Source organism: Lissotriton vulgaris, chromosome 7, assembly GCF_964263255.1.
Source record: "Lissotriton vulgaris chromosome 7, aLisVul1.2, whole genome shotgun sequence".
NCBI classification, from domain to species: Eukaryota; Metazoa; Chordata; class Amphibia; order Caudata; family Salamandridae; genus Lissotriton; species Lissotriton vulgaris.
The window spans coordinates 1,492,665,222-1,492,737,310 of record NC_141695.1 but is presented as its reverse complement, the minus strand read 5'-3'; the positions used below and the strand labels follow the sequence as shown (position 1 = coordinate 1,492,737,310).

The window sequence follows — 72,089 nt, the reverse complement described above, 5'->3', positions numbered from 1 at the left end:
GGTGGCGTTTCTGATATCCTACTTGGCTGGGAACGCTGCACAGTGGGCCGTACTACTGGTGAGCCGTGACGACCCCATCCTCTGCGACTGGGGAGCTTTTCGCGAGGAATTCCTCAAAGTGTTCGACAGAAGGGCAGACTCATACACCGCAGACCGCGAGATGCTGGAACTAAGACATGGGTCTAACGATCTAGTGCAATACCTCAATGCGTTTCGCAGACTGGTGGCTGAAACCAAGTGGCCAGTAGCGAAACAAACTGCACTGTTTCATCAAGGGTTGTGTGACGAGCTAAAGGATGTGGTTGCTCAAATCGATCCCCAACCCAAGACGTGTGAGGGGCTTATTAACCTGGTATTGAGGTTGGATCATCGGATGAGTGACAGAAAAGGCGACACTAGAAGAAAAGGAAAAGCTCTTCCATCTTATACCACGGTGGGAAGCCCGGAACCCACGACCCCACCCAAGGGGGAACCCATGGACATCAGTGCCATCAGAGCGAGTCTCACAGCGTCAGAGAAGGAATCCCGCCGTAAACAGGGGCTGTGCCTGTACTGCGGCAAGAAGGGACACTATGTCCGGGAGTGTCCTGCCAAGCCAAAAACTTCAAGATATAAAAACAACCGGTCGGTAACAGCGGTGTTGGACGTCCCGGTGGAAAACTAGAGGACTCCCAGACCAACGAAGGGGCATCTAGGAGTCACGATTACATCCCTTCACTGTCTAAATCTGTGTCCAAGGGACAAAGGCACTTGTTCATCTCAGTGCACGTGGGAGTGCACGACCAGTGGGTACCGGTGGTGGCCATGGTGGATTCGGGGGCGACAGGCATGTTCATGGACATTAACGAGGCGAACAGACTGGGGCTGGTGCTTCTCCCCAAGGCTGTTCCAGAGGACGTATACGCCGTGGATGGAAGACGATTGGTGACCGGTCCCATAGGGCAACACACAGGGGGTATACCGATGAAGTATGGACGGAGCCATCTGGAAGAGATAGACTTCAACATAATCAGAGCACAGCAATACGGGGTCATTTTGGGTCTTCCATGGTTACAGAAGCATAACCCCTCTGTGGATTGGCCTACACATACCATCGAGATGAAATCCCCGTTCTGCCGAATACACTGCGAGAAGAAACAGGAACAAATCCTCATGGAGCCGAAAGTAAGTCAGACGGTAGCCACAGCAGCTGAAAAGGATGTTACGCTCCCCCGAAATTATCGCAGTTACGAAGATGTGTTCGGTGAGATGAAGGCGGAGGTGCTCCCTCCACATCGAATATACGATTGTCAGATCGATCTGGTCCCTGGAGCCAACGTGCCCAGTGGCAGATTGTATGCATTGACAGAACCGGAAAATGTACATCTCAGAGGTTATCTGGATAAACTCTTGGGGCTGGGATTCATAAGACCGTCCAAATCCCCCGCCGCCTCGCCGCTCTTCTTCATACCGAAGACTAATGGGGAACTAAGGGCCTGTGTGGACTTCAGGGAGTTGAATGCCATCACCATAAAAAACCGCTACCCCTTACCACTCATAAGTGTTCTCCTGGAGCAAGTCAAGAAGGCGAGGATTTACACCAAGTTGGATTTGAAAGGGGCATACCATCTGGTGCGCATGAGGGACGGCGACGAGTGGAAAACCGCATTTAAGACACGGTTTGGACTATTCGAGTACCTCGTCAGGCCGTTCGGGTTGTGCAACGCACCGGCCGCCTTTCAGTACTTCCTGAATGAGGTGTTTCGGGAAGAGATGGATAGATATGTCGTGGTCTACATCGACGATATCCTCATTTATTCTGACAATAAGGAGGATCATGTAAGACACGTCTCGGCGGTACTCCAGAAGCTGAGGGAGAATATGCTGTTCTGCAAGCTCAGCAAATGTGATTTCCATGTCACATCGGTGGAGTTCCTGGGAGTGATGCTGAGTCCGAACGGACAAGAGATGGCGGAACGCAAGATCAAGGCAGTGAGAGAGTGGCCAACCCCCCAGGGAGTCAAGGATGTCCAAAGCTTTATTGGCTTCGCCAACTTCTACAGGCGATTTATCGATGGCTTCTCGGGGCTGGTGGCACCGATCACACAACTGCTAAGGAAGTCGGCTGAGTTCGTGTGGTCTCAAGAAGCACAGAAGGCCTTCGAAGCCTTAAAGGACGCCTTCGGCAAAGCACCGGTGTTGGCACACCCGGATCCTTCCCTTCCCTATGTAGTAGAAGCCGACGCATCTGACGTGGCCATTGGAGCTATATTGTCACAGCGCAATCCGGACACGGGATTGCTACATCCCGTGGCATTCATGTCTCGCAAACTGAAAGACGCTGAGCGCAATTACCATATTGCTGAAAAAGAGCTCCTCGCCATCAAGGACGCTTTCGTTGAGTGGAGACATTGGCTGATGGGGGCCAGGCACGTAGTGACGGTGTACACCGACCACCGGAACCTGCAGTTCATGACAGCTACAAGACATCTCTCTCCTCGGCAGTTACGATGGATGATATTCTTCGCTAGTTTCAACTTTCACATTACCTATCGTCCTGGGTCAGAAAACCGAAAGGCCGATGCGCTGTCACGACAGTCAGCTGTCAAAGATCCTCCACAAGCGATGGTGCATTCGATCATTCCCCCGCAGATGGTACTGGGGGTGATACAACCAGATATCTTCCTTACGGGAATCCGGAGAGGGATCTGTTCGTTCGCTTGGAGGAGGTGGTTACATAGCCACAAGGAATGGCAAATGAAAGACGGTATACCGGTGAAAGGCAGATGCCTATTGATACCCACGCCTAGACTGAGAAAACAGGCGTTTGAGTGGTGTCATGATTCCCCCAGTGCGGGTCATTTGGGGTACGAGAAGACGGTGGCCAGCCTGGGACGTCATTTTTGGGGGCCATCCATGAGAGCAGATGTCAAAACATGGGGGCAGGCCTGCACCACATGTGCTACCATGAAGACGGATCACAGCAAAACCCAAGGGCTCCTTCGTCCCCTTCCTACCCCGAATAGACCATGGGAGAACATTTCATTGGACTTTGTGGTAGGTTTGCCAAAGGATCAAGGAATGACGGCGATATTAGTGGTCGTGGACTACTTGACTAAGATGGGGCACTTCATCGCATGCAAACAGGTACCTACTGCAGGAGAACTTGCAATGGTATTGCTAACTAACGTGGTACGTTTGCATGGGCTGCCCGAGGTGATTGTGTCAGATAGGGGGTCACAGTTCACGGCACAACTCTGGAAGACGTGGTGCTCTGCGCTGCACGTCCAGACAGCGATGTCCACCAGCTACCACCCCCAGACGGACGGCCAGACGGAACGCCTAAACCAAACTCTAAAACAGTATCTGCTCTGTTTTGTGGAGCAGGGGAAGGAGGAATGGGTTGATCTGCTCTGGATCGCGGAAATAGCGTACAACAATGCCACTCACAGTTCGACTAAATCGTCCCCGTTCTACAGCAACTATGGTCATCATCCGAGGTTCTTGCCCTTTGTCCATCCACTGCGAGAGAGCAAGATACCTGCCACTGCGGAAAGAGTGGCACACATCAAGGACATCTTGTTACGCTCCAGGGCCTTCTTGATTGAAGCGAAACATAGATATAAGGCTACAGCGGACAGAAGAAGGAGACCTGGTCCGATATATCAGCCTGGAGACCAAGTTTGGATATCTACAAGGAACATGAGGTTCCGCAAGAACAGCATCTTCCATCCTAAATACATGGGGCCGTACAGGATCACCAAGTGTATGGGTCCAGTGAATGTGAGGGTATGCTTATCCCAAACATTAAGAATACATCCTGTGTTCCATGTGTCACTGCTCAAACCGGCCTTGAACAAAAAGTACGCGAAACCCAGACCGATAGTGGTGGAATCAGAGGTGGAGTATGAGGTTGCAGGCATCCTGGCTTCCAAGTGGCTAAGGGGAAAGTTGTGGTACCTAATAGCCTGGAAAGGATATGGACCAGAGGAGCAATCGTGGGAACCGGCTGCAGGGGTGCACGCACCGCGCCTGGTTTCACAGTTTCACCGTCGCTTCCCTTCCAGCGCCGGCCCCGTGGGGAGAAGCTGAGGGAGGGAGGATGTACTGTCAGGAAATCCCTGCACCGACAGGGAAAAGACATCCGCGACTTCAACGGACTACGACTCCCAGAAGGCCAAGCGGGAGGAGCATTACGTAACTCAAGGTACTAGTTACATAACGCAATCACCACACGCCTATAAAGGCGGTACCTAAACCAAGAAGGGTGTCGGATATTCTAGTATCTACACGGCCTTCCACCAAGCTGTTCCTGTGCACCAGCAGTGAGAAGAATTCCAGCAGGATCCTAGGACAAAGACGGAGGTGGGTCGAGAGAGTCTCCCCGGACCGATCTTTGTTAGTCCGCCCTGTGTCTTCTCGGTGAGCCGCCAGGAAAGCTTCCTTGCCGCTTCTAACTCGGACGAGTCGAGAAGCCTGTCTGTTGTTAGTGGAAGCGGAACACTTTGCCGCCGACGACTCGGAGGAGTCGGAAGTCCCACACGGGAACAGTCGCTGGTGTGAGCCGCAGCTCCCAGCCTGTTCCAAACCTACGGGAGGCACCAGCCGTTACGCACACCAGGAGGTGTTTGCTGCGTATCGGCTGTAGAGTTTCCGAAAGGACGATCGAGCGGCTGCTCTCGTCAAACAGCATTTGGCATTATTGGGACAACGGTGACGCATCACCCGGAGGTGAAGCAGCGTCCCGTTGTAGAAGAGGAAGAGGTCGAGCGGCTGCTCCCTTCAGGTCGAGACCCCAGCTGGGTGTTTCCCTGACTCCTCTGTGGAACAAGGTCGAGCGGCTGCTCCCTTCAGGTCGAGATCCCGGCTGGGTGTCTCCCTGACTCCACTGTGAGAAACGGCTGTTTCCACGATTCCCTCAAAACACCTCGAGTGGCATTGTCGGCTACTGTGTTTCTGCCCTCTGTTGGCATACGCCGGGACCGGCGTATATGCAGAGGACGGGGTAACGTATACCGGCTGAAGGTGACCAGTGACTAGTTACCTTATTGATTTTTTGTATATTGTGTTAATTTACAATAAATCACCAAACCCTAGAACTGTGTTGTGTCCTGTTTTGTGGTGTCTGTGGAGACCCCGAGACCTTCAGGTGTTACAGTTCCATAACATCAGATGAGTACACATTGCCCTTACCATGGTTCCGAGGCTGGGATGCCCTGTGGCGATCCTTCTCGCTGACATTGACAAGGCCTTTGATTCGCTAGACTGGGTGTATCTATTCCTCCTTTTACCGGCCTTAAAATTTGGCCCCAGTATTATCTCCTACATCCGCCTCTACATGGATTTATCAGCTTCTGTTCAAATTGCCTGTGTGATGTCAGACCCATTTCCCATTCACAGGGGTATGCGAGAGGGGTGCCTTCTGTCACCACTGTTATTTGCGCTTGCTATCGAGCGGTTAGCGAATTGGATGCGACGGGACCCGTTGGTTCAGGGTATTTCAGTGGTCCGAGGGAGTTTCGGATAAGATTGCGTTATATGCGGATGGTGTCCTTTTCTTTCTCACTGACTCTGGATCTTCGGGTCCCCGGATACTGCAGATCCTAAGGGTGTTTGGGGACATTTCATCACTTTTGCACAAACCCATCCAAATCCACCCTATATCCGATTTGCGGAAACCCGGGGACGAGGCACATGGGCCACTCAACTGATGCAGGCATCTGAAGGCTTCACATACCTGGGAGTGTTTATATCAGTTGATCAGGTAAAGTCCTGGGCCAGCAACAGACAACCCTTTTTGACCATGGTCAGAGGTGATGTGCATGCCTGGCCTCCCTTTCCTTTGTCCCTCTATGGTCGGTCAGCAATCTTTAAAAAAGTCTCACTGCCACTCATTTTATACCGGCTCCAGAACTACCCATGCTACATCCCCCAATCATGGTTTACACAAGTCAACTCACTCCTCAATATGTTCTTATGAAATGGAGGGGCTGTAAGTATCGCACTGCGGATGTGTAACCAGTCCACCTACTGTGGCGGGATCGCAGCAGCCTATGTCTTCGCCTACTATGCCCCCTTCTATCTCCACAATATAAATGACTGGTGGTACTGCTCCCAAACAAATCCAGCCTATGCTGTTGAAAGAATAATGCTGGTGGACCGCGTGTCGTTTGACATGCTATATAGTCGTTGTCGACCACTTGCCCCCGGCCACAAAAGTCGTGATTCAGCTATGGAGGCAAATTATCAGCCAGATGGGGTGGACTGGTAGACTAACACAAACAACTCAGTTATGGCGGGGTGTAGATCTTCACCAAGAAGCGTTGCTACCATGCTTTTGGTCATGGGACCTGATAGGCATATCCACACTTGGGAGGTCATGAAGGGGGTGGTTTTAAAATCCTTTCAACAACTACAGGAAGACTTTCATCTTCATCAAAACCAATTCTATAAATACCTCCAATTAAGACACGCCCTTGCCCAGTACGTAGCAACACTGACTGAACTCCCGGAATTCCACCCACTAGAAGGGCAATTGTTAAAGGGGATATCGGCGCCCACAAAATCAGGCAGATATATCAAACTATTATCACACATAACAGCACAACATTAGACATACTCCTATAAAACTGGGTCAGCGACATTCCAGATCTAACAGATGACGATTGGACAGAGGCGCTGGTAAGCCCCTGTAATGCGGCGATTGTGTCTCGTTATCACCTGATTCCGTTCAAATTTCTAGACAGGGCCTACTACACTCTTCACCGCCTTTGGCGCATGGGAGTAATACCGTCGTTGGAGTGTTTGCGGTGTACATGGGAGACTGGTACCTTCCTACATACAATGCAGACTTGCCCAGTTCTCCAGCTCCACAGGGGTAAAATACTGGACTGCCTGGGCGAAGTGCTTTCATGGAAGATTACGTTCGATCCCAAAATAATATTATTACATAGTATAGACGGCATAGGAGGCAACAGGCACAAACAACATTTGCTTTTTACTGGAATCACACTTGCTAAACGGGATATCGCTCAATTCTGGAAGAGCAGCACCCCGCCATCTCCCGGGAAGTGGAAAAAAGCTCTGGATTGGTGTATGGGAATAGAGCTATCTGTGTTAAAGGCTAAAGGATGCCCACTGAAACATCGAAAGATCTGGCAGTGATGGTCTGCCTACACGGGAATTGAATTACCTGAGGTGGAATCTATAGATATTTTCATACAACAAGAATAATTATGTAATAATGATACCCTTTGATTTTAAATACAGCTACACAACACACATATAACACTAGGAATTGGGTGGTGTGGGGGTGTGCGATTCCGAAGCCTTGTCCAGCCATGTTCTTCTAAATGTGTTTTTATTATTTATTCTGTATTCATATGCTGATCCACTCTGTTGAGCAGTAATATATACATTGATATTTTAGCCTGTGGCCTATACTGTACTACTCTAAAACTGAATAAAGTTTGTTATGAGAAAAAAAAAGAAGGTGCAAGGTTGGGACCAGCAAGGTCCAGGAGACTCACCACAAGCAGGGGTCAGTGCAGGCCCCGAGCACTCAAGGGGGCCCAAGGAAAATAAAGATGACCCTCAATTAGACCCACAGGGTGGAGGCACAGGAATCGCGAGAGGATCTTGTGCAGCTCACAAAAGGAGCAGGCTACGGTGCCCACAAGGTGGGGTGGCTGAAGATCTTGGTGGAAGAAGTTGCCGGAGGTTGGGGCTACTTGAAGCCCAATGCACTAGTCGCAGAATTGCCAGCAAGCATATGCACTTACAAAAGTATGCAGTGCACAGGAGTTCAGTTAATGCAACCCCCACAAGAGATTCTGATCTCAGACTTGGTGAGAGGGCAGCTTGGGCCTCGGGAGACGTAAATACCCACCACCTGTGATGTTGAACCCTTCGGAGTCCGCAGGAGCTCAGGATCAGAAGACCAATCAGCTGTGTTGAGGTGCCTGCGACTGCAGGCAAGTGACTCCTTCACTTAAAGGGAGATTATCTTCAAGTGTCTTGGATGCTCCATAGGTCCTGAACGGATGATGTAAGGTGCACAGGCACAGACGAGGCAGCAGACTTAAAGGGAGACAAAGTCAGGCCCAAACAAAGTCCAGAGTGCCCAGACGGTAGAAGTGCAGTGGTTTCGGTTCTGAATTTTGTCCATGACAAATATATGGACCTACACCCAGGTAACCCCTAAGTACCCTAAGGAAAGGGTTGGGAAGATTCAGGGGACCCTCCCAGGGGAGGTTCTGAACAGGGGGGGAGGTTAATATCATGTTCTTTGTCCAGTTTCACGCCAGAGCAGGAGCCAACGGCTCCCAGTACTGGTTTGAACTGGACAATTCACAGGGAGACCAAATGTGCCCCTCATACAGACTTTCAGGCACTGGCAAGTGCACCCACCCAGCCCTAATACACTAAATCCTGCCTGGGAGATGGTCGCACCTCCCTGTGACAGGATGCCTATTGTTCTGACTTCCCCTGATCGAGCTTGGCTCAGCAGAAGGAGGGCAGAAATCGGTCTCTGTTTGGCAGCAACCATTTTGTGCTGTGCCTAACGGAGGCTTCTCCCAGTGCTTGGAATCGTACCTCCCACACGTTTACAGTGTAGGGGTATGATTTCAACATGTTTGATCCCAAACATAATAGAATTTGTTGCAGCCGTTTTTGAGATGGTCATCGTGCTGTCACGCAATGCCCCTCTATATAGTATATGGCTGCGCCACTGACAACTCAGGAGAATGGACTCCGTATGCTGCAGGGGTGTCTTGCTCACGCAGGGGGATCCTCTCACTTAGAACCAAGCACCCTGTCCTCAGGATTGTAAAGGCCTACTAGAGTGGTGACTTATATGTGGTAAGTGCAGTGACTCTTAGATATAGTAAATCTATATCTTTCGTTAGTGGTGCATGCACCAACTTACGAAGGCTGCAATGGCAGCCTGTAGTTCCATTTTGAATGGTCTCTCATGGGTGGCATAATACATGCTGCAACCCATGGGAGACCTCTGGGGTAACTATGCCCTGGGTACATGGGTACCATATACTAGGAACTGACAAGGGTACCCCAGCATCCAATCTGGGATGTACCTAGTTACTGAATACAACAATTTAGGGAGAAAGCAGATAGACTGGGTCCTGATTAGCAGGATCCCAGTCAAAATAGTCAAAAACAGTATCACATAACAAGCAGATCTTACTTTCCTACATTTGGTCATCCCCAATTGGCAAGTACTGACTTATTTTTAAGTCCTTAGTATATGGTACCCAAGCTAAGGCAGAATGTCCACCCAGGGCTGCAGCACTGATTGTGCCACTCTGTGTGGGACAAAGTAAAAAATGACTCCCAGCCTGCCACTGCAGACTTGAAGGGCAGTTGTCACACTGCCAGTTCGGCTTTACCAGGATCAGACATCTTGAGAGTGGCCAGAATAGTGCACTCTGGGATTTCCGGATGCCACTCATTGCTGGAAAGTCATCACCAACAAGGAGGAGACCTGATAACCCATTGGCTAGTGACCACATGTCCTCCTGGGGCTTCTTCCCAAGAAAAGTATGGCACCCCTGAAACTCTGAACCTCAGAGCAGGTCGGAATTGGAACAAGCACCGAAGAAGGACTACCCTGCTGCCCCTGGACTGCACAAATACTGGCTGCACGGTCTGCTGGACTGCACCTGCTGCACTTCTGGGCTAGCAAAGTTAGGACTGTGCCTGTAGCTCCTGGCTTTTGGAAAAGTCCCTACCCAGCCTCAGACCGAAGCCATGACTCCAAAGGTCAGTTGAGTGTCCCCCCTCGAACAGCACCAGGGACATTAGAGTTGAAGAAGCTTAAACCAGTAAGTTGGTAGTCACTTTGGATGAATCGCAGCTGACTGCCGGTGGGCGCCCCAAGAAACTGATCCTCAATAGCCAAAAGTTGCACCTGAGTCTGCTGGACCCAGTAATGCCATCAGAGTCCTGATTCGGCACCCATGAGGGACACTAACACTAACTACAGGATTTTGTGGTGTACAGAGATCAGTAGCCCAGCTGCAGCTGGCCTTCGAAGGTACCGAGGAGGACTTCGAGGGATCCCCAACTGCTGTGGCCAATGTTGTTCCACATGACTTGTGGATCGAGGAATCATCACAAAAGCACCCCCCCCCCTCAAATGTACAGTGAGCGGAGTATCCTTGAGCATTTTTTTCATCCTGGATTCTCAGCATCAGGACCCCTCCATCCAAGTCTAAGGCGGTTGTTCCATAAAGTTTGGAACTGGGCTAGAAAACGCTCTGGTGGCCAGGTAACTGACAAAATCTACTTCACTGACGCCCAGGCCTACTCCCTGTCGATTTGGTCACCCAAGCCAGGCCAGACTAGCAGAAATAAACTTTCACAAACTTTTCAAAAGTTTTTAAACTTTTGATTGATCAATGCTGGTTTGTGGTTGAATTAAAAAGTGATGAAACCTTTAAAAATCTCCATCTCCGGAACCCTCCGGTGGATTTTGCTCATAAAGGACACTAAAAATTCCTAAAAATCAAATCTATTTCTTTTAAATTGGTGTTGTGTTTCTTTCCCTTTGTGTGGCTTCCTTTTTTCCTTGTTTGGTACTGTTAAAAGCTTTATACTAAGTTCCTTTGTTGAAGCCTTGCTGCTCGAAGCCATATCTACCCAGGGTTGAACTTGTTGTTAAAATGAGCTTGACTGGACCCAAGACAGTTTTTGCGAGAGTATTGCACAGTGAGGCTGCACAATCATACCATATAATAAGCACATATCCTCATATTGGTGGATCCAGAACTTGTGTTTAGCTGCTCTAGCCAATAAAGATGTTGTCAACCCCCGAAAGTACCTGCTAGGTCTACATTGAGCAAGTTCTGTAGATCCAGAGACGGCATTTCTGAGGATAAAGAAGTCAAAAACTAATCTTCATAAAAGAAGCAAAAAGTTTAGCAAAGTCTTTATAGATGGAGAACATGGAGATTGACTTGGCCATCCAACCAACACTAAAGATCAACCAGTGAGAGTACTGTACAGGAGCAGGAAAATCAGCCCGGGTATCACTGCCAGGAAGGAGGATCTTGACAAAGCCCTCAGAGATTGGGATGCGGCAAGGAGAACCCAGGCCCAACTGGCAGATTAAATTCTGCTGACAGTGGTGATGAAGAAGAGGGCTGAGATCTTTCTGAAACTGAGGGGGACAATGAGAGTTTGATCCCCACAATTTGACAAATGCATGGCTCCACATCTGGGAGTGAAAGGAGCTTCAATTCTGGAAGGAGAACAATGGATCTAGATGCCCTGTTCAATCTCCTAGCGATTGAGGAGAAGCTGTTGGCTCTGGAAGAAAAGAGACTGGTCCTAGATGAGAGAAGAGTCAAGCAGGGAACGACATGGTGGCAGCAACAGGAACCAGATGTGCATACAGGTGGTGCCTATGATCCCAGGGTGCCCAAGGGTATAGTTCCTGAGTTTGTAGAAGGGGATGACATAGACAAATGGCTGGCATCCTTTAAGAGAGTTCTTAGGATGAGACAGGAGGGTATCCAACAATAGGGGTCCTTATTGTGGGAGGTAGTACCAACAGTAGGGAGAGATGGGCTCTGGACAGTGGAGGATGAGGTGGCATAGTCTTACACCCACGGGAGAGAGGCACTCATCGAGCTATTTGGTCTCACCCCAAATAAGTAGAGACTTAAGTTATGGAACACTCACAAGGGGTCAACACAGACATGGGCGGACTTTGTAGATGACTCCGTAAAGTCACTGGAAGTATGTAACAAGGTAGATACCTATGAGGGGCTCTACAATTTGGTGGAAAATGTGCACATACTGTCAAATTGTACCTCTGCCAAAACTCATACAAAACTCTCTGGCCTGAGAGAGTTGGAAAAGAGATGAATGAGTTAGGACAAGAGTACCCAATTACATCCAGGGGTGGCCGGCCCACAGAAGGAAAAGGGAGAAGGTAGTAAACATGTGAAAGAGATTCTCTTAGTACCCCAAAACCCTCATGAGGGGGTCAAAACTCAACCCACCTCAAGTAAGCAGAGCAGCAGGACCCAGGTCTAAAGAAACTCTCAGACAGAAGGCTGTGCTTTGACTATCAGCAGTCAGGGCACCACAGAGGGGATGTAGTCTGCTCAATGAGAAAGGTTACCACTGGTTGGCCAATATTGCTTTAGAAGAGGACACCTCAGATGAGGGGGTCCTAATAGCTTTTAACGGGGAAAAGGGTGTGGGTGGTAAGCTGATGATCCCTGGGGGTGCCATTAAACACTTCCATCCTTCAAGGGGAATGGGATTCCAACCACTGCCCTGAGGGACATATGTGTTAGTCATCACATAGTGGTTGGCAGGTTACTGTCCCTAGACCAATATTTGTCAGGAGAGGAAAGGAGAATAAGGGCAACCCCAGGGGAGGTCACAAACAGACCTGTGGCATTAGCCACCCTAGAAGCAGGAGGTACCCTTAGCTTGCATAGGGTGGTATCAGTCCTGACCTCTCCTTAGTTTACATCCTAGACAATGAATTCCCAGAGGTTGGTCTAAACCCAGCAGGAGCAGCCACCCAGGGCGCTGCCCAAACCAACTGACTTATTTTTAAGTCCTTAGTATATGGTACCCAAGCTAAGGCAGAATGTCCACCCAGGGCTGCAGCACTGATTGTGCCACTCTGTGTGGGACAAAGTAAAAAATGACTCCCAGCCTGCCACTGCAGACTTGAAGGGCAGTTGTCACACTGCCAGTTCAGCTTTACCAGGATCAGACATCTTGAGAGTGGCCAGAATAGTGCACTCTGGGATTTCCGGGTGCCACTCATTGCTGGAAAGTCATCACCAACAAGGAGGAGACCTGATAACCCATTGGCTAGTGACCACATGTTCTCCTGGGGCTTCTTCCCAAGAAAAGTATGGCACCCCTGAAACTCTGAACCTCAGAGCAGGTCGGAATTGGAACAAGCACCGAAGAAGGACTACCCTGCTGCCCCTGGACTGCACAAATACTGGCTGCACTGTCTGCTGGACTGCACCTGCTGCACTTCTGGGCTAGCAAAGTTAGGACTGTGCCTGTAGCTCCTGGCTTTTGGAAAAGTCACTACCCAGCCTCAGACCGAAGCCATGACTCCAAAGGTCAGTTGAGTGGCCCCCCTCGAACAGCACCAGGGAAATTAGAGTTGAAGAAGCCCAAACCAGTAAGTTGGTAGTCACTTTGGATGAATCGCAGCTGACTGCCGGTGGGCGCCCCAAGAGACTGATCCTCAATAGCCAAAAGTTGCACCTGAGTCTGCTGGACCCAGTAATGTCATCAGAGTCCTGATTCGGCACCAATGAGGGACACTAACACTAACTACAGGATTTTGCGGTGTACAGAGATCAGTAGCCCAGCTGCAGCTGGCCTTCCAAGGTACCGAAGAGGACTTCGAGGGATCCCCAACTGCTGTGTCCAATGTTGTTCCACATGACTTGTGGATCGAGGAATCATCACAAAAGCACCCCCCCCCCCTCAAATGTACAGTGAGCGGAGTATCCTTGAGCATTTTTTTCATCCTGGATTCTCAGCATCAGGACCCCTCCATCCAAGTCTAAGGCGGTTGTTCCATAAAGTTTGGAACTGGGCTAGAAAACGCTCTGGTGGCCAGGTAACTGACAAAATCTACTTCACTGGCGCCCAGGCCTACTCCCTGTCGATTTGGTCACCCAAGCCAGGCCAGACTAGCAGAAATAACTTTCACAAACTTTTCAAAAGTTTTTAAACTTTTGATTGATCAATGCTGGTTTGTGGTTGAATTAAAAAGTGATGAAACCTTTAAAAATCTCCATCTCCGGAACCCTCCGGTGGATTTTGCTCATAAAGGACACTAAAAATTCCTAAAAATCAAATCTATTTCTTTTAAATTGGTGTTCTGTTTCTTTCCCTTTGTGTGGCTTCCTTTTTTAAAGTGAAGAAAGGACATGCATAATCCTCGCCTCCGCTTCCTGACATAGAATACTAGAAACCAGTTCCAAATAAATAACAGATATTTTACAGTCACATAGGCCTGAATCAGTGCAAAAAGTGCAATATGTGCAAAGTGCAAAATATGTCCTTTCTTGAATGACAACTGTTACTAGAGGGGCTAAGTCATTTGCCATGATTATACCCAAAAAACCATACCAAAATTGCTGTGTAATACAATATGGAATTGAGGGTGGTTGTCCTCGACTATAAGGGGTTGTCATGGCATATGGTTCTGTTAATAAAAAGAGAAGTGATGCTGAGTGTTATATCTTATTCCTGTGGTAGACGAATGAATTGTGGTAAAATACCTAGCATGCAGTTCTGTTATCAGGTGGTCAGGGTGAACTGCATGCCTAATAAAACTGCTGTAGAAAGAGATATGGTTAACCTACATATCCCATTGGATAAAATAAGGGTCAACTTCCGGTTAGCTATAAAGTGCATAAATAAACCTGTAATTGTAGGCAGATCCTGTGTTGGTGCAAGATGATCTATCTAACAAGAGGATATATATATACACATAATAAATAGCAGAATGGTAAACAAAGAATATATAAATATGTGTGTAATGTGCAAAATATGCTGGCATCATGGATCAACATCTTTTACTGTGCAAATGTGCTATATAGGCAGAAAATGAAGTTTAATAATTGCTGCCTGTACCCATAGAGTAAGTTAGTATCAAAATAAATAAATTTATACATATTTAAATAAATAGGTGTATAAATACATATAAATAAAAATATCTCTATATAAATTAATAAAAAGGTCCCACGTATTCAATAAGCACACAGAACACACAATTTCCAATTTGTCATATATATATATATATATATATATATATATATATATATATATATATATATATATATATACACATATATTACCTACTGGCGGTCGCCAGTAGGTAGTTATAGTTAAGACCTATTTTCCATAGGAAATCCACAACATTCTATTTGCAATAAATTTGGCGCCGGTTGACAAAAGTTTCACGGTGATTCGTGAAGCAGGGGCCGAGAAAAAAGGGGGGTCCCAAAATGTGTTTTCCCCATGCAATTTTCCATAGGAACCTTTAATCTCAGCTACAGCCCGCACTGCTGAACGGAATTACACCAAATTTGGCAAAAATGTATCCTTTGGTTCAGAGTCGTGCCTGTTTGTTCAATGGTGTAAATCTGTTCTGTAGTTTTTTTAGATATTAAAGGAAAAAAATACATTTATATCTGGGCAGAGACTAACCACACATATCATTGTGAGATCTGATTGGCTGTCAGCACTTCATTCAAGAAGTGTTGGCAGCCATCTTGGGACCAATATACATGATAGCACCTCATTAAAAAGCATTGCAGTTAATAGAAGGTTTTAAGACTTTAGTTACATTATAAATCATTTGTTGATGGTACCATACTCATTTTAGGAATTGTGGTGGGTTCTAAGATGATTTTACCATGTGAAAAAGCCTTCTGCTGGGATATCATAAATCATGTTTGAATCATGCTTTTCCCACAGAGGTTTGGAATGTGATCTATAAGCTAAACTGAGAGCATATTTTCTGTAAATTCACGTTATCTTTCTCAGTCATGTGAGAATGAAATATCACATTCTCAGTAAAACATGTACATCCAACAAGGGCAGAGACTGTCAGTTGATTCCTTTGTGTTCTACTGCAGCTACCCAGAGTGTTCTTAAGAACAACTAGAGCGCTAACAGTTCTAGGTGGGCGTAGTTCGCGAAGTAGCGCTATGCGTAGCTACGCAAAGTGCACTTCGCGCTACGCGAGCTACGCGTAGCACTACACGAACTGCGTAGTAGCATGTTCGCACTGTGTAAGATGCCGTTTTCAATGATTGCACAGTGCGGACAATCATCCGGCACTGTGCAATCATTGAAAACGGCATCTTGCACAGTGCGAGCTGTACTTTTCTGCCGCTAGAGTAGATTTTTACTCGAGCTGCAGATTTCTCGCGGACTTGTAGTTTCTCATCGCGAGTGGTCGCGAGCATGCGCAACCACTCGCGATGAGAAACCTTACTTCCCTGCGTTGAGAATCTCGCCGGGAGCGGCAACTCGATGTTGCTGATCGCGAATGAGGAAAAAGGCTCACGAGGATGTCATTTTGCTTGCTCGCGGTCGCCAACTTGACGCTGAGGATCGCGAGCAAGCAAAAAATTACCGCTACGCTACGCATGTTCGCACTGTGCTACGTGCAGTTCGCATAGTGCGAAGTTGCGCAAACTTTGCAAACTAAGCGAGCGTAGCGTAGTGCCTTGCCCAGGGTTACTTATGACAAACGTATGGCACACCTGAAGCCATCTTGATTGGAATAAAGTGGTAACTCTTAAAACATTCAATTTAAAAAGGAACACAATGAGGGGGTTCATTTTGCCATAGAAATTATTATTTTTTTAGTGGTTGAAGCTTTTATTCGATATGCAAGATATCTTGAAAGCATACACAGAATACAGCATTTACAAAACTAGAAAAAAAAAAATTTTAAGAAGCAATATTGAATGTACATTTAAGAAAGATAAAAAGCCATATGATGCCAGAATAAATTAGCTAAAAAACGAATTAAACCGCTATTGACAATCTCTTGCAACGAATCAGCCAGAAATGCTTTAAAAATTTGGCTACACCACAAACAATGGGGGGGGGGAGTGTCCGTCATTAGGATGCGAAGGGCTACCAGATAACTACGCGTACCCATATTGCAACAAAGGGGTTTGAGCCAAAAACTCCTGGGTTTAGCATAGTCCGGACATTCGAACATAGAAATTATGATTAGTGCTGCAGAAAGACAAATTAGGGCACATCTTGAGTGACTTCTCAAAGCCTCTTCTATTTCTGAAAAAATTCTGACATGCAGACTGAAACATGCACTTTGAATACCAGCAGCAGACTTCCCTGGTGAGCAGTAGCTTTACTACAGTGATCTAATGAGCAACTAGAGTGCTAACATTCAGAATGTATGGCAAATGTGTGACACATCTGAATGCCTACTTGACCGAACCAAAGTAAACAAGCAATGAAAATGCAACAGGTCTTGCCCACGTTTAAGTTAAAGCAATTCAGTATGTAATTAGGTGGCTTTTTAGCTTTGCTTGTATTAGTGTTTTTCAAACTTTCATGTACCTAACATGCATGTGTGCATATATGTATATGTATATGAATGCATGCATTTATATTTGTAGTTATATAGATATGCAGATTAGAGGTAGAGAGGTCGAGGTAGAGAGTGAGTAATAGAGAGTAGGGCGTGAGTAGTAGATAGAGAGAGTAGCAGAGAGTAGTAGAGTGAGTAGTAGAGAGTGAGTAGTAGAGTAGTTAAAAGAACAATAGTACATGGTCTACACTCTATAAGCCTGTATGTTTATCCCTACGACATGTCATGTCATGTACATAACCAGCCAGTTTTCAAACCAACTCCGAGAATGTGTTACTTCCCATACCCTGTTGGGATACCGTTGATTGACCTCACCACTTTTAAGTGCCTTGCATGGTAATCTAGAGAAAAACTCTGTATCTTTAACTCCGTTCTCGCCCAGTCCACCATGATGTGTACTACCCCGTGCATACGCTTGCTTGACACGCCTCCCTCGTGTCAGACCTGTCAGTTCTGTCCCGCTAACTTTCCTCCACCCAACTACTTCCTGCTTGCTAGTGTAACCCCGGCAACGCCGCGACACGCCCCCCACCCTGCCTCTCGCGATCCCAGGTCTCCGCCCCCAGCCCTCCACTTCCTGATTTATATGCTGGCGTCTTACGGACACAGGTAGCTCGAGCATTCATTGCTTATAGCCCTACCGCCAGATGAGCGCCGATTGCCTTCTGACCGCCCTGTTTCAGTCAGGTAAGACTTTCCCACGCACGCATGGAGCGATCGTACTTTGAGATCTATCTATGCCCCACCATGCCTCCGGCCCGTGCTCATTCCCATTCCTTTTCCTCCCATTAGGCACATCAAGTCCCGCCCGCTGATCGGATATAACTCAACGATCAGGTAATTCTACCTATTGAGGCATCCAGTTTCTCCACCTTTTAACTTGGTCAATGTTTTGACATTTCCTTATCCTTTGCTCCTCCGCAGTCCGCGACCCATGAGCGACCACCCGGACTTCCTATACCCTCGCTCAGTTACCTGGGTATAATTGTAAGTTTCTCGCTGTTTGGTTTCACGTCCGGCACTCCCCGTCCACTCACGTGTTTTTTCGCCATGACCCCACTGACACTATATATCACTGGTCACATGTAAATATGCCCTCTGCCCGATCCTTCTACTGTTCCAATCATACCTTAGTCACCCCCTACTTACACTATGACAATTCCTGGTCCGGCCACCACCCCCATCACTCCTCATTCACATCTTGACATTCACCTCCCTGATAATAACTTGATCACTACTCCACTTGCCTCACTTTCCCCCCCCCCCAGTTCCAACTTGTGGTCCTCCCCTCAAACTGCCCTTTCTGCCCACAGCACTGTTTCCATCGACAACCCTGTCCTGATGACGATCCCGAATTAGGGGGATCGAAACGCCGTCGACTGTACAGCTTGAATTACACGACGCATATCACGTTTTGTGCTTCTATATAAATAATTGCATTTTAAGTGATTACAACTTGCTTTGTGAAGCCATCATTTGATGTAAATATTTTGATTTGTGCGTCGACTACGCAGCTGTTTTTAGCACTTGCACTTTCACCATCACCAATTGTATATAGCACCTTGCACCAAGTGTCACTGGGTTGTCACATGATCCGCTTTGTACAGTGCTGTTTTAACTGTATTGTCATGTGAAATATCCCCCTTGCTTCTTGGTAAATAACACTACCTTTGTAAAAATCAATTGACTCCTTGTTTACTCCTTTCTTGTAATGCATATTGCATACATTTCTAAAACTGTCTCCACATAATACCTGTTGGGAATTGTTTTTGCTTACACGATATCTCCCATCCCAACGAGGTCTATGGGTTTTCTCCTGTTGTTCTTACACATATTAGGAGCAACTATATAGCTGCGAGAGTGGTACCTCTGCGTACTTTATCTAATATACCTCAATAAATTAGGTATTCATCTGTGTATTACCTTTCGGCCTACACACGATGTCCAAGGAGTCCCTCACCTATTCAGAGGAATATATCCAGTCACGACTGACCGGTCCCTCATTATTGTCGGGCACACCTCAGTCTGCGACTACATCCACTGCCCCGAACACTTCCCGTGTTCTACTGGACAAGCTCGAAAAGTTGAAAAAGAAACAGATCAGGACGGATCTGCATGCTCGTATGCTCACGGATTACCTACGCTCTGGCGTCATTCCCTTAGGGCTCCAAATTCGTAACACCCCAGCAATTTTTACACAGGATCCCAAATTCAGAACCAGCTTTAGTCATCTAGCTACCACCTGTTCTCGCCATTGGATGGTTTTGGGAATTGATACAGCCGTAGAACACAGCCGACTGGAACTACAAGAAATAGAAGAATTGGAAAAACTTATCCAAGCTGACACCACCCTGACAGATGCCAAAAGCCTCCTAGAAAAAATCAACAGTACTATCGCCACCTTTAACAACTTTGAAGTCAACAAGAAGGTCAATAAAATAGAAAAAGACATTAAAAATTACAAAGTTGAGAACACATATCCTTACTTAAACGAGGAGTTCTATAACACCCAACAGAACCCCCCAAGAACACAGAGCTGGGGTCGTTATAGAAACAATCAACGCGTCACTTTCTCTGTCTCTTCGAATAGTTCTGCAGACGAGACAGACGCAACATCATCTGGACCACAGCCACTTCTACCACCTGGTTTTGTAGGACGAGGCCGAGGACGCAGCCAACAACCGCCACCACAGAACCGCCAAACCAGGGCCAAACAATATCAACATCCAGTTCCAGGCTACCGCCAAACCCGCAATCGATACTATCAATGGGGACAACCACAGTAATTAACTACCAGGAGGCAACCAATAACAACATGCCTATCCCCATTTTCAATTTATCAGATCACACTCTGACCCCTGAAGAAACTAGACTTCTCTCACGTGGTCTTTCATTTGTGCCAACAGTCAGAACCAACTTCCTGGAACTGCAATCTAATCTTCTAAAATTCTTCAGAAGGATCCGGCTTAAATATTTCTTTGCCGATAAACCAGATACCGGAATGAACCAAATCTCTCCGTTTCGACCTCCTTCTACCTTCAACCCTCCATCCAACCAAATGACACCTGAAATTCTGGCCTTTGAACGGCTAGTCTTAAGGGAAGTAATGGATCTCAAAACAATACCACGCTTCATCCCCTATAATCTACCCTTGACGGAGAAAGAAGCCCTCAATACTCTCCAAAATAACTCAGAGATTGTCATCAAACCCGCGGACAAGGGCGGAGGAATCGTCGTTCTAAACAATACACAATACGACAGAGAGGTTGAACGACAACTCACTAATAATGAAGATTATCGTGTTCTCTCTAAAGACCCTTTGGTAGACATTAGAGAAAAGATTCTCTCTATCACTACTACAGCCAGAGACAATAATATCATAACTAGGAAAGAATTCGAGTACCTGAATAACCCACATCCTAGAACACCGGTCCTATACGTCCTCCCCAAAATACACAAAGATGCCAGGAACCCACCGGCCACGCCCCATCGTATCAGGATGCGGCTCCATCTTGGAACCACTGGGTAAATACCTGGACTCAGTCATTAAGGAATTCGTGTCCATCACAGATACCTACATACGTGACACCATGGACTTGATCAATACCATAGAAGACCAACCATTCAACCTGGACACTCAATTGATGGTAAGCCTGGACATCGAGTCCCTTTACACAAATATTCCTCATTATGAAGGGCTCGAAGTAATCAAAAACTTACTGATCTCCAGACCTCAACCTACCAGGATCCCCACTGACTTTGTCATGGACTTTCTACGAGTGGCCCTACAAAACAACTACTTCATGTACAAAAATACATACTACCTCCAAATCAAGGGAGTTTCAATGGGCGCTTGCTTCGCCCCCAACTTTGCCATCCTATATGTACACGACCTGGAAAAATCACTGATCCTAAACTCCATCAATCCGTATCGACCCCAAATCCATCTGTGGCGTCGATACATAGATGACATTCTGTTAATTTGGACTGGAACGGCCGATTCCTTACAACCCTTCATGGACTGGCTAAATTCCTCACAGGAACATCTCAAATTCACAAGTGAGATTAAATCAAATGACTTACCATTCCTTGATGTCATTATACATGCAGAAGACGGGATACTGGGAACATCGCTCTTCCGCAAGCCTACAGAACGAAACACCTTACTACATTATTCTAGCAATCACCCAAGAGGACTACGTGATGGGCTTCCATTTGGCCAGTTCCTACGAATTCGGCGTACTTGCAAATGGCGCAAAGATTACTTCCGGGAGGCAGACATCTTGGTCACGAAACTCATCAACAGAGGCTATCCACGATGTCTGGTCAAACAAGCGAAGAAACGAGCATGGTACAACCATCGTGAGGATCTACTGATGCCAAATAAAAACAAAAAATCTATGGACAGAATCCCTTTTGTCTCTGTATTTAGCCCAGACAGCAACAAGGTAGCCAAAATAATCAAAAAGAACCGGCCAGTGTTACGCTTTGATGAACAATTTCACGCACCACCACTTTTCTCATAACGGAGGGGCAACAACATTGCCAATCATCTTGTCCGGGCGATCACTTGGCCTACCCCTTCAACCGAAAAACACACCACCACGGCTGCGTGGGGATTGAGTCCCGTTATTGGACACTTCAAATGTCAATCTTGCAGCGTCTGTGAGCTAACACATAACACCAAGGAGTTCGTTTATAACGGCCATATTCATCAACTATCCCACCACTCAAACTGCAAGACCCAGAATGTCATTTACGCTATCCGTTGTCCATGCGACCTTATTTACATTGGCCAGACCACCCAAATGGTCAAACAACGGATAATACAACATAAGAGCAGAATTAACTGCAAAGTACTCACTGCTCCACTTGTCACACATTTTTTGGAAAAATCACATACGGACACAGACCTGAGATGGATGGTCATTGAGAAACCCACATTACCCATCAGAGGGGGGGAACATGTCCACTCTACTCAATAGAGCAGAATGTAAATGGATTGCGCGGGTTGACTCGGTCAACCATGGGTTAAACACTCTTGACGAGTGGACAAACACCATCTCTATTTAATTCCATTACCGCACTAAATAGACAACTGCCTTCTATTTAACCATCCGGTTCCAAACCTTGGTACCAGTTGAGCCCCATCTACTGTAATTGGTTTCCATATCATGATGTTATAACATATATTGAAAGCTCTTGCATCTCTCTACAAATGAACAGTTGATGTATTATGTATATTGTGCCCTTGACTCTACCATCATGGCCTTTTTCTCTCCCCCCATTGGGGTACTAATTCATGTTTCCCCGATAGACTTGCGTCATGTACCTAACCATCCGGTTTCAAACCAACTCCTACGATATGTAACGTCCCATATAATGTTGTTATACTTTTGGGGTACTAATTCATGTTTCCCCTATAGACTTTTGTCATGTACATAACCAGCCGGTTTTCAAACCAACTCCGAGAATGTGTTACTTCCCATACCATGTTGGGATACCGTTGATTGACCTCACCACTTTTAAGTGCCTTGCATGGTAATCTAGAGAAAAACTCTGTATCTTTAACTCCGTTCTCGCCCAGTCCACCATGACGTGTACTACCCTGCGCATACGCTTGCTTGACACGCCTCCCTCGTGTCAGACCTGTCAGTTCTGTCCCGCTAACTTTCCTCCACCCAACTACTTCCTGCTTGCTAGTGTAACCCCGGCAACGCCGCAACACGCCCCCCACCCTGCCTCTCGCGATCCCAGGTCTCCGCCCCCAGCCCTCCACTTCCTGATTTATATGCTGGCGTCTTACGGACACAGGTAGCTCGAGCATTCATTGCTTATAGCCCTACCGCCAGATGAGCGCCGATTGCCTTCTGTCCGCCCTGTTTCAGTCAGGTAAGACTTTCCCACGCACGCATGGAGCGATCGTACTTTGAGATCTATCTATGCCCCACCATGCCTCCGGCCCGTGCTCATTCCCATTCCTTTTCCTCCCATTAGGCACATCAAGTCCCGCCCGCTGATCGGATATAACTCAACGATCAGGTAATTCTACCTATTGAGGCATCCAGTTTCTCCACCTTTTAACTTGGTCAATGTTTTGACATTTCCTTATCCTTTGCTCCTCCGCAGTCCGCGACCCATTAGCGACCACCCGGACTTCCTATACCCTCGCTCAATTACCTGGGTATAATTGTAAGTTTCTCGCTGTTTGGTTTCACGTCCGGCACTCCCCGTCCACTCACGTGTTTTTTCGCCATGACCCCACTGACACTATATATCACTGGTCACATGTAAATATGCCCTCTGCCCGATCCTTCTACTGTTCCAATCATACCTTAGTCACCCCCTACTTACACTATGACAATTCCTGGTCCGGCCACCACCCCCATCACTCCTCATTCACATCTTGACATTCACCTCCCTGATAATAACTTGATCACTACTCCACTTGCCTCACTTTTCCCCCCCCAGTTCCAACTTGTGGTCCTCCCCTCAAACTGCCCTTTCTGCCCACAGCACTGTTTCCATCGACAACCCTGTCCTGATGACGATCCCGAATTAGGGGGATCGAAACGCCGTCGACTGTACAGCTTGAATTACACGACGCATATCACGTTTTGTGCTTCTATATAAATAATTGCATTTTAAGTGATTACAACTTGCTTTGTGAAGCCATCATTTGATGTAAATATTTTGATTTGTGCGTCGACTACGCAGCTGTTTTTAGCACTTGCACTTTCACCATCACCAATTGTATATAGCACCTTGCACCAAGTGTCACTGGGTTGTCACATGATCCGCTCTGTACAGTGCTGTTTTAACTGTATTGTCATGTGAAATATCCCCCTTGCTTCTTGGTAAATAACACTACCTTTGTAAAAATCAATTGACTCCTTGTTTACTCCTTTCTTGTAATGCATATTGCATACATTTCTAAAACTGTCTCCACATAATACCTGTTGGGAATTGTTTTTGCTTACACGATATCTCCCATCCCAACGAGGTCTATGGGTTTTCTCCTGTTGTTCTTACACATAATAGAGAGTAGGGCGTGAGTAGTAGATAGAGAGAGTAGTAGAGTGAGTAGTAGAGAGTGAGTAGTAGAGTAGTTAAAAGATTAATAGTACATGGTCTACACTCTATAAGCCTGTATGTTTATCCCTACGACAGAAATGCACCAAAAGGTCTTTTGTTGGTTACATATTTATGTGTTTATTTTTTAAGCTTACATAGCTCGCAACTACCCCAACAGTGGCGTCCCGGCGCTTGGACAGGAAAAAGGAGGTAAGAGAGCTCACAGGAAATTAGGCACAGGAGAAAAGCAAAGTCTTAAGATCTCGGCAGGAAATCGATTCTGAATTAGACAGTCGCAATGGCAGAGGCAGGCTATTCCAAGTTTTTGCGGCGATCACTGCGAATGCTCTACCGCCCATTCTGGCGCGATGAATGCGGGGGAAGCGAGGTGAAGGTGGTTGGATCTAAGATTGCGGCTAGACTGGACAAGTTTGAGCCTGGTTCTCAGGTAGGTTGGGCCCGTATTCCGTAGTGATAAGAATCCAATTGCTGGTCATCAAAAACTACCCTAAACTTTGGATTAAGTTCAACTGTACTTTTGGTGCCCTGACTTAGAAAAAAGATATACAACAAATGATCAAGGTATGTGCACGTTCAAAATCAGATAATTTAAAACCTGCTGGGTTGTTGCAACCACTTCCCACACCTATCACACCCTCGGAACATATCTCCATGGATTTTATCCCTGTTCTCCCTGAAGATCAGAAATGTACAGTGATTCCAGCGATTGTGGATACTTCGATGAAATACGCTCATTTTGTGGCTTTGAAAAGACTTCTAACATCCGTCACTTGGCCCCATTGCTCTTGTAACACATGGTTCGCTTCCATGGCCTCCCAAAGGTCATCCTTTCGAATAGAAGGTCGCAATTCTCTGCTCAATTCTGGCAAACGTGGTGTAAGGCCCTTCATATTTCTTCCGCTTTTTCCACCAATCACTATTTCAAAATGGATAGGCAGGCAAAGCGTCTGAACCAGACTCTTAAGCAGTATTTATGTCAAGTGACAGATGGAACATACTCTTGGGTAAATCAACTCTGGCTCGTTGAATTTGTCGATAACAGCTCATACCACTACTTGACAGGTTCCTCTCCCTTCTTTAGAAATTAAGGCTTCCACCCACTAATACTACCCGTCTTATTGCCAAGCATTGTAGCTATGAACCCTGATGTGCAGGACACTAACTCACATCCATCAAGTACAATCTCACACACGCTAACACTTGGAGAAGGCCAAATAAAAGTACAAAATACCTTACAATAAACACCCCAGTAAGGGACCAATATATCATCCAGGGGACAAAGTGTGATTGTCCACCAAACACATAGTGTTCCAGAAGAAATCACAATTCCATCCAAAATATATTGGCCCTCATCAAGTAGCAAAGCAGATTAACCCAATAAATTGGTCTTACCCTGCACCCTGTGGATCCACCCAGTGTTCCACACTATGCTGTTTAATCCTGCCTCACAAGGGCGCCGTGGTCATCCACCATCGCTGGTGGTGCAAGGAGAATGGGAATATGAGGTTTGGCCAATTTTGGACTACAGGCTGCGGGGCTCCGCTTACTGGTATCTTTTTTCCAGGAAAGATTATAGCCCAGAAAATGATTCATCGAAGCCTGCTACTAGCATTCATGTTCTGAAGCTTTTACAGTGCTCCCACCTCTATTATCATCATAAGCTGGACCCTAGAACTCATTTGGAGAGGAGTGGGGAGTACTGGTAATATGATAGCGTGCGGTTTAGGGCCCACACCAACCTCTTGTGCTCAGGCGAAACCCATACCATTGGTTACGACCTTACAGGGCTGCCATTAGCGTAATGCACAGGGTTTTTCTTGTAGTAAAATTCACGTAAACCAGGGCTGGCGCACCAGTGGTTAGGCTGCACAAAATCCCAGTGTTACGAGGTACATGCTGATTCAACCTAGTTGTACTTGTGGTGTAATACAGTTGTGCATTCTTAATTACCCTTTGTTTTCTTTGTAGCTTTGAGTTTGGCCTTGTTTCCCTATGGGAACATCAAATCCCAGAAACCCTAGGCAGCGGCCATCTTGGGCGGGGCGCAAGCCTACAAGGAGAAGGCCCAGCCTGAACACATGTGCTCACTAGTCTGGAACCTCCTCAGAATCTGGTCCAGATCTACGTCGGCTGTCTCCGTGACAACGTGACGTCTCTGCAGATGTTAGGAGATTCCTCCGGCACTGTTTGCTGCAAAACACGTTTGAGCCTTTTAAAATCGGCCCGTCCTAGCCCTACGCCGATTCTGCCTGAAGAAAAATATCAATGCCATTCAGATTTACGGGTGCTCTCGTTCATCACAGTTGATTAGGCTGCATGCCATATCTTGATTCGGTGGTGCTGCAACACGCATTACACACAAAGGGGAGTATGATTATGTCCTTTAAGCTCAAGGGTGCTTTCGCTTGTCGCAGTTGAATTAAACTGCCTATCAAGCCTCTGAGTTAGTAGTATTATGACATTCCTCTTACATGAAGGTGAATACGATTGTAATGTACATAACACGCAAAGAAAAGTAATTGTATGCTTATTAATACAATCTCTGTAGTATCATATTCGCTAGTGCAGTAAAGTAGGAGAGCGAGTTCCTTGTAGAGTTGCTTAATCTTGAGGTTAACAACTGTTAGGTATATCCCGAGGTATACACATGTGACAGCAAGCAAGAGATGCTGACGCAGAGTTAGTTGTATGACTGAGCTGAAAGATCAGACAATTCTATCCTGTTATTGCAATCACTGTTTAAAAATCATCCATCAAAAACTTCAGCATATATTTTGAAGGTTGTTTGTCTGTTCATTTAACTTTTCCTTTACATATCTCCCTCCTAGCAGTCACCCTCCTGTTCTTCCCTCACCTGGCCACCCCAAAACTCAGTGCTTTACCAGCCTCTGAGTTGGAGCTGCCTGGAGGTGGAACAAGTAATCTTCAAACAGATCCTGAGGAAGGAGCTACTGCGACATTTCAATGACAGAAATACTCAGTCACATTATGTTTGGAAATGGATAAAAAGGTGAAAATGACACTCCCAAATTGGCAAACTATAGCTGTAAATCAGCGTGGAGAAGCTCAGCACGAGTTCCGCCTGTTGAAACTAGAACTGGAGACTTAGGGTCTCCCATGCTGGGTGAGGGACATCACCCAGGATAATCAAGAACACTCACATGAAGGCTGGAGCCCCAGCTTTTGCCTGACCTGAGACCGGCGGACCCTGCGCGAGAAGGAGATTTACTGGAGGAAGTGAGGTTCAGCTGGGATCCTGCTGAGTGAATCCCAGGAATGAAGTGTGAGCTTGAGCTGTCTGGCCATGTGTGTTGTCACAACCCCAATACGCTCCGTGAGAAATAAAGTGCCATGGCTTCGTGCAGCTCTGTGAACTGAGAAGGTCCATTGTTTTAATGGTACTGCTCACGAACCCCATATACAAGGTGAGGCTGCGAGGATGCTTGTATTATTTTGTTGGTCAAAGAACTACAGCTTTGGTATACCACATTAGTAATGGATGGGATGAGGGATACAGGGGTAATGATTGTGAGGAGGACAAGATGGTCTGAGTTAATGAAGATTAACAGCCAGCCAGCTCCACAATACCCTGCCTCCATCATGGACTCTGTCCACTTAAGGGCCCCAGCCGACCTATGCCCTCAACACATCTTCAATCGACGCTAAGCCAGATTCAGCCACGTACTTACTACCTTGTTCAACACCTCAATTGCCCTGGCCATCTTTCCTGAAGACTGAAAACCTGCAGAAACCAACAACCTACTAAAGAAACCATTGGCCAACACCCGCAAACTCAAAAACGAATGACCAAACTCCCTGCTTGCGTTCCCAAACAAAGTATTAAATAAAAAAGGCCATCAATCAATCCTAACATCTTGTGCGGAACCTCTTACTCAACTCCTCCCAATCCAGCTTCTGCAGCAACCACAGTACCGAGACAGCCCGCATTGGGGCTAACGACAACATCCAAGCCCCACTTGACCATGAATAAACTGCGGCTCTAAACCTTCTAGACCTCTCTGCAGCCTTCAATTCAGTCTCCCACCACACACTCATCACAAGACTATACAGAACAGGCATCCAAGGAGCCTCTCTCAAATGGATCGTCTCTTTCCTCACCAGGGGCCCGATGTAGGTCACCAAATACCGGTCGGTAACGGCCGAATTCGGCTGTTACCGACCGGTATTTGGTGATTGAGATGTAGGGGCCATTATTTTACTGAATCGGTAAATTTACCGAATCTGTAAAAATTCTGTAAAATACCGAATTGGTAATTTTACTGATTTGGTAAATCCCAGATGTAGGTAGCTCTGTTTACAGTGCTACAGGCCTTCAGAATTCGGTATTTTATCACCCAATACAATTGGGTGGTAAAATATCGAATTCAGGTGTACATGCACATCTGTGCCATGTGACACACAGACATGCCCTTAGGGCATGTATGTGTGCCACATAGCACACTAGCCTGGAATTGGGGTGCTACAGGGTGTCAAAGTGACACCCAGCTCACCCTTGCAGGATTCGGTATTTACCGATTCGTTAAATACCGAATCGGTATTTACCATTGATTCCTATGGGCTTCAAGGCCCATAGGAATCAATAGGAAATACCGATTCGGTATTTACCGAATCGGTAAATACCGAATCTTACAGATTCGGTAATTCTAAAATAAGAATTACCAGCATCTGCCCCCTTCCTATTTACCTACTCTTAACACCTTGACTGCTAAGGCAATTCCCGCTGTGTGCTAAGGAATGCAGGATCCCATTGTTCATGACAAGCTCAGCTCGTCATAAGCACACGACCAGTGTACTGCATGACGAGCTGAGCTCGTCATGAGCAGCGAAGGGGTTAAATACCGAATCGGTATGATTCAGTATTTAAGAGTAGGTAAATAGGAATTACCTACATCGGGCCCCAGAAGAATACAAAACGTCTGCTTTCCCCAGTCTGCTTTCCCTGTTCACTTGCGAACCCAAGGAAATAGTCTGTGGAGCACCCAAGGATCCTCGCTCAGCCTCACCCTCTTTAACACTTAAATTTTTTGTGGACGGGAGAAGCTTGCTCGAGTAGCTTCCTTCCCTTACCTAGGGATTACATTTGATGAAAAGGGTAACTGGGGACCCCAGCTAAAGAACAGAGTAATCTCGTTAGCAAGAACATCTTCAGCTCTCCAGGGGTTCTCTAAGAAACTGGGGGCCAGGCCGATTGCAGCCATAATGAAAATTTACAAGGCTAAATGTATTTCAGTTGCATCTTATGGCAGCTCAATTTGGGGTTACAGGGGTCTAGACTCCCTACAGATCATGGAAAATAAATTCTTTAGATCTATTCTTGGTGTCCCACAGTCGACTCCGTCCTACACTGTACACTTGGAACTTGGGGAAGGCTACATCTCAGACTTGATAAAAACAGCACCTCTTGTAGCTTGGCTGAGGATGTGGCTTAACAAAGAAATTCCCCTAAATCACATTATCATGAAAGATTGTCTGTGTTTGGATAAAGTTAATAACATTAAGTGGTTGACTTACATTAAGGAAAATTTCACCAAGTTGGGGAGGCCAGAGTTATACTCAGCAACAGAGTCTATAACACCCAAAGATATTGTATTAACAAAGTGTGCAATGAGAGAGCTATTATCCCTGGAAAGAGAAGAGAGTGAGCTGAAAAAACCAAGCGTTAGGGTCAGTCTAATATTATCTATACCCGACGGCCCAGAAAGCTACTTGAACATGGTGACCCACCCTTACCACAGGTTTATTTTAACTCGTTTTCGTTTTAACTTGATACATTTTAATCTTGGTTTTTATCCTGTATGGAGTACTCCGGAAAAAGCGTTACCATGTTCCTGTGACCATTTCTCCGAACAAAATACTATGCACTTAGTGATGTTCTGTGGGCATTACGTAGAGGCAAGGAGGAAGTTTCTTGTGCCCATTCTAAAGGAGGCTGGATTTATTCAAGTTAAACCTGCTCTTATTTATTTACAGCTTCTGCAGACTCTTAGGATTATGTTCTATGTGGCTAGCTTCCTAGTGAGTGCTATTAGGAGCAGGAACATTAGGTTAAAAAAATATAATAATCCCCCTTCAATAGCATAAACTGAGTATTATAAAAGGCACTTTGTGACTATAATAGGACTTGTAACAGGGATATATCTGGTTTTAGATATGTCTTATTCTGGGGTTCTTAGTACCTCGCATATTGCACTATATGTATGACCTTTGTATGATTTTTATCTCTTTTGTATGTATCTCAACCGTTTTTAAACTATGTATTTATTGTATATGTATTTTAAATAACCTGTACTTTGCCATTGTCTTTATATGATATTAAGTTATCGCAATAAAGTATTTTGACTGACTGACTGACACTTAAATGACACCCAGGGACGACTGCTGACAATCAGAGGTGGTTTGAGGGGATAAATAAATAATAAAAATATAAATGTACCTTTCATGCCAGCCGCCTCGATCTTCTGATCTTACACAGAACTGCTCTTCTGCTCCAGACCAAGCACTACAATTACCATGGGTACAGGTTCCCGGACCCCAACCAATCCCAGCGCTTCTCCCAGCATGACAGAAGCACTGGGTGGAGGGGGGCGGTTTTGCGCTCCAGCAGGGTCTGGGAGCCTGTGCCCCTGAGCACTAGGATATCTTCAAGATATCCAAGTGTGCAAGTCTGTTTGGCCGGCCAAACTGACATGCACACTTTTAGTGCCTACCACTCCTCCACCCCCTGCTGTGTGCCACTGTGGCCTGACCCTGCACTTGACTATGCGCAATGTAGTAAAAATTACAACACACAACTTATCCACTCTGAAGACATCACCAATACAGACTTACACAACTGCATGACAGACGTCGCCAACTGGATGAAGGACAAGTGACTGAAGCGCAACAGAAACAAGACCGAGATACTGATTTTCAGAAACAAAAGCTCCCCATTGGACGCACCTTGTTGGCCCATAGACTTGTACCTACTCCCACCCCCACTGACCAAGCTAGGAACCTAGACATCATTCTGGACAACAAGCTAACCATGACAATTCAGGCCAACTCCCTCTCCTCCTATTGCTTCTTCATGCTTCATAAGATATTCAAATGGATACCCCAAAGTTTAAGACGCACCTTCATCCAAAGCTTCATCTCCAGCCAACTGGACTACTGCAACACTCTTTACGCAGGGATCACAGTTCACCTCCAACGACGAGTACAGACCATACAGATAGCTGCAGCCAGACTCGTCCTGGATTGCTCTAGATGAAACCACATCACCCCCTACCTCAGGGAAATCCACTAGTTCCCTGTATAGAAAAGATGCCAGTTCAAGCTCCTGTCCAATGCATACAAGGCTCTACACAACTTTGGAATACAACAAAAAGAGGGTTCTTGGAAAAACCTTATAGGTGATAGAAAGATCAAGGAAATACAATAAAAAGACCAAACGACAGGGCTTCCTACTGATACATATTTTTGGTGGGCGGAATCTCTCACCATCTCATAGATGCTCGCTAGGAGTCCCAAAGGAGCCAAGAAGACTAAACAACTGTATATTTAGCCATAATGTCTAAACATTTATTGGACAAACATTAAAAAGTCTTGCTTTTTGTGGTTTTTATTTGTAATATTTATGTAAAAATAGATTTTTTATATGATTTATTTTCAAATATATATTCTTATATGCAGCAAAATAACAAAGCTGGATCAAACACCAAAAATAAAATATATACACCTCTGGTCATACAAACCTCGCATACTCTCATTCATTACCCACTAAAATAAGAAACAATAAATATAAGGAACATCAGAAAAACAATAAGACAGTGAGCTCTTTTCTCTTAGTGTTGCGAGTTAACACTTTCTCCGATAATGGCGATAGGCCTATTTATACATTCCAAACAATAACTAGGTATATTGGTCCTCTCGTTTGGTCTTCTGATACCCTCAAGTGTGACAAGAAGCGCTCTACAAACCTACTGATTGATTATGTGACTGGGGCACTTTAAATAAAAGCATAAACATGTGACTAAAAGTACAAGTGACTGAAATGAGGAATGAAAACAACCACAAACACCACAGAATAATCCCTGGGATAAAACGTGTGAATTTGCTGTACAACTGAGAGTCCCTCACTTTCGAATGGTCACTCGTGTTAAACAAAATCAGTCATTGGGTTAGAAGAAATGAAAGTCGAGATTATTATATCATGCTTGCTTCTCTGAAAAGCTATCAGCAGCCAATGCGTGGGAACTGAAAACTTCCTCTGATCTACGTTCGCTTTTCTGACGTAGTGGAGGACAGACCAAACTTCCTCTGTAAAATACCCGAAAGTAGTCAGAAAGAGGGTGCTGAGGAATCTCCCTGCTTAGAGCGGCCTATGAGGTGGTTTTTTCAACACTTCCCGTCCCTCTGAGCTGGGAAATTCCTGTCGGGGAGGCGGTGCAGTATAAAGACCCAGCAGGGCTGGGAGGAGGGACTCACTCTCTATCCCAGTTAGCCTGCAGCAAGGGGAGGAGGCACTGTATAAAGTAGCCACATACCGCGACGAGCCGATTCAGCTTGTTGAAGAAGAGGAAACTAGTAGTGTGGAAACCCAGCGACCTCACGCCAAAGCGCCGCGAATCCACGCGTGTTATCTCTCACGGAGACAAGGTTCCAAAGACCGACACCTATTGAACGTCGCTGATTTTGCAGTAGACCCCTGCTGTCCGGAGACAGTTGGCGCCTGGGGATATATTTATTTTTGTGCCTGCGTTGGATTGTGCCTATTGAGTGGGATGTGGCGACTTCTTGCACTCTGCGCCATTCTGGCGGCTGCGGGCGCCGAATCGGTAGGTGGAAGTGAAATTGGGATTGGTTTATATATACCGTGATTATGTCTCATGGAAAATGTGCTTGGCGGGCTATGTAGTCTGTATTCTGTCACCAGATATGTTAAACTTTACGAAATGTTTTTAACCTAGTGATTGTGTTGTTGTGTATCGGAGCTTTAGCCCAGATGACATTAACGTATAATCTTACTTTTGGGTTCTTTATTTAGTTTTAAAACTTGTTACAGGTCTGTTTTTCAGTTCACTTTGATTGCGCTTTTCTGTACTCTGTTGCTGTTTCAAACTAGCCCCCTGTGAGTTGTGATTGAGCTTTTCTGTACTCTGCTGCTGTTTTTAACTTGCTCCCTGTGGGAATTTGATTTTAACAGGTTCGGGGTTGCGGTTGTAGTTTGTTTAGGGCTGTGGGAACGGAGAATCGCAGCTTTCCTTATGGTCGAGTGTTGTGTGAGTAGGCTTCAAACGCAGTAGTGCTACGTGCAGTTCCTCGACGAACTAAGTGACTATTTTCAATTGCAGGGTCTGATTCCTTAAGGTCGTAGAGTTCTTATGCTTGTTACATTTGTCTATTTGTTGCTCTTTACAGCTTTAATAAGTGGGCGCGTTCTCAATGAATGGTGGTTGGTTTAGTATTTTGTGGAATCCTCAAAGCTAGAATTAGCCTGCCTGCAGTAGTTGTTGACTTTAGTTCTCATGGTTATTTTCCTCTAATGTTTCAAGTCCCGTGGTAGTTTCCTGGTAAGTGTTTCTGGGGTGTACGCGTGTATAGTTTCAGGTGCCTCTCTGCGATCTTCTGTTTGCACCAGGTCCTGTGATTTCTTGAGTCCTACCCCACCCCTCTTCAGGAATATAACCCAGTCACGGCAACTGTATGCACATAGTAACCCACACCTACCTTGTACTCGACAACACCGTGTTTTGTTTTTATAATGTGGCGACACTAGCACTTTTAAGAAATTTTGTTTCAAGGGAGTAGAGTCGTAGCTTAGGTGTGGTATCCGGGAACCAAAACACTTCGAATTTGGAATATTCGTTCTCGCTGATTTAAAACCTGGAAGGGATAGGGAGTTTTATAGAAATGTGTTCACCATTACAGTTTGTTTTAACTATCTTTGCCTTACCTTAACTTTTTCTACTTGCTATGAACGTGGGTTTAAAGTTTAGGATGGAGATAAACCATGGCGTAAACATAATCTCTGCAAGAGAGACTGTGAACCGGTAATACCGACACTACTTGCATAGGCGTAAGAAAGAGAAGATTGTTCAAAATAGCCGTAAAACAACCTCATTCTTTAATAAAAACTCTACCTGCCAGCGGTCTGTTTGTGAACCGTGGCGTAGGATGAGGGAGGGGGCGACGAAATCCTGCCTCCTCCTCCTTCTCCCCATTTCCCAACCTGTCCGATCCGCGTGATTCACCCGTGCGTCAGCGCTGCTTGGACAGGATGTCGCCCGTATTGCGTCAGTGCCATGCTATGTTCTTTCCATACAAGGAGACGCGACCTGTTGTTGGTGGCCGCCATGTTAAATAGAGGCGTACTAGATTGTACTTATAAGTATTCCCGAACAATCACTAGTTAGACAGTGATTTTATCGAAAATGTAACAGATTTCTTCGTAGAAGCAAAAACATTTTTGTGAGGAACCACTTTGCTACCGTTAGTATTATTTATACACATACTAGATATGTATAAGATTCTAGTCAAACATAACTAACGTGCTTGCCGTTTTACAGTGACAAACAATACTTTTATTTTTGTTACATCTTTGGTGTAAATGAGTCCTGTTTCCGTTAGTTAACACGCATGACTTCGCTTTAAAATGTCCGTCCCATTAGCCAGTTCTACTGGAGGGTACGCCATCAAGTTTTTACGTTAGCACATGACGCGCCAAACATGGGCATGCTTCCGAGCCAGGATTTCGTAAACGAAAAAGGCTTGATGACGTGAGAGCCGACACTGTTTGTTTGACTTTACAGCTCATTTCTGGTGTCTGCCATCCATGTAAACAGTATGCACGATAATATAGCAGTAATTTTTTCCCCTCATGGATTCACCCAGGGATACTCACTTTGGAAGTTCTTTAGGCGATTTTTTAAATTAATATTATTTACATTCCTTCCACTATAATCGTCCTCTTTCCACAGAAGTTCTAAAACAGTAACTCTAATGGTTTTTTGTTTTTGTTTTTACAAAGTACTTGTCGAAGTAAGTATTGACGCCTCCACAGGTTATTTTGTTCAGCGAACCTGCAGCGGCAGGGACCAACTGCCGAGCGTTAACTTTGTGTACCAATCATCGATAGTGCCCCTATCTTTCGCGTCGGCATCTTATTTATTGACCGTCCTTCCATTCTACAATGCCTCTAACTGAGTGCTCTGGCGAAATGGCCATCTCGATTAGGATGTACATCAGTGTAATTCTTCTTTTTACTGCTTACTGAGATTAATCTATTTTGCCCTTTTCCTCTGCTAAATTGTAAATTGGTGAATGTTTACTGTTCAAACCCAAGATTTTTTTTCAATAAGTCCAACCCAGAATTTGTTACAAAGGTATCCGTAAATAAACCAGTGGTTTGTGCTGCCACATTACTAAGTGAGTTTTTATTTCGCTACATTTTGGTGTTAGAGCACGTGTGCCTAAATAATAGCAATTTCCTTTTGTTTGCATTTATGTAGTGCCCTTTCGGTGTTTGATGTATCCCTGAAGCACCCACTTTTCACGTGGTTCTGAAGTTAATAATACAAACCTGAGTACTATCAATTTTGTAGAGCAAGTATCTCAACTTCTCCCAGAACATTCTACCTTTGCTAACCCATCCTTCTCCCTCTCAATACTCTGGTAAACCCCCTTGATACATTTCAAACACCCGTTTGGTATCAAATCCCACCCACACCTCTCTGGTATTAGCTACATGGTGGTATTCTGGTTATTATAATCCCCCCCCCCCCCTACTTGCTCATTTTTGCCTTGTGCCAATTCTCTGCTTAATCTCACTACCCGTCGCCATTTTACCCCCCTTTACCCTCTACACACCTTGAACCAACTGATGTAACTTGTAATTGACATACCTTCTGTAACAATGTGTAACTTGTAACCTATGTAACTCCTCATGCAAAGCGCTCTGATACCTCCGGGTCTGGCGAGCACTATATAAAACTCAAGTAAATAAATAAATATAGAAAATATAATTCTGCCTTCAGGCGTTCATTTTGAAGGATACGTTTTTCTCCCCCTTTTGTGTAGTATAATCTGCCCACACTAACCCCACTTTTAAAGCTGGCCATTCTGATGAACACATATGCAGTCATGGAGGAGAGCTAGTGGGGACATTCGCCTACATGAGGTAGAGGTCTGATATCCTTCTCCACTCCGATACTATTGGTGCCATTTCGAGGGCCTGGAGCCTGACTGGTTGGAAAATGTTTGCCTGTGACTTTTAGGGAGTGGGGTTGAACCCTGGCCTCACCATGCCTTCCTTGAATGCTAAACAAGACAGAAGAGACCCTGCACAACATGTTTGTGGATCTAAGGATATTCATCCTGCCCGGTCACTTGGATTGGGGTTCTGGAACTCAGTTGGAAGCTAAGGACGTTGCACTCATGTTCTTGTGAGCAAATTTATCTAAGTTGAAAAATGGAGCTTGCTTCAACTCTGTTGTCCTGCAATTGGGTGTTGTGCATTTGAGCCTCAAGCAAGGAATTCTCAAAGGCACTGACACTAATGGGGGATAATAATCAAAGGCACTGACACTAATGGGGGATAATAACTATCAGTGGAACTACATATGAAAGGGAATCCGACTTTGAGTACTTTGGTAAAACTAACTGCACAAATGTCCTGGGCCATGCAAATCAGCAAGAACAGTCTTAAATGCCAGAAGAAAGTCTCTGGCATTTATAGTACCTAGACGAATAGCTCGGATAACACATCCCTCTACATATATAATATAAAACATGGGGGAGGTGCACTTTGCAGAACAGAGGTGTGTGAATCCTTGCAGGCAAACAAACTCACATTGATAGACCATACATGCATTTAATCTATGGCTGATTTGCCTCAGATTGCCCTGCTTGTACCAATATTTCTGGACCTGGGAGTGAAATCAGTCCCCTTTCGTGGAACACCTGACTCCTGCTCTTTTTGGTGGAGGCTAGGGCGTAACCCAGGAATTAGCAGGATATTGCTTCACTATTGAAGAAATCATGTCACTAGATAGACCACATAAAATCCTGTGGATTAACGACGTGCACTTCGTGATAATGACTCTGAATTGAACAACCGTGTAAAAACAAGAAGGTCTCTCTGTTGATATCTGAAGAGACGATAAAAAAAAAACATTGGAAATGTATATACAAAAGGGAAATTGTTAATTCCAGGTGCAGGTTCCTAGCTCTAGCCTTTCTGGATTATAAATGGTTTGCTCATTTGAGCACGTCTTTGATGTCAACAGGTTTACTGCCAATACAGTTATATATTTAATTCTATTATGGCGTTCTTCCCACAAACCGTTTCTGTTCTAAATGTCAAAATACCCAGCCTTCGTCTAGTACTTGTCTGACCTGCACATTGACAGATGATATTGTTGCACACCTATTTTTCTTTTGCTCTGCCTACGCATAATTCCAATTTGCCGTACCTTTTGGAGATAAACACACAGTTGTTTAAACAATATTGAGCACTGATACTAGATAAGCAATTGCAGGCAGCTTGGCTCAGTTGCTCCACTCCATCTGAGGCGTGAGGAAGAGTCAATTTCAAAGCTTTATTCGATTATTAAATACAATCACAAAAGCATACAATAAAAGGATACACATTATATTGGAAACGAAAAAAGAACTCCTCAGTATTGGGGTTTAAAAAAGATATTAAAACACCAGACTTTTCCTATGCGAAACAGCTTTGAGTAAAAAGGTGGCAGTAAAAAAACAAGTATCAACAGAGTCAAGTGCAAATAACAATTTCAGGGCTTGGGCTGTAGTATACCCTGAGTTTTTTCTAAAAACAGGTCTAAGATAATAGCGGCGAAGGTGCATATAAAGAGGGCAAATGAGCATAAAGTGCAAGGTGCTTTGCCTAGATTGGCCATCACAGGGGCAGGGTGATTGACTATGAAGTGAGGAAGAGTCTTATTGACCAGATGGTTGTAGAGGTGCTATCTTTTTGAACATCGTGTGTAAAACGTATCATTGTTTTTTTTCTTCTTTCTCGATACTGCATTTAATAGGCTTATGGCATTGGAAAGAATTGTGTTATCTTGTTACCTTTTTGTATCAACCACTTTTATGGATATATATTTTTTTTATTTTCTATTTTTTATAGAATCGTGCATTGATGAGTTGAATCGAGTAATTGTTCCAGCTATTTTATGGAACATTGATAAGTGTTTTCAATTGTGTTTTGAGTGATTAGTCTTTTATAGCCTTGGAGCCCTTCGTAGCAGGCTCTACCGTCCATTAAAGGCCCAGTCCGGCGTTAAAGCCCTGTACCGATGGGAGCGGGCCTTTAAGGGCTCTAAGGGTATTCGAACATTCCGCCCATAGGGAGCAGAATGTTCTAAATAGTAAAATCAAGGCCTCACGGAGCCCGAGAGGGTTGGAAAGCTACAGCTGTGAAACAAACCTTGGAATATTGGCACTCTGGGCTACCATCAGCCATTAGAAGCTCGGAGCACTCTATTTTCTTCAATGGATCTCTCAACATTCCAATGTTCTAATATGGTTTTAGCAACTGAAATAAAGATTCTAGGTGAGTGATTTTGCTGAAGCCATTGGGTAGCAAGTAATCAAAGCACCTTGTCTGACCCCAGAAATTGCCTCTAAACCCTGAGAGGACAGCATAGTTATGTTGGTACTCATCCAGTTCTTGGTCGAGTCTGTTTTTAAAGACCATGTTGGACGTTTTTTTATGTGTTTGGAGGAGTCCCTGGCTATCCCTGCCTGCAGAAGTATTTGGAATCGCTAACTAAGATCTGATCCACTGAAATCAAGAGACTGGAATTGAGAACCACTTTGAACAAATACAGTTCTTAACTTTAACTCCTCCACCTCGTATAACCAAGTCAATTCTTCTCCATACACAAGCTGTCGTTTTTGTATATCGAGTGGTCACATAGTTACACTTTAAGCCATTGACCGTTAGAAAAAATGTATTGACTGGTTACTTGGTCCATTTCCAACAAACCTCCGGATTGGCTCCAACCCCAACACCCCTTGCTTCTGATGGTGGACACAAAAAGTGTTTGTTTTCGTATTGCAGCACATCTGGTTGTCTAAACCCATTATGAGGCCATTTGTGGAAAAACAATTTCCCTCTACTGTATCATCCCTGATCATGTTATACTACTTTGTGAACTTGGGTTTTCTGCCATCTCAAATCCTTTGGAAGGCGACAGCAGTGTTCTTTAGTTCATTTTTTGGGACTTTGCAAGCCGGGTTGGACTGGCCTATAGGGCCATCAGGCAGTGCCCGATGGGATGGTCTGAAAGATCAATATCTGGGCAGTTTTATTACCAGGTTATAGGCATGCAGTCTTCCATATCTTTTAAAGCACGTGTACAGCGTGTCTTTCCAAGTTCAAAACTGGCTGATTTTCAAATGTGGGCCACTTTTTTTTTTTTTTTTTTAGCTAAGTGGTTCAATAATGGAGGCCACTTTTATATTTGGTGCCTGGTCTATTTTTGCCCCAGTCCGACCATGATTGCAGGTGTACAGCTCCCCGAAAAATGTGGCCTTCATTAAGGGTATTTTCTAGAGAAATGGTGGTGGAGGTGGAAGTAAGTAAAAAGCTCCACTTTTATTAAGTGGTTGTTTGGAGAATCTCGCTCTCCTAAAAGTGGCAGTTTACTTTTATTAAAAATGAATTGCTTTAGCTTCAATACATTTCACTAGCAAGACCATGGCATGTTAAGATTCTTGTGAGGTAATAAGAATTACTGAACGGTGCATTCTTGTCTGGATACTGTGATCCCTAGCTGCAGTTTCTTCCCTCTACCTCTCAATGAGAGATAGGTACATTTTGACGGGGGTGGTGGTGGGGGGGGGGGGTGTTGGTAAGGATGGATTTGATTCTTTAAAACAATTTCTCCTTGGCTTGTTGGTCAACTTTGGACTGATGTTCAAGTGCTCTGTTTACAGTTTCCATCTCACTGCAGGGTGCTGCCAGATACACCCTACAGAGTTGGATACGGTATAGAACACCACATCAACTGCACCTCCATGAACAGAGGAGATGACCGACATACAAAATTGTACGAACAATCAAAAGCGAAACATGGCTTTACTATTCATCCAGGCCAACCTCATGCACCAAAATGGACACTTGCCATTGTTTTTTTGTGATCTCAAGGGGTGATAGGAAGTGGAAGAATGATGTTGGGCATTCTTTCTAAATCAGTGAGCGTAGTGAACAGCCACTACAACCCCTTTTACATCTCCAGAAAATGATACTCCCAATCCTTACAACGCTTGCTCTTGTTGACCGTACCTACAACATGAACTTCATATTTACTCTGATTCTAAAGTTTGAAAATCATTTTCACAAATGGCCCTTGAAGCGTAGTTTAGGAACTTGACTGCGAGTGGTTGGTTGCCTCCTACCCTTAACTCGCCATGTGACACACCTTGATGGGTTATGATTGGATTCAAAACCAGCACCAAGATACAGTCTGATAGGGATGCTGGCCGTGTGTCTGTCATTGGATTTTCTCTTATTGATCTGTATTCAGACGCCTTAAGCAAATCGGTTCTGCGTGTTCCTTATCACATGCATTGTTCTTTATCACATTGATTGTGCTGTTGCTCTCATGTTATCGTACTTTGTACTTGGTAAGCCAGCAATGTCAATGTTCTCTACTATGATCCGCTTTCAACAAATGACATTGTGCTGCCTCGTTAGGTTTATTCTTTGCACGTAGTTGCAAATTAATGTTTAACGCCAACTCGATAAGAAATGTATAACAATGAGGTCGAATTCATATTTCTTTGGAAGGGAGATTCGAGTGACCTATTCAAATTACAAAACCGACCTTGGAAAATCTACAGGCTCAGGAGGCAGGGAGAGAATGTACTCATGCGAGTAACCTTTCCTTTGCAACAAACTACCTGCTGTATACTTTGAACTAGTGAATGTTGTTGTTACTTGTCTCACTATGGTGAGGCAATGCTTTTAAGAAGTCTTGCTCTGAGGCTTACAGTGTGAAGCTGTACTCGGAAATTCAGTTCGTTGTTGGAATCGTCTAACCTGCTTGACCTGCATAGTCGGCGCTTTTGGCTTTGGATGAAGGCCAGCATTTATAGCTCTGTAAAGTTACTTTTTACTGTAGTGCTAGCTAAGTTCAACACTTACATTCCAGTGCCCGTGCATGCGAGGGCCACTGGTAGGCTTGAGAAAAAGAGACGCATTTTTTTCATAATAATGTAGGGTTGAAGCACCAGGAGCCCCGAGGGATTCTGATTTAAATCAGTAGGCAATATGGTCTCCAACTGCGTTTCAGCAGCGAAACGCGGTCAATGGAAACATGCCGCCAAAGAGGACGTCACAAGTGATGCAGGGGAAAGGCACAAATACAAGAAATTCCATTACTTCAGTAAATACAGCCTGGAAAACTGTGGCTTTCCGCTCATTTGCTGGCACTTTTTTCACGCCAACTAAGTGAAAGCTAAACCTTGTGTTCCGTAGACATTTCCGAAGCACCTAATAAAGTTAATTTCGTTTTGTGTGCTGTGTAGGAAAAATCTACGCCATTGAGCTCTTTTAAGAGTGTGTCACACACACCTCTTTGGAATTTGGAACATTAGATGATAAAAAAAAGGTAATGCCGGGGTCCAGGCCTCAATGTGTAATTACCCTTCTAATTACTCATGCCTCAGTACCCCGGCAAGCATTATGTACAGTGATAAACCCTGAAAATGACATGGATAATGTCAAACAACCACTTGCCTGCCATTCAGCCTCGCCTGAGCACAAATGTTTGTCCAAGTTTAATAATTCCTGTGTTTCCATACTGCTTCCAAGGCTCCTAGGAAGACGAAATGTCAATATTAACTTTACAGGCCATTTGTTTTCATCAACTAGATGCTCCCTGCTGAGCTGTTACCCCCCCCCAACCAAGCAAATCAATGAGCACCTTAGAAGCACAAAACTCCCAGGGCTCATGAATTTGAATCCAAAAGTGTACCCAAAGTGTTAATTGGTAATAGTTAATTCTGGTTACTCTAAAGGATAACTCTTGATGAAGACCACATGGTAGCCTGGACGTTCTTTGGCATTGTCGGAGTGGATACCTGTATATCATTTCTAGTTAAATGATCTGTCCTTAACTTGGTAATGTTGGCTCTGTACTGTTCGAGTATGTTACATTATGAAGACCGTATCCATAACACACTGGCGTTTGTGTGCCCAAATGAAAGTATATATTTTTAATAATTCTGTACTACAGCGTTTTTAATACACCTGGTATTTCTGTGCTTGCTGACGAATACAGTTATGGTCTGTTGTGAAAGAGGGAGATGCTAACCACTCTTACTCAAAGTTTAAATTAGCTCTTGGCTTCTGGTAAGCTCTGCCCAGTCAATCATTAGGGATTCTGTCCTTGCCATCCTCTTCCGTTGTTTGTTGTGTCTATAGTCTGTCAACCCTTTGTTATTCCGACGTCTTGCCTATGAAGGAAGATTATCGAGTAGAACTGTGATTACTTTACTCATCTTGCTTTTAGGGCGAGACCAAATGTTCAGTTAACCAAACTTGTTGGACAGGGGCCTGTTAACTGGTTCAAGGATACAATGTGCTCTGCCATTTTTTTAAGTCTTGGCTGCAGACAACTGTAGCTATCTGGGGAGGGCTTAAGCCATCACTGAACACATACTACATAACACAATGCACTTCTACTCTTACACACCTCCAGCAAGGGGCTTTTGGACACTTCTTTTGACTACTGCATGTTCGTGAACTTTAGGCATTGGCTTTAGAGATGACCGTAGGTTTTAACAGTCTGGCTGCCATGAAGTAAAACGACTATAGTCGAACCGTGAATCTCTTTACTCCTCAAATAAGAACATTCTATAGCAACAAAATAAAAATCTAATTTTGTTTTCCACAATCGATGACTAGTTCAAACTTCCAATTGGCATCTTTAATGGCAAATGGGAGGCCATGCACCAGCATCCCGAGCTCTTTTCAACAACGTTTTGCAAAGATTACCTCTATTTTGGCAAAGATCACATCTATTTTCATCATTGTAGTTAAAGAAATCTCTTCTGATTTAAATCTTATTGGTGTGGGACTTCTAATTTCAGCAAACTGTGAAGATTCTAACGCTTATAACGTATATTTTTTTATTTGGTTTTTCAATTTTGATGTACTTTTAGTGTTTGTGGCAAAGGTAGCCAGTCCATTGGGGTTGTAATTTCGTACAGTCAGTTTAATATGTCTCCAAGTTAGTTTCCTCAAGAAATAAGCTCTTCTGATTAGGTTTCGCCTGTACAGCACTTGCGCTGTGCTTTTGAAATCTATTGTTAATATATATCTTAAAAGGGGCTTCCATCCCTCCCACCTCATTTTCATTGGTCCCTGTGTTTGCCAGTTACTTTTCCTCACGATCTATTGGCTGTAGTATTTCCTGTTTCTTATGTGTTTCCTCTCTTCAGTGGCCCAAGTACGGTGTCCCTCCGCTATTGCAACGGCCCTTGCCAGTCTCCCCAACCCTCTCACTGGGGCAGCGCACATTCACCAGTCTCCCCGGGGTCGAAGTAGGCACCCACTCTAGTGCTCCCTTTTGTTGCAGAGGCAAGCGCTGTTTTTAGGTTGATCACATTACGTGTAGTAAATCCACGCCGGTGCCGTACCACTTAGCAGTGCGTGGAGCATGGACTATCATTACCTGCTCTGTTACCAATGAAGGCAGTCCTGGAAAGAGGCAAGTGAAGGACACAGCAGGCCAAGCATTTTACTTTTATTTGCTGTCAGCAGTAGTTAATTTGTGGTGTCACACACCCAAATTCATGTTATTTTGATACAAAGTAAGCGTGCTTTTCATTTAATTGCAACCAGTGGGGGAATTACTGTTGGGTAAATTCACTCTCCTACAGCGTTAAGATGGCAGCTGCATTTACAACCCTATATCAGATACCAATCTCTTTTCTGCGATGAAGCAATAGATGTCGCTCATGTGATGTAATTTCTTTTCCGTTTTCCATGACTATAGATACATAAAAGTATTTACAAGACCTAATGTTGTACAAAGGCTGGTGCGTTAACTACTTATTGACAGCGGATTCAGTTCCTCTCTCTCTAAAGTGTAAGAAGCTGCAGCTTTCTTATGACTGCGCTGGCGTTTCGCACTGCCTGTAGTGTTCCAGGATCTCCACCTGCTGCATTATTGTGCCCAGCCTATTTATAAGTACTAATGGCACTGCTTTGCACATCTTTGAACTAGTTCCATGACTCATTGCAAAGACTCAATGCCTGTGTTGCTGTGCAAGTTCCCATATTTCTCTCATCGCTGCTGAATGCCCTGTACTGCTCAATCCTAACACTGCCCTGTACTGCTCAATCCTAACACTGCCCTGTACTGCTCAATCCTAACACTGCCCAAACACCCTGCATTAAGCAATCTCTGTTTTTCAGTCCCTCCTGCATCGGCGCTCCCTAAATTGCTTTGTTCATGGACTGGGATCCAACTCCCTGCACTGCTCCTAACAGTACTGGACACACTACTGTGCTATGATTCCATCACACCTGGCAAGTAGAGGTGGGTGAGCCACTGAAGGTTTGTGCCTGATGTCTTGCTGGTTCAGTTCAAGGTCTTGTTGTAACGCCAAGCCAATAACGAGCTGAACTTTTCATGTACCTCCGCTTCCCTCCCTCCATGCTACCTCCAGAGATACCTGGGGAACCAAGTTGGAGTCTCGTAATCGGCTCAACATCCTGTGGTTCTGGGCATGTCATTTAACCTCCTCATGAATCTAAACAATAAATGCGACCTTGTGCAAATGTAATTGGTGCTCATGAAACTACAGAAACATGTAGAGATATAAGCCTTAACATAAGGAAGGAACTATGGATACTCATTTAGTGTCCGGTTTGTAAAATGTGAAACCAGAATAATTCACACCTCTGCTTATATTCTCAGCAGTTTATATATCGTACTACCATCTCCACAGTAGTCTACAGTTGGTTGTCTGCAAGAATGCTGCGTGAACTGTTACTTCTGACTTGATCGGGTTCTGTGACTGCTTCTTTGGGGATTACCAAGTAACCAAGTGTAATTTGTGCCTCTCTTGCCCTGCTCTGTCACTGGGGAAACGGTAGCCCCCTATTCTACCTACAGCTTCTCTGCTGCGTGCTAGGGAGATTGACACTTCTACTGACCTATGAGTGTGACCACAACCTACAACAAAAATAGCTTATTAATCACGTAGGCGAAACCTAATGCATTTAGCAGTGCTTGTTTTTTTAATAAAAGGTACCTTCTCTGTAACAAGCCCTCTTTCAGCCTTATGTCGACAAAGCATAGAATTTCGAGTGGATGTTCTTTTCTCAAGGATATTATCTTTCAATATTAATACCAGCCCTTAATAGTTGTTTACTGCAGGTACAGTGCTGTCTGTTCATGGCCTCAAAATGGTAGCGACCACACCTACATAAGCTATGCACTGTGACATGACTGATTCTCAGTGAGAAGCAGCAAGCCACAAAGGCGGTGCACAAAAGAGTTGCCCAAGGGAAATGGGAGGCTGAAGCGGGGCTACTTTGTGTTATCCTAAAGAATGAAAGAACAGGATACAGCTACTGCTGATATAACCAGCTCCACCTCTTTGAGTGGGATATGTGTGTGTAGATTATATCACAACTGCAGTTTGAGCTACAACATGGCAAATATAAGTAACTGCGTGTGTGGTGCAACAGTGAGTAGTGTATTGTGTCTTCTACACACTCGCACTCTTAGGCCTCATCACAACCTGCAGTGCCCGGTTCCTCAACGGTCGCGCTGTGATGAATGAATGCTTCAAGGCTCAGTTTCTTTAATGTCTCGTTTTGTACCCGTTACTGACGAGATTGCAGATTGCAGGACCTGACCTGGATATAGTTCGTCTTGCTGCATAAAGTGTGGTCTGAGGGCGAAGATGGAGATAAGATTTCAGGAGACGCAGGACCAAATAATACACACGTTTGTCTGAAAGTGGGGGACTCAAAGTGCGTAGACCTCTACCCTAAGTGTGTGTGTGTGTGTGTGTGTGTCTTAAAGTACAATGATACCAGAATGGAATGTTTCCCGCATCCTCTGACTCGCTGTGGAACATGGGTATAGTTTGATATTGTTTGTGGCAATTCTGTGAGAATAATCTGATGGCTTCCAAGGCGGTGTATGTTGTATTAGCTTGTGGTGCACTGGGATTGTTGGAGATAATTCTACTTGTGGTGTTTATTAGGATGACTTCATATGTGGGAATTTATAGTGTGAAGGTAGGAAGGGGAATGGAGATTATCAACAGGAAGTCCGTCACCGGGATGGTGCCACATGCATTCGGTATCAAGTAAAATTTTCTTATTGCGCCGAGACGCCCACGGGCCATTGTATGCGCTCTACAAATATAAAAAAATAAATAAATTGAACTTCAGGGTCGTGGAAGCTTGTTGGGGAAGGATCATGGGAAGCCTGATGTGTTTGCCGCAATTGTCATTTAGCCGATTTAGAGATCGTGGTTTTGGTTGCTATATAAAGCGTGCTCGCTTTTGCCTGTTTATAGATGATGCAGCAGACTTTCACGGTATGCGGGCTACAAAGGAGATAGTGGAGTTATTTGTGGGTGGATGAGCTTCTTTCAGGCTTTTTATGTCCTTAATCAGTTGGGCAACAACTAGAAGGACTCTCTACAGGGCGAACCGGATAGGATTTTGGGATGGGATGCCAATGCACAGGGTTTTATGACATGAGATGATGATGATACAGGGCTCTTCCGCCTGTTGTAAAATTTGCTTCATGGATAAGTTCAATTCACTTTTCATGAATGAATTGCAGTCATGTCTTCTAGACATAGGTTGTTTTGAGCAGCCAAAAACAGTCCAGGATCTGAAAGAAGTTCTCTCATGGTTTTTTCACAGTTGGCTGAATAATCACATTTGTGCACAGTGGCCTACATGTGCCATTGTGCAACAGTCAATATACTATTTTCAAATGCCTTTTTTTTTTTTAAACCGTAAAATTATAAAATAATAATTGGGTATACCTTTTAATGAAATGAGTTGTTTTGATCAAAACTCCCAGTCAGCCCCAACCCTCCCGCAATTGCCAAGCATTGAAAAACGCCAGTATACCATCTCGGCGATGGCACCAATTGCCAGTCATTTATAGCAGAGCTTCTTCAATATACTTACAAAATAGGTTTTCCCACATCCTCAGCAAGGAATAAAGGAGAACGGGTTGTAGCCTCCCATCTTGGAAAGGAAAAAAGGACTGTTGATCTTCTTGGGCACCAAATGTCATTTTAGTATTCAGTAAGTCAACCGTAACCCGCACCATTCCAAGGACATGTACCCTACACAGAAACCTTGGATTGTCAAAGTGGTCAGGACAACGTTTTCTTGGTCCTGTATTTTATGTAATTTACCTTTGCATTTTATTTTCTTTAACCGCATCAGTGCTGCAGCATATTCCCGTGGTGCGCTGCAATTTTTTAAAATTGCATTTTATTTTCTTTAACCGCATCAGTGCTGCAGCATATTCCCGTGGTGCGCTGCAATTTTTTAAATCCCATTGCTTGTGACAAGGTCCACTCATCATAAGCACAGCGCAGGTAACACCCATGACGAGTTGACCTTGTCACAAGCATCGAAGGGGTTAATTCTTTTTTTTATCTCTTGCGGACTAGTTGGTTTTTATGCAGTTCTATTTCTTTTATTAATTTCTGCCAATTGTATTAGTCTTGTTTTTTAGGTCTTGCCTGCAACTGTGCATGTGCTCTTGCTTGCAAGAGTTTGTATATCAAAGGGGCTTGCAGGCCGCCTCCTGCTTAATATTAGTTGGCTTTCTTGTACTTCTTACTTGCTGCTGCTTTCTAATTAGCCAGTGTGTGCTGGCTTGAGGTCCTCTTCGTTTAGCTGGAGCACAGACCAAGTACTGATTGCTTCAGTTTGATTGCTGCCCTTCCATTGATAGTGCTGATTGACGTACTGCTATTTTTTCCTTCTTCCCTGTAGTCCTTGTTGATCCTTTTGCAATGTTTAGCTATGCTTTACTGTGCCACATATACTTCAAAGAACGTTTCTCTATTGAAATGGATGCTTGCGACCACAGATGTCTGCTTCTAAATGTAATTTCACTAAGACATGGGCAAAGTTGTTCTTTGTGATAGGATTTTATGGCAAATGTAATCCACCGGCCCCCTTTTTAACGCATGGGGAGATTAATTAATTTGGCCAGAATCGCATTGGTGTTGTGCCAAGACCTAACCAGCATTCGCAAAGCCACCAGGTCCCGCTTTTGAGACTATTGACTGCCATTGCCTTTTGTTCATGCACTACAGATAGGCATTGCCGGCTTTGGCAATGATTTGTAGCCATGCTGTATATAGACTTATGTATCCCACGCTAATGCACTTTAAAAAGAAAAAACACATTAGCCCTGTCTTTGTCATAGCGCTTTCTTAACCCCTTCACTGCGAGCGTCGGCCAATGGCCGTCGCGAGCAATAACTGGGTTGTGCTGTGCACGTCTGTTGGCCGATGTGGCCCCGCCCACTCTTTGAAACAGCCGCACCGGGGTTAAGTTAGATTTGGCCACACTGCAAGTACCTGCGCTGCTGTACAGCATGGCTGCAAATCCAATAGCTCTTGTAGGCAAGACCCATTGGCTCTGCCAACGCTTGTTTCATTTGATAGCATTCGTTTGACTACCGGTTCTGAAACCGTGTTGCATGGATAACAGCTGCTTAGTCATGGCTTGTTAGAATAATTTTTATTAGCTTTTGTCCCTATTATGTCTCTTTAATGTAACGTTTATGTACTTTTTTTTGTTGTTGAAAAACACGAATCTAGGCAGCATGGAATATAGTACATTTAGGGAACAGTTTGACATTGTTGACATTTGGATGTCTCATTTGCCTTTTTTAAAGGCAAACCGATTGAATATCCGAGGAGAGTGTTGCATCGACACAACCCAATACAGTGTTTTTTTTTCCATACCGTAGGAAAACCGCTTTGATCAGCATGGTTATTAAACTGAAACTATTAGTTCATGGCACTGTTGTCAGTGGGAGAATAGAATAGAAGTGGGTTGCATACATCTCGACCTAACTTTACCTGGAGCTGATATAAAATGGATATAAGGGGAGTCATTTCATCCAGTTATTTCCATACAGTTGCAGTGAACCGCCAGTTCCTTCGATGGCCAAAGTGTGTATGAACAAAGTTGTAGCCACATTGCTGTCTGTAATCGGACGCTGTTTTACCAAGGGCAGAAGTACATTCGAACCCAATCTCTATCCAGGGCGGCAGAACTGTGCTTTGAAGAGTTATTGCAGAGATGGATAGTTTTCTCATCAAAGCATGCGTTAATGTACTTCTGCACATTGTGGTTTCTCAACTTACAGCATTTTATTCTTTCATCTTGCACTATTTGGTATTGCACACATTATAATGGGTATTCAACTTATATTTCAACGTTCAATTTAGTGGATAGCAATTCAAAGGCAACGTTTGTAAGCACTTATGTGTTTTCCAGAAAAGATGCGCAAAACAGTGTAGGCCCTACCGTTGCACAAGTGTATCGTACCAAATATCAGTGATCCCATGCTCAACTTTGCATGGCCCCACTGCCTGGAAGCCTCAACTATTCAATTTACGCCACAACAACTAGAAAAGGTGCGTCCACTATATTGTTTGGTTTCCGACCCAAATTCAGGCAATCCATTGTTAACAAATATAACCATGATGAACAAAAAATTTGATTTTGTTTTAAGAATGTGCCCAGTATCCAACTTTTATTGATTATTTTTATTTTTTCAATACATTTCATTTTCCAGTTCGTCCAGCCAACGCGTTTCATCCTGTATGAACTTAATCAGGGTTGTGCTTTTCAAACTTGTGTGACTTTCAAATCGCAAGAAGTATAACCTCCTGTTTCAGTCTCTTCAAGGGTAGTATATCCCTTTTCGGGCGGTGTAATGCCCCCTAAATCATCTTCCTCCTCCTTGCGTCGGGGCCGGGGCTAGAGTGTCGCAGAAAAATGCCTCCCCTTATGTATTTACCCCTTATAGTTGTGGGACCGACATTCATGTCCCATACAATCATGAGGGACTAGTGCACAGTGTGTTTTTTTTTTTAGTTCTGTGTACGATGATGACCTCTTTGGTGTTGTGTTTTTATTTTCTCTTCTAACATTCTCTTGTTCTCTATTTGGTATATTCAGTGAGAATCATTTAATGTATTTTTGATGTTAAATGTAGGTTCATATTGATGAAAATATCTATATAGACTTTATTTTATTGCTTACATGTTCGGAGCTGTAAACCTGGAATATTTTAATTGTAATGTTGTACTAAACTTCTAAAGCGCACGTTCCCAACTAGTTTCATGGCACTAAGAGCACTAACCGCAGAAGGACTATGCAGATCAATCATAGGATTGTCTGAAAAGCTATATTTTTAGCAGGGTTCTAAATGTTCGTAAGAGGTAGCGGCTCCTATGTTGTCTGATGTGAATTCCAAACACCAGGAGCCTGCACAGCGGCTTGGTTTGGACAAGCTGCAGTCTTTGACTCTGGCCCTTAGAAAGACCTAAATAAAGAGCATTGGTGTCACCAATACAGGAATTTGAAATGCTTTCTATAGCTTTGGATGTTGCCTTGGATCTTTTTCAGTGTATTATTATTGTACAATCAAACATGTGTAAACATCACCACAGGCTGACTACATTTTGTCAAAGTCTATCATTGGTAATGATTGTCCAGTGTTTCTTGGGGAGGGCCTAGTAAAGAAGTTGAGTAAGGTACCTGGAGCTGATTTGAAATTCAATCCATAATGGACAGCAAGCATTTGAAGTCTGTCTTTCCGGTGTTACTGAGGGCTTCTCCCAGTCTCATGCGTCAGTTGTTGATACAAGTCAAGATGTGAAATAATCAGACTGCGCTCTTCAGTAATTTTGTCTGGTGAACTGTCTTCCTTTGAACTTCGTCAGGTAGTCTGTGTCTTGACCGATCAAAGATATTTGACGGAATTTTGTAGGGGGCGAGTTTAGCAGGTTGCGTTTCTTTCATCTAGGCCTGGCTTGAGTCCTCATCGTGGTCTATAATAGTTTGTCCTGTTCTTTGTTCCTTTCGCCCCAGAATTTATGTCAAGGCAGTTTTTTTCCTGTGGTATGTTTGGTTCAAGCAGTTTGTGATGTGCTTTTGACAGATTTTATCCTGGCATATTTGGAGTTCTTTAGCATTCATCTCAAAGTTCAATTAAAAATGTCTCAATGAACTTTACTTTGTGCTTTCTGTTACTCTTATGGATTTACAACAGTGACCGTAATCTACCAGTTATTTGGCGACTCCCTTTTCTGTACTTTCACGTGGTTATGGAAGCTTTGAACCACAACCCCAATTTGGAATCCAGTTCCTTTAATAATGTCATAACCGCCTGCTTGAGGTGGTCTGTATCCTTTAGTCCTGCATTGATGTTTGCCATTTTCATCAGTCAAGAATTTGTTAATTCTCCCCCTGAGAATCCTCAATGCAAGAGATAGATGGACTCTATCCACATGGCCGTTGCTCTTTGTCATTGGCATTCCAGGTTTCATTATATCTCTGTTAGTAAATTCCCTGTTCTCCATGTTAGATTTTCTGAGAACCCTTGTTTTGTTTGGTGTTATCCTGCCCATTGAGCAGTTATGGCCACTGCCCTACTTGTATTACTATTAAGCCCATCCTGAAAGCTCTGTTCCACATACCCACTTTGCCTCAAGTAGGATATGCAGAAATGTTTTTACCATCCATCCGCAAGCCTGAAAGGATACTCTTTGATTCTGTGATCACTGTTCCACCAAATGTGAGGTGGGTAGTACCAGTTTAAAAAAAAAAATGTGGAAGTTCACAACTGAGTAGTTAGTGTTTCCCTTAAACATATCAGCATATGTATATAAAATGCGGATGTGCTTTCTTAGTATCTGACTAGTTTCTTAGTAACTTTAACAATACGTTATGTTGTAAGATACTTAATTCAACACTCTTTTGCTGCAATAGAGGTCTAAAAATATAGCCATTGCAAGCAGTGGCAGCCCCTTCGTTGTGGTGGAGGAGCTTTGCCCCCGCCCCCAGCAGATGCAAACTTGAAAACTGGAATTCTGATAATACAGTTTTATTTTATTTTTCGTCACGGAGCCGAGTCTTGGACTTGGAGCCATCCTGACTACAGCACTGCAGCAGGGGTAGGAGGAGTAGTGGGCACTGCTGCAAGTGCACATGTCTGTTTGGCCGGCTGTCTTCAGGCAGCCAAACTGACCTGTGCTGAGACCTCTCCAACCCGAGCTGCGTTGCTGGGAGGAGAAGACCAGACATAGGCTTCCAGTCCCAATGGGAGTGCTTAACTAGCACGCTCAGGCCAATCCCTGCACTTCTCTCATGCCGGGTAATAGTAATTCCAGAATGAGAGCAGCATCTGGATTGGCCTTAGGTGTCTGAGAGCCTGTCAGTGCACTAGCATTAGAGCCAGAGGTGCAGGAAAGCGGCATTCCTTTTTTGTTTTTTGATTGCCACTCGAGCTGCTCCCCCCACTTTTCCCTGATACCAGCCACTATTAATTTCAAGTTCTGGAGACTAAAGGGACCTAAAACCATTAGAAGTTGTTTTGTCTGACCACTGCGCTTTCAAACTCTGTTCCTTTAATCCAAGGCTTCACAAAGTGGAGTTTTATGGAGGGAAGGAGGTTGCTCTATGAATTACTATTCTTCTCAGACTTAAAAAATATGGTCACTCTTTACTCCACACTGACTTCCAGTTCTTGCAATGCATATATACTGATCTGGCAAGCCAGAGCTTTGGCATTTGCATTGCCTTCCATTATGAAACCTACAGCTGATTACTAAACTAATTGATTGGCAAACAGTGAACATAAGGTATTGAGCCCCAAGATAACAGGAGGGGCGAAGGAGCTCCCATATCCATTTCAAATTAAGGATGCATGTTACAACCAATACCGCCCCGTCCCTCCAATGGAGGGGGGGGTTGTCTCTTTTCCTTGTTGATGGGGCTCTAATATTTTGTAAAGGGAAAAAAAAGACCTCCCAAGATGTGAAAGCAGCAACACATTCTAAAGAGATGTTGTCGTGAAATGGCTTCGCTGTTAAAGCTACAAAGGCAGTTGCGTCCTGCTTGGCTGGATTTCTGCACCCTCTCCTCCCTCCTCAGCGCGGCGTCGGGAGCGGTGTTGACTGCACCCTAGGGCCTACCGAAATTGCCAGTGTTATCGCAGACCAGTTTCCTCGGATTGGCTTGCGACCAACTGCACCGAAGTCCATCGTAATAATAAAAGTCAAGAATTAACTTGCAGCAGAGTGAATTGTGGGTGTTCTTTAGTTCCAAGGTTAACGTGCTCTTGTGTGTGGAGGCCCATGCTGTCAAAACAGTCTTGGAAAAAAACTGAAGAGGCAAATAAAGGAAGCTTTGTGGGACGGCGGTTTGTTGGAGCTGTGGCTGGCCCCTTTCTCTTTGTGGTCGTTAACAAATGGTCTTAAAAGAAAAGTTAGAATTGGTTTCCCTTTGCAGTGCAGTAAAAAGTGGAACTTGATTGCACTCTTTTGCACAGCATCTGTTGAGTTTGTTTTGTTGGCCAAATATCCTTTTGATAGGAATGGACTCGTTTGTAACTAGTACAAAGAAGATGATTATGATTATTATTTTGTTCGACAGTTCTCAACTCTTGCTGATTAAATGGGTACATATATTGCTTTATTTTCGAGATCCTTTATTTCCACAGACCTTTGAATTGTATAAATGTATCACCCGGGTAAAAATGGTATCTGCTCTTTGTGCGGTCTGGTATATATCCATAACGGCCAGTCCCAAAGTGCCCTTGTTGTTCCATCTGGACCAGCCTTATAGGTAGTAGAATCCATGAACTGATTTGGAATGATTCATTGGTGTCACTAAAGGGTGTAGGTTATTTTTTCTAGGTACTGCTTTCGGCTAACAGTGCTTCCTTGAGTGACTGAAGTAGTAGTTTATCGCACCCTAGATTTATTGAACAACAGATATTACTTTGGATTTTTCGGTGTTTTTCTTGGAGATTGTAAAATGTTTTGTGGTCAGTGTGGGTTAGCTAGCTCTAGAAGTGCAGATCACCCAGCACCCTTCCACCAAACCAAATTGGACACTCATGCAAGCACAGACCATACATGATGGTGCTGAGGTAAATTCAAAGATATTTATGCCATGTTTTTAAATCTAACCCTTTATCCAGCGCTTCAGGGAAATGCACTTGACTGTTTGGGAGCTTCCTCTGTCTTCTGGCACAGCACAAAGCCATTACACGACCATTGGAGTTCAACCGATTTGAACCAGTGACTCGATGGACTGATGATCCTTGCTTTTCTCTTGCCGCATTACAGTTTCTGAAGGATTTGAACTACATTACGGGTGGATGCATGAAATTGTAGGAAACTAATTGCAGAGTCCCCACTAAAGATCACTAAATAAGCCTGCTGATTGGTAATCTGAGAACCTTCTACTCACCTCCACTAAAGAGGTGTGGGTGACCTAAAGTTCACATCAATCATTCTATACGTGTGGTTACATTCTCAAGCTTAGGCTGTTGAACCTCCTATTGACTTTCCTGGAAATGTTTGCTGTAGCTTTGTAACTATCCCTTCTAACATAATGGAAGCCCCTTCCTCATAAAGGCCTTATTGTCTGTTTGTAAACTTGTCCTTTTTTTTCGGTTTCTGAGAGCATCGTGGTTCTTTTGGGGTATTTATTTATGATTTCTGAATGCTTACTAATAGCAAACATGCATCCAAATTCATATTATGTGGATTGCTGATGATCCAGAAGGCTGTTAACAAATATAGGAATAAGTTAACACCATAATGGTTGTAGCAAGATGTGCTTTCTGTTTTCAAACAGTTGGGTACTCTGGCATTCTCATTTCTCTCAACTGTTCTTCCCTGTCTTCTGTTCATTTCAGATCAGTACACTTGCACTGTCCCACAAACGTGAGGCACATAATTTTGCAGTTTGCAGCACTTGCTTTCAAAAAAGGCTTGTTTCTCTTTATATGTTCACTTATGGCTTTGGTTTACAGACTTTTGCATCAACTCAAATATGGCAAGTGCTTTATGGGGCCTGTGTTATGTTAAAGCGGCAACGTATTATTGGTTTAATCTGGTGTGATGCTTTTAGTTTTTCCTTTTTTTATTTTTCTGTTTGTTGTAATGTGTTGCTTTTCCGTTCTCATGTGGCACCAGTCTTCTTGTGGATTTAGAACCACTGTCCTATGACCTTCACTGTCAAGCTTATGTTCCAGTGTGTGCATTCCTATTCTTTTCTTATGTGAGTGGTTATTTGCATCCTTCACAAAAACTGTGCAAGCAGCAATAGGAGTAATGGATTTGGGTCAAAAAGTTCAGTCTGAAGATTTAAGGCCTTTCTGCATCAGGAAGCTACTTTTTAATGCAGGACAAACCTGGCGTTCTTATTCAACGTATTACATCGTTTCACAGTATTCCTTTTTGATATCTTATTTTTCTTTCTTTTAATCTAGGTAAGAGAGACTGCCATCATGAAACCTACTGGAGATATATTCTCTGGCTCTTTACCGGATGATGAGGATCAGAGCATTGAAATTGGTGATTTTGATGGCGATGAAGACCTTGATGATGAAGATGACTATGATTACCCATCAGGTTCCGGCGATGGAGGTACATACAATCCATTTTTGTCTGCACAAAGCGATCTAATGTCCTTATTGAAGAGGGCATTGTTTTTCATCTCCATTTGCAGTTTCCATTTTGTTGCCCATAATTGTGCAGCTGTGTTGCAGAGGCTACTTGTGTGTGCTTAGCTCTGCACATGTACATTAAAACAGATCTAAAATGGTTCTTAACTATTAAACTTTTTGTTTGTGCTGCTCTGAAGGAGGGTCAGTGACATTAAATAGTATAAAACTTTCCTAGTGAAATCAGTATGGTAAGTACCCATCAAACCCTCCCATATTTTTTTTTTCTTCTTTTCTGCTAAAAATGTTGTAATGAGCTTTTGTTCCAGTGATTTTATATTCCTTCTTCTAGCACTGGACTTTTATGCAGGGCTGAATACCGATATGGCTGGATGGCTCAACAAATAAATTGATACTATTGATCCGATACTACCTTGCCAAAATTGTGCATGTTTCCTCCCAAGTCAAATGCCAAGTTCTGCAGATCCAGACCTTAGATTTGAGTCTAGCCTTGTCATGCAATAGGAGCTTACCAGAGTGTCTTACTGCTAAACTTTCCAGGAATTCACTTGCTTCTCCTCATTCTTCTCTTCAAAATCTGTCCTATGCCCAGGTACTATTTAGCAAAAAACAATATGAGGTGCTTTGGAATTAAACTTGTGTAGCTTCGGCTTGGAGAGCTGTGATCGCCACCAGTAGTCTCTCTGATTAGGGTAAACCCTTGACTCCAGGTCCTAACTGCCGCTGTCGCCAGTCCTGAACGTTTCACCTACGAATCATTGATTTCCAATGTATTATTCTGGTAAGGCCACTGGAGCAAAACAAGACCATAACACCTGGAATGCACTGGGCTGTCGTGCAAGCCCGGGACTGGGAACCATGTCCGTTAATCCTAGGACGGAAATCGCCATAGATGTGATTCAGATGGAGGTATAAGGCAAGGGGATGGGTCTTTACATGTTTAACACCACAACTGTCAAGGTTCCCAAACTATTACTGCATCCTAACCCCCAATCTTATTTTCGAGCTTGTTTGGGACATTATTTGATCTGGAGCAGTAAATAAAAGCCTGGCTTCTCTGGCCTAGTCCTAGGCCCTGAAACCGGACTTCGTGCAAAATGCCTTGCTTCATGTAAGTGAAGGACGCCTCCACCTTCTTACATCATTTTTCCTCAGATTCCATATTCCAGGGTAGGTCATTTGTGTCTTTTTAGTGTTGACTTTCTCGAAAAAATTTAGAGATATAAAACCTGGTAAATGTTGGAGCCGCAGGCAACTGGTGTTCACAGAAATTAACAGGGTGGCCTGAACTTATTTGATGCAGAGCGAGGCTTGCCTCAAAGTTTTAAGAAAATGTGATGCACTCCCGCGTTTCAGGCTGACCAAACGTGTCTCAACAGATTTAAATTACAATTCTGTTTGTGAACTTGATGTACTCTGAAAACTGAAGAACCGGTTCTGCTGTTGGCACAGAACCAGCTTAGACAGATAAGATGGCTACATAATGTACAAGGGCAAGACAAACGCGCTTCACTCGCCCTGGCAGATAAAACCAGACACCAGTCCCTTCAGATTTTCGTAGAGTAGACGGATTTTTACTTGGTTCTGGCGCCTTCTTTACAATGAAGGCTTCTGTTTTTCCTTTTTTTCCCAATAGAAAATGCACTTTGTTTCCATAAGCTCGATACTGATCTCGGGGCTTTAAGTGGGCTGGGTCTTGCCGGTGCTAGCACCGGCAGATCTTAAAAACTTGAGACGAGTCCCTGTCAAACTCTCCATTCGGGCCTCACCCTCCGGTTGGAAAAGAAAATATGAACTCTGCAGCAGTGCTTAAAGACTTTGATGTAATTTAAGAGACTCGTTTTAGTTCTTTCACAGTCCATTTATTAACTGAAGCATTTTCAATATTATATACAACAAGTCCATAGCAGTTGCTTATTTATTATATGCAACTAACAACCATTGACAAAGCCAGTAGCCCTGGCTTGTGGTAGGTGTAATGTTTACTTGTTGTATTATATATCTAGATGCAATGTCAGAAGCAGAAAAACACCAGTGGGGTGGCACACTAGGCTAGCACAGATTTTTATCGTATGTGTTTTAAAGCCCTGCCCTCAATTACATAAGCCACGACTCTTTGAGATAGCCCCCCCCCGCCTCTTTCACCCCCCCCGTGTTTTTTGACCCCACTTAAAGCGCTGACTTATCTTATATGGTGCGTTCCTCAGTACTGTAATTCATGACTGCCAGTCCAATGGATGTGCAGACGTACACGAGTAAGAAAAGAGAAAAACGTTGGTATTTTTATTTAAAGGAACTTTTAAGCAGATGTACATGTTATATTGTTAATGTGTTCATATTGCCTAGGAGTTATAGGAGGAATATTGCTGTCTATTCTACCAATTGAAAATCTGTTTGGAAGTGATTTCTTAAAAGGATGTAATGGAAATATGTAGCCAGATTTTGTGCTAATGTCGAAAATCCACCCATCCAGGAATTCTTGGCGTCCTCTGTTTAATAATAAGGATATCATTTAAATAACCTGTTCCCATTACATTCTTTCTTGTCTGCAAACGTACTGTATTGCACCTATTTTGAGAGCTTTAGATAAAAATAAAAAACGAAGTCCTCCAAGTGTAAGTGCCTAAATTGATGATTTTTTTTCCTCTTTACACAACAGATATTTCAAACGAAGATGAATCTTCCTCGGTGGTACCCGATGTAAGTTTGAATAATTTCTGTCATTGTGTTTTTTTTGCATTGGAAGCGGTGTGTTTTCGCTTTTGCTTGGTGCTATACAACCATTGCAATGTTAGCTCACATAGAACATAAGCGCAGGCCTTGCACCCTGCAGTTCCCTTTCGAACCAATTTCTTCTTCCTCTGCACTAGTTTCACCAGATTTTCCATCTCTAGAAATGTCAAATGTAACTTACTTTAGTATTTGTAGAATTGTACTTTTTACGCCCATAACCGAATCACCTTAGTTGATGTGGCCCAATCCAAAACTTGCAAAGTTATGTTTTTTTATTTAGGCATCTCCTTAGTATGGAGAACATTGCACTGTATTTTCCCTTCTGCAACAAACTGTGAATCTTACTCTTTCACTCTTTATCTCTTTCCTTCTCTTTTTCTCTGTTTCTTCTTTATGCCACTCCTTTCAAGTGGTGTGTGTGAATTCTGCGCAATATAATTTTGTGTAAATGGGCAAAAATTAGGCGAAATGCAAAAACTGCATTTAAGCTATATTTTACCATGACATCCTCGTATATCTATTTTGGATACGAGGACGCATTTTGTGCTTAAAAACACACACACAACACAGGCGCATTGAACAGCCGCTCTAGTTATGATTGCTCATTCTGCTGTTGTGATGAAGCTTGGGATAACTTGGCATAGCAGCTGTAGTGGGAAATGACGACTATTTAACAGAAATTTCACCCAGACCTGCTCTTTTCCTATTGCTTTCTCGCTCTAATTTAAAAAACCATATCTACGTCCAAATGCTCACCTGCTAAAGCGCACCAGCAGCGATTCCTAATTTGTAGTTATTGCATTTGTAAGTGAACATTAACTTGCCCATTAGATTGTTTGGACTAATTTATTGGATTACGAAAGAACATAGGAAGCTAGTGTTGCATAAATTTTTTATTAATTTTGGCATATTTAACTTGTTTTGCAGTTTCCTACTGATAACCGCATTCCTGATGGTGATGCAAGGAAACCAAAGCAGGAGAATATTGATGAGGAACTGGTGCAGAGAAACGAAGTGTCCCCAGACAGGTCTGCTCCTGTGTCGGGAGATTCCTCGAATGAGATTCCAATGGCCATTACTGGGCATGAAAGCTTCTTTCAAAAGACAGAAGTCATCATTGGTAAGTACTTCTTTTGAAAGGGGGAGTGAGATGCACATTGTACAGGATGTTGGCATGCCACTTGAGGGTTAGCTCAATAGTGGTGACCTTGGGCCTATCCCACTTTCAGCAATTAATGCACACTTTTGGGATGTATTCAGGGAAGGCCCATACTGCGGTATGTTTTATCTCGTCTTCAGGGTTCTTCCAGTAGGGGGGAGGAGTATGCTCGAAGCAACAATGAACCTTTTGCTCTGACAGTCAAACAAGCTTCAGTAGACCAAGGTTTCACTAAATTCCACTCTGAGGAGAGGGCTTGCTGGAAGTCAATGTACAGTCTTAAGGCTGATCTTCCTTTAGCATGGAAAATGTTCTAACCAGAGAGGGAAAGACTAACACTTGAAGAAAATAGTAATGGAAATATTTTGCAGGCTAATCAATGTCCTGCATTTATGACATAGAACCCCTACAGAATTTTAATGGGATGGGATAAAGGAGAAGTCCTGAAGGTTATACAAAGGTTTAAATTGTAAACCGGTTCTAATTGTTTATTTGTAGTAAAATGTTGTGTGTTAAATTCACATATTTCAAAATGTGCTTTGGGTGCCGAACCAGGGATCCAGGCCAGCTCATGGTTGAATTTGTTTGGCTTGACTCTCGCAGTTCTAGATCACCTCTCCTACGTTTGGACTTAAAACATTTATAGAGCTTTTTCTTCAAGGGTTCCTCACTGCTCTTTCCCAGGCCAGCTTTGGTGACGGTTCGCCGGCTTCGGTGACGGTTCGCCGGCTTGGGTTTCAGCCAACTCCTGGTTAAACTCTGGAAATCAAACCTCTGGAGTTTTTCAGCAGGATGAACCCGGACGGCAGGCCGGCTCACGGTTGAGGGTAGCAGGCTTGATTAGCCAGATAGTCTGTCCCCTTATGGAGCTTTTTTTTCCAAAGTTCTGCAAAGTTCTGGAACTTTTCCTGAAGTTCCTCCGTAGGTCCCAAAGTGTCAAACTTACTCTAAGGGTCTGGAAGCTTCAAGATGGTCCTGGAAAGTTTGAGACTTAAGTTCCCTCAATCCACTTGGACAACCCCTTACAAATCCACTGGTAGTACTCCAGTCTGGGGATTCTTGGTGGTGACGGTCCGGGTGAGCTCTGTTAACCTGTAGCTTGCAGGGAGTCCACTATTTAGCACATTTAATGCCAGGTAGTCCACAGGACTGTAGTTCCAGAATGTACAGCAGGCAGTCTTCAGAGTGCAGGGCCTGGTTGGTGCAAATCAACCAATTCTCTGGGTCAAGCAGGAGAGCGTTCCTGTCTAATGAGGTGCAGGGCAACACTCCAGAGTATGACCATATCCTCCAAGTGTAGAACTATAGTCTTCCAGAGATCACCATTTCTCCAAAATTCAACATATCTAATTTTCCAGCAGAGAGACCAGAGCTGGCTAAGCCCACCTTCAGGATGGCTCATCTCCATATTGTCCCTCACTCCTTAAATTTGCTTATTCCTTCCATAATCCTGCCATCTGGCTGGGTTCAAAGAGTAGAGGTGTAAATAAAACTGGCCTCTCTTGCCTCCTTCTATTGAAGATTTCCCCCCCTCCCCTTCTCTGGCATTCCTATGTAACAGAACCCTGCCCTCCCAGAATTGCTCACTAATCCCAGGGGCTACTTATGAACTCATCAAAGCAGCCTGGCTAATCGACTTAACTCTGACCAATCAGTTCAGATCACTGGAAGGCTGAATTTTGGCTTACAGACAAAGTCTTAACTTCTTGTCTCTAATTTTTAGGATAAATTCAACAATGGCATAATGTTTGATTTATCAATACCATTCTAGGAAGTCCTTGATGATGATATATGACCTCCTTAAGAGGAGTTATTATTTAATAACTTATTGCCATGTTAACCTATGTGGCTGGGGATCTGCAATTGGGAAGACTAACTGGGCAATTTCTCCAACACAGTGCTTACACATTTTATAGCTAACTCCACCCCTTCAACACCTAGTGGAGACATTATGAGGTCTGATTATGTCTAAATATTGCAGACCCTCCCTTCACAGTATTCCTAGCACAAAAGCCTATTTTGGAAGCACTTCACTGCAATGTGGGGAGTGAAATGTGCAATTTCACTAACCCCCAGCACATATAAAGCTTATTTTGTAAGGTCCTCCTTATTTAGTACCTGATACCCACAGTAGAATGTAAATACGAGCTTGTCGAGGACTTGCCCTTAAGGGCTACTCCTCTTCCATCAGCACCACTGACTGTGTGAGGATTTGACAGTAGGCCTCCTGCAATCAAAAGACTGCCATATGTCCACTGACGTAGGCAATTGGCACCCATACAGTACTGAGGCATATGCCTAATACTAAGGGCTTGAGTGTAGGCAGCTGTTGCAAACACTGCTGCTCTTGTTCGTCAATCTGAGGCATGAGTGTTGTGGCACACTGACTGCAATTCTGCCATGCATGTTTGTTACACCCTGGAACTGAGGTTTTGTGATTTGTCATATGAACGTTTAAACATTAGATCGCCCTGTAGGTAATTTTTGTAAATAGTTAAGTGGATTTATTAAGCTTGCAGCAGGACTACTACTAACTTCCACTGTAACGAAAAGTAGTTAAATAGTTGTTCTGCCATTTTTGCTAAATTTATAAACTCTCCTGGCAATCTGTTAGCTGAGGGGTAATTTAGGGAGCATCTCAATCAGTACACTTTTTTTTTTTTTTTTTTTTTTTTTTTTTAGATTTCATCGATGCTAAAAGTTAAATATTTAAAGCTAAATGCATACACGTAAGTGTAGCGAGCGGTGTCTGGGCTCTTGTACCTATAACATGCTGGATGGATTTATTTCAAGTGTAGAAAATGCCATTCCACCGCATTATCCAGAACACTTATGTCTCTTTTTGTTTCCTCACTCCCTCTAGCTCTGATCGCCGGTGGTGTTGTTGGTCTGCTCTTTGCTGTTTTCCTTATCCTCCTCCTGTATTTCCGCATGAAGAAAAAGGATGAAGGCACCTACGACCTTGGAAAGAAACCCATCTACAAGAAGGCGCCTACAAATGAGTTCTACGCATAAACATTGCTCATTCCTGAACAGACTTTTTCACCGCATTTGGCGCTGAACTTGGGTGTACCTGCAAATGCCATTGCCGTACCTTGTATCAAAATGATTTTTAAAAAATCCTCCGTACGACCCATTATATTTTACTCCATGGTAAAAGTGCCACGTGTAGAGGCAGAACAGACTGGTTTGCCTTTAAAAACTAAGACAGTGTTGCCAAATTATTTTGGTATATTTTTGGGGGTGGGCTATAGGCGCAGGGGAAGCAAAGACAGCGCAGATGCCACCCAAACCTCGAACGATCACAACATACTTTTTATAAATGTGTTTTTGCTGAACACTCAAACCTTGCGTGATTTTTTTTTTTTTAAGTCCTTTCCTTTTAGAATACCGACCTGTTGAGAAAAGCTTGGTTGTGGGGCATTTCATATAGAATATAAAAAAAATAATATATATATTGGGTACGTCGCTTTTGTCCTTTTTATTATTTTTTTTATTATGTTTAGAACACTAAACGTGTAATTCCTTTATAACGCTCTTCGGATAAAAGACTTCAGGGGTTTCATGATGCATTTTGATTGTGGCTCTAGGAACTACAGTTTCTTGGCCATCCATTTCTCGAGCGCAATCCATGGCGCAATATCCTTTAAATGGTGACTCGAAAGGTACTCTTACATTTTTGAAGACCATTCTTTGTGTAGTGTTGTTGTTAAGCAGAATAAAATAGCATCATGTAAATGAAATAACAGTGGCTTGTAGAGATTGTTCCAGAATAAAATTCTACTTTTTATACTTAATTTAATTCTTATGTTTTTAGTACCTTGTGTTTGTGTACTTTACTGAGGGCATTCCTTCCTTTTCTATGCCATTTTCCGATCAAAATGAAAGACCTGTCTAAGTTTAAAATGCAGGTGTATATGGGTTTCTGCATTTCTGTATTGGCTATGGTATATGGTACATATTTATAATTTTATAAGTGACAAATAGGGATCAAAATCTTTTCATTGTATTTATACCTTTTCATAGTTTTCCTCGTGTAACAATGGTACCTTCATGTTTGACAAAACTAAGCTATTTTGTTAATGTAGCTGATTTTTTTTTTAATGTTGGATCTAATATATTTTAGATGAGTGCAGGATATTTATTTTGCTTTCTGTATATCTGATTGTCGCTTATTCGTTTCAGAATGTTTCACCATTACCTGTGCCACCCAATATTATCAACTTTCGCATCTTTCTTTAAATAATCATATGGGAAGGCGCACAATTTAGAACACTTTAAATTATTGGTACTGGTAGAAACAAAGGGAAAGATGTATATCCTCTATATATCAATTAAGCACTCAAATTATTTTTCTCTATATGTAATGTGCATCAGATGTTTATCTCCTCAAATTGTATTAACCAGACGAGTCCTTTCAACATGCTTTACTACTATAATGCACGTAGATGTAGTATCGGCGAGGATTGTTTGAATTTTTCCAAAGATAATTTCTTTATGGATAGTAAATGTAACTTTCCAGCTTTGCCTGTTTGGGCAGAAGGCAGCAGTTTATTTCTCCACCAGAGATGTTTTATTGGTGCTTTTTGAATTTGTATATTCATGCTTGTATCTTTGGGGTGACTCCAAAGGGGCTATGTGGGTAGAGGGAAGAATACATGATTGGGCTTTGATTACTTTTAGAAAGTTCATCTGGTTGATCAACTGTTAAGTCGTTCAACCTTGGAAATGTACAATGTACCCAAAGCACTTTGCTTCTAAATTCCATAGACTCCTGTGAAATTGTTAGAGGCTGTGCCTTCAGCATGTGATTGGCAGAAAGAGAGAAGGTGGTCCCAAGTTGTGCAAGCCCAGGCATGCTCGAGAGTGGGTATAGTCTAGTATACTTAGATTCTTTTTCTGTTTTAAAGACCTTGTATTAGTCTTACTAACGGAAGTATTTCTGCCTTTGCAGGGTGATTACATTTTCTCAACATGCCATAAAACCCGCCCATTTTAATTTATTTTGATAGCACGCTATCCCTTTGACATATTTTTATTTTCTGAAACTTCATTCAAATTACAGCAAGCACCACAATTTATTGCTAAATTCTAAAAAAAAGTGTTGAAATCTGTTATTGGCCCTTATTAGGTCTAGCTTTGAGATATTTGTATTGGTTTTGCCAGCCTTCTGCGTTTCAAAAAATTCTTAATAAATATGTCTGCATATATGTGTATATAAGTGAGGTTTCTGTTAGCTCTTTATAGCCATTGGTGTGGCCAAGATTCACTGATGTTTTGCCGCTGCCCATGAGAGCATAGGGCAGTTGGTCTGACCACTTCAATCATCTTCTCTCTACACTGTGAGTGACTGAATTTGGTTAAGTAGTCCACTTCAGTGGCAGGGTTATCTCCTTTCCTTATTGCCCCAAACATGCATGCCAGCTTTTAGGTGACCACACCTTTACTTTTTATTAAACTTAAACCTTTAATGTATGTTGCTTATGTTTTTTCAAAAAGACATTTAAAAAAAATTGCAGGCTTGCCAAGGTCCGACCTTTTTGGATTTGCCAGTTCTTGCTTGGTCTTAGAATTGATATAGATTGGGTCATGTGTAACCGGCCCATTCTTTAAAAGCAGTTGCATGGCCGTAGAGCAGTGTGTAAGGGAGTTCCTCTCTTTAGAAGTTGGCTCTGATTTTTAGAATGAAACCAGTCCTTCAATCGTTACTGCATCATCCCCTTTAAACCTTGAAACGCAATTGGATGCTGGGCCGCGGTTCTTATTTCTGCTGTGCCGATGATGGTGTTTCGGCTTGTTTCATGGGAGCCTGTATTCAGTCCAGTGCCTTGAGACCTTCACGTGTGAGTAGCTGTGCTATAGAAGTCCCTGATTGATTGAGTAATTGAAGTTGGACCACAGACCATGGTCACCCCCGATGTGCTCATCCTTGTGAGCATTAGCAATTCTAGTTTGGGTACATATTGCAGCAGAGGGGCTTCATCTGATCCCATGGTGCTTGTTATATGTTCCACATTTATCCTTTTTAAAAACACCTTAGATTGTCTAGTCTTGTGAACAGGAAGCGGTGTGCAGAATATCAACAACATAGAAGCTATATGCATCAAAGCACAAACTGGCTGGTTCTGTAGTGCTTGCTAGCCTTCACCCTCATGGAGTATGGGATGCCTTAAATTATGGGGAGGGGCCTTTTAAAGTGGCACCTGTATTTTATCTGCATTAAAGCGCCGGATTTGTGGGTGTACCAAGGAGCTAGAATGACAGTCGTTCTTTACTTAGCGTACTAATGGCATTGAAACTCTGGGAAATGTGTGGGAATTTTCCTAACGCAAAACAAAGATGATGGACGTAATGTTGAACATTGTCAAACAGTCACCGATCTGGATTTAATCCATCGTTCTTTTGGTCGCCCCGTGATTCCAGTTTGGACCCAGTCGTATGCAAATCAGCCTTGACCCTGTTCCCCATGTGAACAGTCCAGCCCGAACTGCCAGGACAGTTCTCCCTGGACTGAAAAACCAGCATCTGGAAAAAGTTTTGGCTCCTCAGCCAGGCTAGCTTGAAACCGGTGGCATAACGTTTTCCTAACTACTTTGTTCTGACGTATCTTTTGCATTATGTGAGACATGAAGGCTCTTTGTCTCCTTTTTCTGCTTCCATATATTGTGATATAATATAGTAGAAGTGTCCACTGTAATGGGTAGTGGGCAAGAACTTGCCCGCACTACTCACAAAGGCTTCTGGCCACATTTGATTGTTCGTTTGCTGGTTAGGTTTGATATGCAATAGCGCTTGTGTTATTCAAGTAGAACATTGTGTATTCCTTTGGCTAAGCCATGGTCTGCTTTGGCTCTGGACCCTTGTGCCATTAGCTTGATGCATTGTCTGCCCCATATAAGCCTGCTAGAGTGTTTTTGTCTCACCTGCTTTCTGTTGGCCTAGCCTTCCGCCTTCATTGAAATGCACAAGGGATATTTTAGATCTAAAATATACACTTTATAATCGCAAATGTTTTTACCTCAACTGTTCATTGCTTTCACAAAGCAAACAATGTTTTTTTTTTATTGTTTTGCAACAAGCTTTTTGTATAGTTTTTGTCTGAGCTGGAGTAGGAGTCTCCAACCTATTGGCTTTTCCAATGCTTGTAATTTTTGACAATTACCTGTTCAATGTGCACTTAGAAACCTAGTATTTCCTGTCCTTCAGATTGTGATATTTCTTAAGAGTGGCGACAGCTTTTCTTTTGTTTGGAAAACTTGTATTAGATTTGTAAATGCAACTCTACCCCATATCGGGGGCCTTCGTCTTTTAAAAGTTGACCAATCAGTTTTCAACTGTGCAGAGAACAGTGCACCCAGAGGTTTATGTAGACGTCAGTAAGTTTGAAATGCAGGTCTATTTGGCGTTTGATTGTAGCAGTTTTTTTTTTTTGTTTTTTTTTTTAGTTTTTAGGTTTTTTTTTTTAGCAGAAATCCAGTGCCTACGTTTACTGTACTTTTTTAAAGCACTTTTGTTGCAATGCTAAAATGTGCTTGAGCCTATCACGGAAAAAACTGCAACATGAGGAAAAAAAGTAAATACAATTATTTAAAACTCCCAAATTAATAACACACGGCTGAAATGTTTGCAGTTATGACAAGGATGGAAGGATTCCCTTAAACAGCCCACACTTCCTCTGGGGTACCTTAATTGCACATGGATTCCTCCTACCGCCCCTCCCCAACAAAGAACCCAGTGCCCCCTTTCTGTGTGTCCTCTTCTTGTCTCAGCACCTATCACCTCCCCTTCCTTATCTCCTACCCACAGCCTCCTTGTAGCTTCTGCCTCATACTTGTTTTTAAGCAGTCCCAGGTGCTCCGCTTCCTGTTACCATACAACCCAGTAGCTGCTTCTGCACCTCTGTACTACATGGGGTCGTCTGTACCCAATCCACCGCCTCTCGCCCACATCTCGCTCACTTCTTGTGCCCGAGTTCTTTTCTAAACGTGATTTTTTTTTTTTTTTTTTTTTTTTTTCTTTTCCTGCCCTGTTTGCATTCCACCGCCATGTTATGATTCAGGCACAAGGGCCTTATCCGCTGCTTGGAGACAGCCATACAGACCCAGTCAGTGTGCCAGATAATGGCAGGGTCATTCCCCCTTCATCAGCACAGTTTGCCGCTAAAATGCAAACAAACTAGCAGATCGGTTTGTGAGGAAATTCTGAGGCGCATGCGGATGCAGCTTCCTTCTAAATGAGGTTTCGGCTTCAAGGCTAGGTGGAACTAATGCATTCCGGGAACGAATATTTCACTTTTTTTTTTTTTGCTCATCTGCTGCCCACATTTTGCATGGTTCAGTTAGCGTTCAGGAATCGTATTCAAGAGGAAATTCCATGGGGCTTATGTATTGTCTGTGTGTACAAAGGGAGAACCGTTAGTCCTGAAAAGTGCTTTCCCTTTTTTATCAGAAATTGACACGCACATTTTCTGGAGTGCTACACTTAAGTTGACTTCAGCAATTAGCGCCTTTTCTCTGCTAAGAAGATCCAGTTTTAGACCACTTTCGCTACCAATAAAACTGTTTCGAGTAAACCTCCTTTTACTCGAGTTTCAAAGAGTGGGTGTTGCATTTGTACGCCCTCGGAAATTCTTCTGATCGACCACGTTCTCCTCAAACAAACTTTGGACCCTTCTAGTTAACAAACCGGAGTAGCGCAGTGTTGTGTGTTTTCTATAATTCACTTAAACAGGGAGTGTATTTAGAAAGGCATTGATATACTGATCGATCGTTAACCCGCATATTTTTGTATTTTAACGGTCTTCCTGTCAAATACCCCTTGGTAATCAATTTGAAAACCCCTTTCTCTGAATTTCATATACCCAAACCCATCTCGTCGTTTGTTCAGTTACAGTAATTTACAGGCCCAGAGTTTTATTTTTCGAGTGCCATTTTGAATTTTAAATCTACTTTTTATGGACCTAATTGTGCGGGAATGTTTCCGTGCTGGTCATGGCATTTAAGGCACAGCTTGCCTGCTTTTCATGTCCAAACAATGAGATTGAAATGCCATGGAGTGTTTTGCCGCTTGCACAAGTCTTTAATGAATCGATCAGCCCATTTCCTTTTTTTGCATAGTGGAAAGCCGTGGAATGTTCCATCCTGCTGCAGTTTTCGAAATCTAGCCAGGTGTCACAGGAAGTTTTAATTTCGAGTTTACTGTAGGCTGCGCAGATTTAACACTACGTTGGCCTACATAAACATACGAAAACGTGTTCTTTTGCTTTTGGAAACGTCTTCTTGAAGTGCCAGTCAAACTTTTTTTGCTATACAAACCTATTTTTATGTAAATCTGTAAATAGTAAGTGCGAAATCTGAGGCTGAAATGTTTTTACAGTCTTTTTGGAATATTTGTAATCTAGCTCTTCTGTCTATATTTGTACCAGTATGTTTGTTATTTCAGGTACAGACTTGATTTGAAATAAACAGTTTCCCAAAACAAATGGACTGATTTGATTTTTGAGTAACATCATTCAGATTCTTTGAACATTTATTACCATGCTTGTAAATTACTTTTTCCCCCTTTTTTTCTTCTGTATTTGCACTGAGGTATATTTACAGCGTGGGATAAATAATGTATCCTTACTCTTAGCCCAGGCACAAGAATGCCACGACACCCAGGCCCCACAGTCCCATTTGATACTGGCCTGGCTCCCGTGCTTGGCCTTCTTTTGAGTTTGTGGCTTTCTCTTGACAGCCTGATACTCTTATCAGTTCATTCAGCTTTAGGCTTGGGGTTTTGCTCACACTTGATTCTGCGAATGCCAGAGCAGCATACCGTTTTCTTGACTTACTCCAGAGAATGCATTTGATGTGCCGTGACCCTCTCTAATGGATTTCCACATGAGCTCCCTGATGTAGGACTCTTTGGATTGCGGTTTGACCCAGACTCCTAAAATTACCGGGTCAGCTTCACAACTTTTTCTAAGGCTCAACTGAAAATGGTGCTTGTACCTATAGCCACCTGGGCTACTCCACAGACTGGTTGAGTAAGGAAGCGAGTGAGGCAGGGTTGTCAGTGGTAAGCATTCCAGCTCAGCGCACACTGAGAATGCAAGGCTTTTAAATAATTAACTTTACCACAAAACAAGTGCCATTGTGACCAAGTCCACTGAAACTGCCTACACCATTCTTATTTAATATTAAAAAAAGAGAGAGGTGGGCATGTTAGTCTGTTTTTGGGGTTGAAATGGATAGTGGTGGGACAGAAGAGGAAAGGATTTAGATTTTTTTTTTTTTCTGGTCACAGCAGTAGGAGGAGGCTTGGAATGAGTAAAAGGAATGTGGAGGTGGAAGAGTCGGAGGGAAGGGTTTAGAAAGCCTGGTTTTGTGGGATCAGAATGGTAAGAGGTATGAGATGATGCCAGGAGGGGTAGAGTAGGGAAGAGTCTAGAAACCGTTTTTTTGGCGGATTATAGTAATGGTATGGGATGAATGAGAGAGCTGCGGTAGAGGATATATTGATCAAGATATAGGGTGAGAAATAGGGTAGTGCATTGGACAGAGTAGCAGAAAGAGGTTTGAGATGAGTCAGAGTTGGGATAGAGGATATATTGTGCGGGGTACAAGGTGAGAATGAGGGTAGTGCATTGGAAATGCTTAATTAGAAGAAAGTAATAAATATATAGATCCTTAAGTACATGGAAGGTATATAGATGCATAAAGAAAGTAAGTATATGTAGATTAAAGAAGTATTAAATGGCGCTGAGACGCGGTGGGGGGGGGGGGGGGTTGTGGCCCAGTGGACAGAATACCACCTGAAGCGACTGGAAAACAAACCACAATAGGGCCACAGCTTGCAAAAGAGGGGCAGCTGGAAAGCACACACTGAACGTATTCTGGCGGTGATCAAGGACCCCAAATTAGCTCTTGAGTGAAAGATCAAAACAGTGACTTTAGATCAAGGGCTACTTCACACCAGTCATAAGAAACTGGCAGGAAAATTGTCAGACACAGAAAAAGTACTGGCCCACACCACACCTGTGATCAAAGACCATAGGGTCCAGTGAAGTAAGCTTCAAACAGAGGTCAAGACTCTCACAGAGCACCTGGATGATACAGTAGGGTGCTTGAGGAGCAACAATGTGCACATCATTAGAGTCCCTGAAAAGACTGAGGCCCTTGGTGCTAATCTTTTTATAAAAATTGCTTCTGGAAACGGTGCTGACTGGGTGGGTTTCAATGCTGTACACAGTGGAAAGGGGTCACCGAGTACCAGGGTCCCCCCGGCTCCGTGGGCCCCCATCCAATCATAGCATTCTGCAGGTGGCACGTACGCCTGGCCCATGGACAATGGAGGGCAGCTCAATGAATGTCTACCAAAAATCTATACAAAGACAGTTCAGCAACAGCGGGAGTCGTTCCTACCGGTGAAACGCCACCTCCATACTCTGTGTCTGAAATATGCCCTACTCTTCTCTGCAAAGCTCTGGGTTTCTACCTCCAGAGATATCCTGGTTCATTATGATGGCAGGCAATGGTTGGAGGAGCAATGCCATCCACTGCCTAAACCTGAGACAGGGCCCTTTGAACACTCTCTGCAAGGGACGCCGGCAGGGGACTACGACTCCAACAAAGGATTGGGCCATATGAGTATAGCCATATAGGTCACAGCAAGGACAGCATTTTCAGCTAAAGTTAACAGAGTGACTGAAGGTATCTATCATTGCTAATTGGAAGCTGTGATTTTGTTTTTTATTTTAAGAAATCAAACTCTAGGATGTACGAAGCAACAGAGAAGTTAAATAGTCTGAGGATAAATTTGTAGCAATGCATATTGGACGTATGTTGTGTATATATCATCAAATTTTATTTTTAGTCATCCAATTTTATGATTTAGCGAACACTGATCTGATTTTCGATACAGGAGGATTCAAATCTGTGTTAACACAAAAATAAGTCTAGTTGAACTCCCTATTTGGCTCATTTCTTGCACCTTGCTCATTAGAAAATACTGGGAACCCAACAGATCCTAATCATCCTTGACTTCTCACATTTGTCGGTCAACAGAAGATCTCTACTCCCCACGAGTGATTTATTTATTCATCAAAGGTCAAGAAAAGAGGCCATGCCTTTTAAAATAACTGGGTCCGCTTCACAACTTTACTCCTAAGACTGTGTTAGCCCTTTGTTACAGAAAGGCCTACATTTCTCTCGGGATTGTAGCAAGA

General features: G+C 43.6%; 1 protein-coding gene across 1 annotated transcript; it reads left to right on the top strand.

Moving 5' to 3' along the window:
- The first annotated feature begins 32,510 nt into the window (after nucleotides 1-32,510).
- On the top strand, nucleotides 32,511-69,362 carry SDC4 (syndecan 4). The gene is made up of 5 exons (XM_086932309.1): nucleotides 32,511-33,063; nucleotides 55,795-55,951; nucleotides 58,649-58,689; nucleotides 59,650-59,842; nucleotides 62,745-69,362. Exons 1-5 carry the CDS (start codon nucleotides 33,010-33,012, stop codon nucleotides 62,894-62,896), a joined length of 597 nt encoding a protein of 198 aa, XP_086788435.1. The 5' UTR covers nucleotides 32,511-33,009; the 3' UTR covers nucleotides 62,897-69,362.
- The last annotated feature ends 2,727 nt before the right edge of the window (nucleotides 69,363-72,089 follow it).

What these genes read in the sequence shown, in the direction of transcription:
- SDC4 (XM_086932309.1), top strand. Translation starts at nt 33,010, where the DNA reads ATGTGGCGACTTCTTGCACTCTGCGCCATTCTGGCGGCTGCGGGCGCC. An exon ending in CTTCCTCGGTGGTACCCGAT is followed by an intron (nt 58,690 to 59,649) that starts GTAAGTTTGAAT and finishes CTTGTTTTGCAG; the next exon opens with TTTCCTACTGATAACCGCAT. An exon ending in AAAGACAGAAGTCATCATTG is followed by an intron (nt 59,843 to 62,744) that starts GTAAGTACTTCT and finishes CACTCCCTCTAG; the next exon opens with CTCTGATCGCCGGTGGTGTT.